Source organism: Lissotriton helveticus, chromosome 6, assembly GCF_964261635.1.
Source record: "Lissotriton helveticus chromosome 6, aLisHel1.1, whole genome shotgun sequence".
Classification (NCBI taxonomy): domain Eukaryota; kingdom Metazoa; phylum Chordata; class Amphibia; order Caudata; family Salamandridae; genus Lissotriton; species Lissotriton helveticus.
The window spans coordinates 1777427668-1777499756 of NC_136067.1; positions in this window are offsets into that span (position 1 = coordinate 1777427668).

The window sequence follows — 72089 nt, forward strand, 5'->3', positions numbered from 1 at the left end:
TGGAGTTGCTCAAGCATAGGCCTCTACTACTTGGAAAGCAGAATGATATTAGACCACGTCAAAGCCAATAGGCTAAAGTCATAATTCACCTAACTCAAATAACACTATGCACTTAACCCCTCAGTATCCACTATGGAGCATATGTGTGCACCATCACCAACAACTCTGCACCTCGACATCCCATACCTTCTATTCTTTAGCAAGATTATTCTAATGCAAGACCATACTACATTAAGGCTAAAGTAACATAGCACACTAAAGTCAGTTCACAATGGTGGTGATCGAGGGTCATCACAGATCATCAGACCACTAGGAAGTAGCTCATTCACTACACCTGTATTTTAACTTTTCCTATTTCCATCCAGATATACTTATCCGTATTCCAATAGAAAATATCAGACACACCATTAATGTACACAAGTAAACATCTTCGTTATATAGCTAGACAGTAGCAGCTGCTACCGTACGGGAATGGTGGGGATGGTGTAAATAGAAAAAAAAGCACTTACCTGGGCCGGCCGACCGCCGTCTCTCTTCAGTCCTCTTCCTGCCTCTGATGGCAGCGGGACGCACCTGGTCTCCCAGGCTCTCCTACGCCAATCACAATGCTGCAATGCAGCATTGATTGGTATGAGCGCTATGGTTCAGCGCTCAGACTGGTACTGGGAAGCTTTGCATGTTCCTCACCAGCTTGTGTAATCCAGCCTGGTGGGGAACATGCAACATGCACATAACTGATTGGCCAGCCCAAGAGGGCTGACCAAGCAGTAATGCACACTTAAGGAGTGCAAACGACTCCTCCCCCTGCTCTGGCCAACCCCGCCCGAGAGCTACTGACTTCAATAGGAAAATAAAAGGATAATAACGATATGTTATTGGCATTTTACTTTTTTCTTTTGTGCAGTGGGACAACACTCCTCTGGCTCAGCAGAGGAGCCGCCACTGTGATAGTTGTTGCTTCAACAGCAGAATCATATTGAAATTGTTTTCTCCTTACCAAAGTAATACATAACATACGGCCCATGTTACCGTCATGCACACATCATGGCATCAAAGCCAAATTAGTGATAAAGCCCTGCCATCTCAACAGCACATAAAAATCATTTCACCAAATTGCATTTGAGATCCTTCAATTACAAGACAGCTTAATGTTGAGACATCCACAGACACCCAACATAGCATGCTTGCTATATATTCCACTAATGTTCACACCTAACTGAATCTGCCTCCTTAAGTTAATAGTTGACTACTTTGCTCTAAGGGTGGGTGGAGTTGGCGGAGTGGCGCTATGCAAAATTCCACGTAGTTGCCCGAAAACTCAGTGAAATTCTGCTCCACCCTGCCGCCACACCAAACTTACCTTTGCTCCGGTGGCGGTCCTTCCGGACCCCGGGCTGCCTGCCTGCCTGCCTCCTTGGCGCAGGAGCATTCTTCTTCTCCTCCAGTGGTCTGTAAAATGGAAACCCCTTCCTGCAGGACTTTACAGCCCACTGGAGGAGAAGAATCCTCCTGCGATGAGGAGGGAGGCCGGGCACAAGGTAAGCATCAGTGATGGCTGTTGCTGGCGGCTGTTCACAGCACTCCATTTCCCATAGCATCTGTTAGTTCCTGGCTACCATTCACTGCTTCTCCCCGTTATCTCTGAGGCACAGGCCGCTAACTCCTGGGTGTCGGTTGCGATGGTTCCGATATAAAAAATAATCACTTCCAACCAAGGGAATCTACTGGGCTTCGCCTATCGCATCATTAACTCACAAAGGTCATGGGGCAATGTGGAAATATTATATTGTAAACTGTAATTATGTAGCAATCGCCAATTAGGAGTTTGAAAGTGGCCGTCTAGAATAGCCGTTTTAAATTTCAATAGAAACATAATGTTATTACCACCAGAGATAAAATGCACTTTTTAATATAACCAATAATATTTAAAAATAATTTCTTTAGAGCAACATAGTGAGTTATCAGACTTAGTATAAAAATAATCAAAATTGTAAGCATGTGTGCTTGAGAAAAGATTACGCGTTTATTCCCTATAATTTAAAAGGGAGGAAGAAACCATTTCGAAGTTCCAAGATGGCTGCGCTGTTTGACGATGTTCAACAATATGCGGAATCTATGGACTATCTGCATTTCCTGATCATTCAATCAATCAATCATTCACGGCATTTGTATAGCGCGCTACTCACCCGGGAAGGTCTCAAGGCGCTGGGGGAGAGGGTTGCGTCACTGCTCGAACAGCCAGGTCTTGAGCTGCTTCCTGAAGGAGAGGTGGTCCTGGGTCAGCCGAAGGTGGATGGGGAGGGAGTTCCAAGTCTTGGCTGCAAGGTAGGAGAAGGATCTTCCACCGGCGGTGGCTCGGCGGATGCGTGGTACGGAGGCGAGGGCGTGGTTGGTCGATCGTAGCTGGCGGGTGGGCGTGTAGAAGGTCAGGCGGTCGTTGAGGTACTTTGGGCCCAGGTCGTGGAGAGCCTTGTGTGCGTGGGTGAGGAGCCTGAACTTGATTCTCTTGCTGATGGGGAGCCAGTGCAGGTCTCTCAGGTGGCCGGAGATGTGGCTGTGTCGTGGGATGTCCAGGATGAGTCGTGCGGAGGCGTTCTGGACGTTTTGGAGTCTTTTTTGAAGTTTGGCTGTGGTTCCTGCGTAGAGGGTGTTCCCGTAGTCCAGTCGGCTGGTGACGAGGGCCTGGGTGACGGTCTTCCTGGTTTCGGTGGGGATCCATCGGAAGATCTTGCGGAGCATGCGCAGGGTGTTGAAGCATGATGAGGAGACGGCGTTGACTTGTCTGGTCATCGAGAGGGAGCAGTCCAGGATGAAGCCGAGGTTGCGTGCATGGTCCGTTGGTTTGGGAGTGGTGCCCAGGGCGGGGGGCCACCAGGAATCGTCCCAGGCGGAGGGCGATGATCCCAGGATAAGGACTTCCATCTTGTCTGAGTTCAGTTTCAGGCGGCTGTTCATCCATTCGGCGACGTCTTTCATCCCCTCGTGTAGACTAGCTCTGGCGGTGGCGGGGTTGTTGGTGAGGGAGAGGATCAGCTGGGTGTTGTCGGCGTAGGAGATGATGTTGAGGTTGTGTTGGCGTGCGATGGCTGCGAGAGGGCTCATGTAGACGTTGAAGAGGGTTGGGCTAAGTGATGATCCTTGTGGTACGCCGCAGATGACTACGGTGGCTTCGGATCTGAACGGGGGGAGGCGGACTCTCTGGGTTCTTCCGGCGAGAAACGAGATGATCCAATTCAGTGCCTTTTCTTGGATTCCGATGTTGCTGAGGCGTTGCGCTAGGGTGCGGTGGCAGACAGTGTCGAACGCTGCGGAGAGGTCCAGGAGGATGAGGGCCGCTGTTTCCCCGTTGTCGAGCAGGGATCTGATGTCATCTGTGGCTGCGATCAGGGCGGTCTCGGTGCTGTGGTTGGCTCGGAAACCGGACTGTGAGGGGTCGAGGGATCCGTTCGTCTCGAGGAAGGCGGCGAGCTGTCTGTTGACGGTCTTCTCGATGACTTTGGCAGGAAAAGGGAGGAGCGATATGGGGCGGAAGTTCTTGAGGTCGGTGGGGTCCGCTGTTGGTTTCTTCAGGAGGGCGCTGAGCTCGGCGTGCTTCCAGCTCTCCGGGAAGGTGGCGGTGAGGAAGGAGGCGTTGATGATGTCCCGGAGATGGGGTTCGATGAAGGCGTCGGCCTTGTTGAAGACGTGGTGGGGGCAGGGGTCGGTGGGGGATCCGGAGTGGATGGAGTTCATCGTGCGGGCGGTGTCTTCGGAGCTGACCGGGGTCCAGTTGCAGAGGGTGGTGGTGGCGGGCGTTGGTTCGGTGGTTGGGTGCGTGGTCTGTGCGCCGAAGCTGTTGTGTATGTCGGCGATCTTGCGGTGGAAGAAGGAGGCGAGTGAGTCGTAGAGGTCTTGCGAGGGGGTGATGTCGTTGTTTCCGGCGCTGAGGTTGGAGAACTCTTTGACGATGCTGAAGAGTTCCTTGCTGTTGTGGGCGTTGTTGTCCAGTCGTTCTTTGAGTGCTGTCTTCTTGGTGGCGCGGATCAGCTGGTGGTGCTTGCAGGTGGCGTGCTTGAGGGTGGTCCTGTTGTCTGTGGTCTGGTCGTGGCGCCAGGCTTTCTCGAGTGTGCAGCAGTTCTTCTTGGAGTCCTTGAGTTCGTCGGTGAACCAGGGGTTTTCTTGCCGCCGAGTCTGCTGGGAGGGTTCTTTAGCTAGCTTCAGAGCTCTGTCCTGTTGTATGGCAACTCTGTCACCCCGCCCATACAGGGAGAGGTATTCCTCAGTGCTGCCTTAGCAGGAGCGGATAACAATTAAGGGTGGGTGGGTCAGGGGGGGAAATCCGCTACGTGGCGGAATCTGAGTTTTTTTGCCACCTTCGCACTCTCAGCGGAGTGCTGAGTTGACAAAACTCCACTGCCGGAGCGGAGTTCCCCACCCAGGGTTACTTTGCACCCCAGTGGAATGGAATAAATGACTTAGTCCTTCGTCATACACATTCCCACATTTAATGCGAGATCCATTCCAGGTTCTGACACATATTTGCTGACGACCCTCGAATAGAACATTACTAAATAGGATTGTAATGTTGGGCCCTAGGCCCGCATTATGCAAATCAGGGAGACACGGACACCAGGATAGTGGGCTGGTTAATGGGCTACGAGCACGTGCGCTCGGCCCCCTCTATTGTCCGGGTCACCTGACTCGTGACGCCGGTGTTGGGTGGGTGTATAGTGTGGGTTACACTTACAGAAAGACTAGAACGTGTCCAGCAGGACACTACATTGCTCCTAAACTTTTGTAAAAATTAAAGGAACCAAGTCCGACCTGCTGGAGAAAATAAACACATAATATACTATTGTCACAATTTTACTAAAGTCTCTTCAGCTGCTTGACGGATGACGACGGTGTAAACTTGCAGCTGGAACTACTAGTTCACATGGGCATGACGTCCTGGTGCTCCGTGGATGTGCCCTTCTGGACTTTCAGCCTCGCTCTTGTGGTGACGACAGATGGATGCCAAGATGGTAGATCTGATGGATGTTGTTCTCTACCAGTCCGTCTGGTTTCTTCACTGGCGGCAGCGTGGCTTCACTTTGCAAAGGAGGGAGTAGTTGAAAGACATCCTTCTCACTAGGACGCCCCTCTCGCGGGTGTTCTCCTGCCACGAGATTTCCCGGAGGCCCTCTTCATCAGGTTTCCACTGGGCCGGGTGTTCTCCGCAGCGTTGCTCCAACTCCACAGTCTGTGTGTGAATGGAGGAGACAATGAGAGTTTCACCACAAAGTCCGTAGCACCACCTGGAGGGTGGTTGTTGACTCCTGCCTTTGCGCACAAGTTCCTCTTTTTCGTGCAGGATAGACGGCGGTGGATCAATCTCTCTTGTCGGGACCCTCTGCCACCGGTGTCCCTGAGGCCTTTGCCCCTTGGAAATTCACTGGCTGGTGTGGAGTGGTCAGTTCTCCTTCTGCCGGATGTCTGAGCGCTCTCCCCATCCAGACTTCCGCTCAATCCCGAAGGTAGGTGTTGCCAATGGTCCAGCCTGTTCATTCCTGCAGTCGACAGGTTGTCAGAGGACTTGTAAGTAGATGCCTGTTCTTCTATTGCTACCGATGTTCCCCTGGACAAGTATGTCCTTGTACTCAATGTCGCGGCACATATCACTTTCTCTTTTGGTGTGTGTTGGCTTGCCACACCATCTTCACATCTTCCTGGACGTTGTTGTTTCTGGTGGCACCATGCCCTTCGATTCCTTTCTTTTCTTCGTGGCGACGTGCCACTCGTTTTCCATCTTCCTGGACGTTGTTGTTTCTGGTGGCACCATGCCACTCGACTCCTGTCTTCTTTTCTTCCTCGCGACGCGGTCTGGTCATCTTGCTGCTCTTGTCCTCCTGACCAGGCTTCTCCGAGCGGCGTGCACTCCGCCCATTTCCCTCTGGTCTTGTCCTTGCTCTAGGACACTGTCTCCTTTCCTCTCTGTGACTGGACCGGTCGCTGCGACCTTCTTCCTTTGATTGATTTACTTCTGGTTCTTGATGGGTCTTCTTCTGGTCCTCCTCGTGGATCTCTTGTGGGTCCTCTTCCGGACATCCGCTCCACGGACTTCTACTTCCCTCTGATTAGACCTCCTGCCAGATCTCTCATTGCAGGCGACCGACCATCTTGCTGGTCGGATCCTTCTTTTCTTCATGGGCGATCATCTGGCTTTATCTTCCTTGCGACCAGACTGCGTGGTCTGCTTTCTCTTCTTTGAGACCAGACCGGGTGGTCGGCTTTACCTTCCTTGTGACCAGACTGGGTGGTCTGCTATCTCTCTTTGCGACCAGACTGGGTGGTCGGCTTCCTCTTCTTTGCGACCAGACTGGGTGGTCGGCTTTGCCTTCCTTGCGACCAGACTGGGTGGTCGGCTTTCTTCTCCTTGCGACCAGGCTGGGTGGTCGGCGTCCTCCTGGTGTGTCTTCATGCTTCCGGTGATCTGCGTGATCACTGTTCTTTTCTGTTGCAATGCTTTTGCTTTGGCGCGCTTTTGTCTGCGCTATTCGTGTGCTTTGCTGTCTCCGTACTGCTGCGCATTTGCTTCATGCGCTTTGGGTAGCATGTGCACAACTGTCTCTATGTGGAGTTCCTGCACTCCTAACGCGTTCCTGCATTCCTTGCACGTTGCTGCACAGTGTTGTGCTGTATTGGTGTGAGGGTTGAAACAGGGTAGCACTTTTCTGGGGCTGTCTCACCTTGACCCTCTCAGGCTGTCCCTGGGCCCCTGTAGTGGTGCTTTCCCTTGCTGGTGGGTTGTTGCAGAGGTGTCAGCTGACAGGTGAGACCGTGTCATGGGCATCGTGGGCCTCCAAACTCCAATAGCCCTGTCAGTTCATTACATGCAGCCTAGTTGCCAGTCTTTTATTCAGTGTGCGTACTGCTGCACTTTGGCCACCAGATGGCAGTGTTGCCTTGTTTCCAGTGGTGTCCCCGGCTCATTCCTTCTCGCAGAGCTCTCCAGTCGACTAGGCATTTTCCTGCCTGCTGCCCCACGTCATGGCCGGTGAGTGCCCTGTTTATTCTCTCTGGAATGGGCCAGTACAGGGGGTCATAATGCATAGAGGAGGGGCACTGCTTCACTGGCCACACTCAGGCTAAATGAGTTCTCCGCTCCTCACAGCAGGCTCTCTCCTTCACGGCCTGTGCAGGGGGTAGATTCACCGACTGGACGTCCACTTAGTTGTGCGAGGGGGGCACAATGCACTCAATGCTGGGCGCTCCATTACACACTGGCTGCTCTGACCAGCTGCTATTCTTCGCGGCGCTGACCGCGCACAGTTACTTTTGTACACGGCCCCTGATAGCAGACCCTCTCACCTTCTGGGCTGTGTGAGGGCCTCGTGTTGCTGTGGCTGCGGGTGGGCTCCGATTTAGTCATTTACGCCGGGCAGCCCATTCCATGGAGGGCCACCTGGGCTGATTTCATCCGGGCATCGCTCCGACAGGCCTCCGTAGCACCACACCCGCTGCGGGCCTTTCTGTGATGCCTTTCTACCTTCGTAAATCTTCTTGCAGCCGCAGGATGCACCATGCTGCTTCTTCTTCTAACGGCCGCTCCTGCCGTCACTACAGGCCGCGCGGGCCTCGCAATTCACCTTCCCCCATCACCACTGTTGCTTAGGAGGGGGGGCAACAGTTCTTTCGCGGCTCGGAGGCCCTCGCACCATACTCCTGCCGTCTCCTCACATGTCGGACGCAGCGGTTAGCCGTTCACTTTTGCTCTGTCCTGCCCCTCGCAGCACACCGTATTTCTTTATAGGCTGTGCAGGTGGCGGGGGGGTGTTGGCCGCGCTCTGGTCAGCCGCGGGTGGGCTCCGCTTGCGCACTCACTTTTTTTTTTATTCTGGACAGTGCTCCCGCTGGCCTTACTTTGCTTGGGGTCACTTTGTCGCGGCCGATGCGGGTGGGCACCGCTCGGCCTGCACTCCACTCTTGGGGCTCCACACGTGGGGTGCTCACATGGGCCAGTTGCTGAGGTGCGGGGTGGGCACCCGGTCACCTCCGGTCACGCTGCGGGGCTCTGTCTTCCTCCACACGGTGGGGGTCACTCTCTTGCGGCCGACGCGGGTGGGCTCCGGTCGGTCCTCTCTTCTCCCGGAAGGGTCACGTTGTCGCGGCCGACACAGGTGGATTCCAGTCGGTTGGCGCTTCTGTCCGGGGCCCTTCTCTCGCCAGGGCAGCTACGGCGGGTTCGAGAGGTGCGGGGTAGGCTCCCGGTCACCTTCTCATTAGCATGTCGGCCCGGGGCTCAGCACACGCCCCACGGGGCTTCTCGGCGGCCGGCGCCGATTCACAGGGGGTGCCCTCTGCACGGGCAGCTCTCTCTCCCCTTTTTCCACTGGCGAACAGTGGCTGCACACGCGGGAGAGACCCGCCTCGTCGCCATTGTAATGTTGGGCCCTAGGCCCGCATTATGCAAATCAGGGAGACACGGACACCAGGATAGTGGGCTGGTTAATGGGCCACAAGAATGTGCGCTCGGGACCCTTTATTGACCGGGTCACCTGACTCGTGACGCCGGTGGTGGGTGGGTGGGTGTATAGTGTGGGTTACACTTACAGAAAGACTAGAATGTGTCCAGCAGACACTACAAATATGTTGAGCAAAAATATCTTATTTAATCAAATAGAAACACTAGTACTCTTAACAGAATGTACCAAAATCTTCAAAAAAGTGGTTCAATATGAAACAGCCGCACATGAAGCATTATTGGTGCTAGTCACTTTCTAAGGAGTGCACAACATTTTGCAAAACACAGGAGAAGCAACCAAATGAGTAATGAATGTTTATATCGTCAGACATAATAGGCACTTAATGAAACAAAGGATTTATTCAACATATATCAGGAATTGACCAACCAAGACCCTTTAGAGGCTCCTGTGTGTTTTTCAACAGCAGTGCAAGAACCTTATTGAAGTCCCTAATAAAATATGAAGCATGTGGGGCTCTATGCCCTACATTCAAGGGCTACTATAACCCTACCCTTCTATCTCACCTCCCAACATACTTCTGTTTTATTTCTGTTCCTTCAAACAAAAGGAAGGAAATATGTATTATCAATCCATGGTAATAAAAAAAAAATACTGCTTAAAACTTGGTGGTGTGAACCATGTTCTGAAGCCTGCATATTATATTCCATTTCAGCAAGTTTTATTTCGACAGAGCATGTCCTAAAAGCAGAACAATACATATAGTAAAAATAGAAAAAAGGTTTAAAACCTAATAGTTGGAATAGGACATCATTACATAGGTCAGTGTGTCAATCCAATATAGGTGAATCTTTATATAACATAAAATGACAGCAAAGGCAATATGACAAAAAATACATGTATATATTAAATTAGTTTAAACCAAATGCCATGTACCATCAAGTGAACAAAGAGTAATAAAAGAAGTGCCGCAAAAAAAGTACTAGTTAATAGCTTCAAACACGAAGAAAACTTAGATTTGCTAGGATGCCTTTAAAAAAGATGTTGATAGCTTACGCTTTATGGCCCACATCCAGGCTAGGAATTTACGAGGGTTGGCATATGCAGGACAGACAATCAAAACATGACCGGGGGTTTCACTAACAGCAGAAGGGACAACACTCATTAAAACGTACATTCTATTTTTTGATAAATTAATTTAAAGGGAGCGATCCAGTCCTAAATTGGAAATAAAGTTTCCTATCTGAAGGTATTGCTATGATATCCCAAGAGAAAATAGAATTTAAATTCTAGGAACCTTCAAAGTAAGGGATGCACCCTCTACCACTTGGTACTCTTCCAATAAAACCGATGACCAATAAAACTCTCTTAGTTTTTCAACTTAAAGGATTGAAGTTCCTTTAGGAATGTCCCAAATGACTTCAGGCCCATGTCTGTCAGTGTGTTTTTTACATAAATGAGCCAAGCAATCCTATGGGAGTGGTCAGCGTCAATTACATCCTTTAAACCTGTGGCATAGTGGGCAAGCTCAGGATAGACCAAAGTCTTCTCCTGCAAAAAATAGAGCGATGTCGGGCCTTACTTGTCACTGCTTTCCTTCCAAGGCTTAGCATCAACGGTTTGATAGGAGTGCTTTGCGGGAGACCCGCCACACTCCTCAAGAACTTGTTCTCATAGGCACCTCAGAGAGGTGGAGGACCGACCCCAAAACTTTAGCATCATAGATTTCAAGGACTGGGCTAACTGGCTTGGAAAAAGAGCAATTACATTCTTTTAACAACATTCCAGAAATGTGGCCAAACTTCATAGCCATTAGTTTCTACCTGGTGTTTCCACGCATATTTAAAGCTAGTGTTATGCCCAAATAACTAAAAACGTACTAAATGTCATGTATTTGTCTTGTCAGAGTTGATTACCAAGCCCCGCATTTTGCAGAATTCTTCACAAATTGAGCAAGGTGCGCTGTAAGCCTATAGGGTTTTTTTTAAAATTAAAAGCATATCATCTGCAAACATTACAATAGAGGTTTTAAAATCTGCCAGAGTAGCATCAGTGGGAAAATAATTAAGAAACTGGACAATGCCGTTGAGAAACAGAGAAAAAAGAGTGGAGGCCAAAACACATCATTAGCTCACCCCTTTAACAATAGGGAATTGATCTGCAAGTTCACCCTGAACACCCCAGCGAACCTGGCCAAAATTGTTGTCATGTCACCGGATCAAGATAGATAACTGTATCCGAGGCAGACCTAATTTTTCTAAAACTGGCCATAGCCTATTGCATGGGACCAGGTCGATTGCAGACTTGAGGTCGACAAAGGGAGCATACATGCTGCCTTTGCCGATGACAACCATATGCCGGTAAAGGACAAACCGAGAGACCTGCTCAGTCGTGCTGACCGGCTTGCGAAAACCCGCCTGGAAGGGTGGAAGAATATCATTTTCCTTGACCACGTCTGTTTTTTGGATAGAACCATTCTAGCGGAGATCTTTTGGACTGAATCAATAAGGCGTATGAGCCTATAATTGCCTGGCATAGATTTATCGCCCTTTTTAAAAATCTGATCAAATTCCGTACCCTGGCATGAATCCGCTATTGGAGCGCCACATGCTATAGCGTTGGCCAGAATGAGAATATATCTAAACCAATTTCCTCTATCATGGAGGAATAGGTCAGAAAGTACACTGTCTGGACCAGGTGCTTTACCAATCATAACTGAATCTAATGCTGCTGACAAGGCCTGCTTGATCAAAAAATTGGTCTACTATGATCAATGGATGGTTGATGAGTGGAGCATTCGATTCAATCCTATCAGAATACAATAGTGAGAAGTGAGCAACCAAAGCTTCAGGGGCAATGAAATTGGATGGGGAAGGTGGCCTCCCGCCATTACACCACTTGAACAGAGACCAAAATTTTACCAAATCTTTGGTCCAGCAAACTCTCTTTGTCGCAGTTTTTTTTGGGCCCTGTCCTAACAGGATTTGTAATGCTTCCTGACTGCTTGAATCCTGAATAGACCTTTAGCGTTTATGGTTACTATTAAAGAGTTACGTGCTAGCATGCAGTCTTTATTAAACCAGCGGCACTTTACAGAGGGTGTCTATTATTCCCTACAATAGGAATTTAGAAGTGTGCTTTGATTGGCTTAAACAATTTAATATGGATTTCCGTAGCTTCTGCAAGCCCAGCCTTGCTATTTGTAAGGGCATCCATCACAGCTATGGATGTGACCTCTTCTTTAATGGCAAGCATAATACCCGGGTTGTCAATGACTCATGACCACCTGACGTGCCGCATGTCATTAGGAGGATGCACATCACTAGTTGAGGTGGTGGGGGGCACAGTGGGCAGCCTTTTGGAGTCAAACAGCAACATAATGAGACACAGCGGATTGTAGTTACTTGCTACTCTTTCTGGAATAGACATGTCACCAAAAAGGGGCCCAGTTTAAGGTTAATAAGACATAATCAATACGATGCATGAAAGAAAATATAGTACGTGTTAGCTCTTCCGTGATGGGATTTAGACCTATGGCTTTCGTGCGTAAGACCCCACTCAAGGGTAAATGCCTTAATTGTAGTGCTACTTGCGACCATTTTCTAATACCGGATAGCTCTAAGCGAGTGATACCCCACTGCTGATCCTCATCTATGGCCAGATCAATATCTTTAGTGTCCAGGACCTCAAATGTTGAATTAAAATCCCTTCAACTATTAGATGGAAGCATTTATCTTCAATCTCAGGAGGTCGTCTAAAAGGATTATAGTGTAGGCACAAAAAAGTTTAAATAGCCCTCAAAAATACCACTTCCATACGATGGCCCAAACATGACAAAGCAAAAGACATATAACACAACAACACCTAGAAAGGGGTTTCACTTTACAAAACTAAAACACATCAAAGACTCTCTTTTTAGAATAAGGCTTGGGGTTTTATTTATGCAATGCTTTCTAACAGAAAGGCTTTCCCAGATGTCAAATGAACAATATTCAAATGTATATAGATATATATATATATATATATATATATATTTATATGCAAGCAATAATAACACACTTGGCAATTGTAACTGTTAAATGTGTGAATAATATTAATCAATAAACTTGGCAAATGTATCTGTTAAATGCATGAATAATAATAATAATGAATAAACCAGCAGCAAATAATATTGGACGCCTGCAAAAAATCAGAAAGATATATACATTAAAAACATCAAATGATTACTTCGGATGTGCACTCTGACTCACTCACACATCACAAATAAAACACCTCAAATGATCATAGCCACTGGCCACACATCACAATGGCAATAATCAAAACTCAAACACTTCACCTGGCGCAAACACTGCATCTTAGCCCACTCCAAACCGGGGGATTCACAGCCGGGGTTAAGAGGCTCAGCAACCAAGTTTCCGCTGTACCAAAGTAGACATGTCCTTCCCCATTCGGATGCCAAAATCCCAGTTTCTAAGTCAACAGCCCTCAGCTTTATAGTCTCAAAACACACTAGAAGGTTTGAGAGTCTTTCCATCCGCGCCAAGGAAACTTACTGAAATTGGCCACCTTCCATGCAAGCATTCCAGAGCAAAAGGATTTCCCACGTTCCCTCTGCATTCTCATATGTTCCGGCCTTTATCTTAACGAAGCTTACGAAAGCCTTCGCTACATTAAACAATCTCTTATCCAAAAACAAAACAACATTGAAAGTAATTAACCCAAACAATTACAAACACTCTAGGGGCCTGTCTGTGCGCGCAAAAGAGCTCAAGCAAGACCGAGTCAGAATTCAGGATGACATGAGGCCATGTCAAAGACAATAGCAAGAACTTCATAATACTTCCCAATGTACAACACAATTCACATTTGTGCACCACTGCTCATAACACTGCACTTCAAGACCAAGAAGTAAATTCCACACCTCTCTCTCTCTCATGCTTTCAAATGCACATCCCACACGTTCTGTTCTTGGCATGCTGTTCAACCCTGTGATAGCTCCCACCTTATGACTGCAAGATTAAAACTTCAAGAGAATCAAGGCATATGCAGTATGTCGTACATTCAGTCTAGAGTCAAAAGATAATTAAAATAATGGTAGCCAAAGGTCATCATGTGGTGTCAAACCATAAAAGTGCCTCTAGCGCTACACCAGGTTTCCTGGAGCAAACAAATATCGAAAGATTCAATAAAGATGTTCCAGTCTTGAGAGTCTAGTTTTGATGTTAGGCTGGCTATGTTCCAGGAACCCTTTGGACACCAGGGGGTTATCCTGATTGGAATCTGGGAAGACAGTAAGTCCTGGCCTGTCCAATTAACGGCCGGCCTGCCTTTCTTGTGTCAGATGGAGTATAGTTCGAAAGTGTGGGAAACAAAAGTTCACAACTGACAAAAGGTATTGGCCTGTATGGAAGGGTCAATAGTGGATGTTAGTTGATCTTTTGAGTGGGTGACCCTAAGTTGTCTACAGCCTGGGACCCTTGTGAGCTGGACACTGGACAATTATATTTAAAGCACATATTTCATTTAGACAAATGGAGCGCTACTAAGTTTACTACCATCAAATTGAGAGACTTGGAGAAAGTCTCTTCGGGCAGCCAGTATGTCTTTTCTAATTATTGGACAACAGCCCCTCACCCATCATATGCAGTGGATACTTTTGTTGATTAGAGACTCGTCTGGTTGAAGTGAGGCCCCGAGAGCTTAGGAACATTATTCAAGAATGTAGAATGGCTGTGCCCAGGAGCTGCTGATACAGACCAACTTATAGGATGGCATCTAGTGTTAGACAGGGGCCCAGATAGATGCCCTTCCCCCTGAGGTACACCAGAACAACCAAGGTTGGAAATGGATGGAGTATAAGTTTATGTAACCCCAAAGGGGATGGTAGCACCCGGCATCCCAGATCTTCATAATTTATCTCCCTGAGTAAGCTCATGCAAGTGGGCAGAGAGAAGCCTCTGGCTAGAGGCTGCAATGGATTTTCGTTGAGGACCTGTAGTGGCCAAAGGTTTTATTCACAGAGAATTTTGACTTTTTCTTTGTATAGAAGGGCTTTCAAGCATGTGGTGTAGAGTGGTGGATAAACTAAGAAAGAAAGATTTCAGATCACCAATCTCCTCCCAAAGAACGTCAATGTGACGGCATAATGAAGCTAGTGAGGGCTCCGTAGGGGAAATCAGATGTATGTCCAGTAACTGACTTTACAGGTGACATAGTTTGTGGAAGTTCTACATGGGGAGAAAACGGTTACTGAAGAGGGAGCAGTATCAGAGTCAAATTACTCTGTTAGATAACTATGTTTGGGGCGTGAGGGGGGCTTCATTTTGGTTCCATACTGTCCTCATAAAAATCTGTCAATAGTGGCAGATGCAAGGTCCAGTTTATCGGTTGGTGGTTTTCTGGGCTGATATATGCCAAAAGTATGCTTCTTTTTAGGAATAGCTCCCTGATGAGATACAAATTTTGGAGTGGGTTTAAATTTGGCATTAACCTCACTTTTCCCAGATATGGTGCAATCAAGGCCTATCAACTGTTCCACCTCTTCAATCAGATGACTTATTTCGCCAAAGGTATTGGTGTTCTAGTTAGCTTGGTGCTCTAGGTGTTTAGCTGTGCCCTGGACCTAAACAATTGCATTTCGTTTGTCCATTGCCCCAGTCAAGCCTCCGTGACCTGTACAATTTGCACTCAAAATAAACAATAATGACCCAGATATCCTAAACAATAAATAATGGAAATGAGTAAGTAAAAGCCAAAGAACCCAAGAAAACATACATGGGTCATAAGATGCACTAATAACATAATATAACATAATAAACACTGTTTCTAGATGAGTGCAAAGACTTTAAACTCGGACATGGGGTGGATTATGCTAGGGCCATTCGTTAAGTTGGAGTTAAAGTCATAGGCACAGTACGTTCACCGAACCACCGACCAAGAGGGGAGGCCCATACCTGCCTCCTCTGGTTGCTGACAGGCGCAGAACTGTCCGACCCTTGAAAGTTTAACCCTTTCCGTGCTCATGACGGTTCCAAGCCGTCATGAGTCACAGGCGGCGTGTGCTCATGATGACGTGGAGCCGACATGCCGCTGCTGCTCCGCCCACGCGGCACTAATTCGCCACCTGTGTAGGCGAATTAGTGAGTTGGCGGGGTCATGAGGGCTCCACGCCGTAATGAGCACACTCCTCCCATGACTCATGACGGCGTGGAGCCGTCATTAGTACCGGAGTGCCACGCCCACCCCTAGCCATGCCCGTGCCGGAATTCGCGGCGCAGGGAAGGTGTTAATGGCAAGTTACCATCCATTTTCCAACATACCATACCTCATTAAAATCCCACATAAAGAAGCCACTAATCAATTTCAAGAATTTGCTGAGCATCGCCATCTTCACAGGCAGCAATCAGGATTCAGGCTCCAATGCAATAGAGACTGAACTGGCAAACGATGAGAGATCTCCAGTTATCTGTGGACAACAGAAATCAAGATTCCGTTATGGTTCCTCGACTTCATTCATCCTACGATTTCATGCACTATGAGATGTATTTGAAAAGGTGCAAGGAATGGATGGGATTTTGGGCACAGTTTTGGATTGGTTTTGGTCCTTCCTCCAGCACTGAAGGCAGTAATTGTGCGTTGTGCACCTTGGATTGGAGGGATCGTCAATATGAAGTGTGAGGCAGGGCTCTCTCTCCTGCAACAACTGTTTCACATATACCTGCTCCCTGGCATATGCTTCGAGTGCATGGGGTCTGAAGACACCTTTATTTATAAGAACACATTTGTAATTCTTCATAAGATTTGATGACTTGCATTTGAGGTAAACCTCAGACAACTTGGTCTAGGTAGGATCCAAGTTTGAAGATATTTTAGCCAATGAAACGTCAAGGTCTACGTGGGTGTCATCAGTACATTGATCAACAGCAATCTCATTCTCTCTTAGAGATCTACATTGATAATCGTAAGCACTGAATAGTCCTGCCCATGTGCGGGGAACATGGAGCAGTTCTTTCACAGTCACTTCCACTTCACCTTACTTCGGAAAAGCCGGAGACCTATTTGACACAGATGTTAAATTGTGCAGCCTTATAACAGGCTATATTGCCAATACTTTAAACTTTAGAAGGAAAGAAGGGTCAGACCTTTAAAAGTCACTAGAGAAACATAAAAGTGGCATTTTAAAAACATCATCCACAAATGCTTTTTGGTTTTCAAAGTAAGAGATAGGATAATATTTGGCAATGTTGCTGTATAGGCCGCAGCATTAAAAAGAATGAGAATTGGACATTGCGCCTTTAAGGGCCTCTTGACTTCCAGTGCCCCATCCTGTCCTCAAGGTGGCAGTTTACTCAGTTTTTTTTATTGCATCTACTGCTGACAGGGTCCAGGAGCAGCACTCTGCCTTTTTAGGTTGTTTTCCTCAAAAACCTTCATCTCAGGCTTTTCAAAGCTGATTCATTCGGAGTCCTTTAGGGCGTAGAGTATCTTTAGATAGTTTCCTGACCGTAAATATATCAAATGTTTTGCAAAATGCAATCTCTTTTTGTAAACTGCCCAGAATGTGACAGGAAAACAGCAAAAACAGACCCACACATGATCTGTATCTTGTTTGCCAGACTTTTATGACCCTAAGACGTGTCGTCACTGCAAGATCCTCTCCAGGAACACTTTGAGTGGGAGAGGGAAGATTCACCTCCATGGCCAAGTGCAGCATCACAGCGGGAAATCCAAAAGGAGAAGATCTGGTGAAAAACGATGTTCCAATTCAACACCGAGGAGATAGACGTCAAGAAGAGGTACGGCACCTACTTGTTCACCGTCAAGGTCCGGTTCGACGTCAAGAACACTTACAAAGTTTGGGAGGAGAGCACCATCAATGTTGAGAGATACATCGATGTTGAGACACCATACGATGTCGAGACATGGCCCAATATTGAGACATCATACAACCTCCATGACCAAGACAGCAGGGTGGCTTTCGTGGATGAAAGCATGCAGACGTCCATCAGAGTCTGATTAGGAGTACTCCAGGCTGAGCTCTCCACTAACCATTCCGGATTCACCAACACTCTCTCAGGCTCCAACGGAATCTACTCCTCCTCCACATTTCTCTCCTCCACCTCCTCATGTACCTCCTAATCTTCAGCCAGATATTCCAGCAGTACTTCCACTGTCAATACCGCTAGTCACCCTTTCTCAGCCACTATAGTCTCCTGTTTCAGTGACACCTACACCAAGACAACCCAGATCCTGCTCCCATCACACCATACCTCCCGGCTATAGAGCAAGATCAAGATCCACTGTCATCGTCCAAAGTTTCATAGAGGCTTACATTCAAGACGGCTAAAATATTCTACATCCAGATGTACAACCTAACAATCTTCTATACAAGATCATTTTCAGGATTCTATTTGCCTACCTTAACAGATTCTCCTCCACTTAGAATATCTCCTGTAGTTAATATTAATACCTTCCAGGAAGTACTGATCATGGGTGCTAACAAACTGAATATTGATTTACTGACCAGTACTACATCCACGTCAGTAATTTTTAAGACACTTCATCAAAAATCCAAAGCTAGACCACTACTACCTTTGGTTTCAGGCCTTTTAGAACCAGTGATGGAACATTTTCTTACTCCGCCTGCTCCATCACAGACAAAATACAGACTATGACAACAAGATCTATTTTTTTTTCACTCAGATCCCATACCAGACTCAGTTGCTCAGAAACTTCATGCCACGGCTCCATCTTGTACAGTACCTCCTGATAAAGCCCGCATCAAATGGAATTCAGAGGGCAGAAAAATCTGCCAAACCTCTGCAGTTTCTATGAAAGCTGCTAGTGCAACTGCTTCCTAGAGCACTGTGATAGGTCTCTTTGGGACTCCATTCAACAGTTCATAGAAAATCTTCCCAGAGTCTTGTCAGGATTTCCAAGAGATCGTCAAAGAAGGCATGATGGTGTCAAACAAAGTTATCTGCTCTGCAACCGATTCCTCCACTCTAGCAGTGCATGGTTATTGTCATGATTTGATTTGATTTGTGGTTTTGTAAAGCGCTCATATGCCCTTGGGCGTCTTGGCGCTGCAGAAGCAAGACGTGATGTCCTGAAAAACTGGTGAGAGTTGGTTTATCGGGGTTAAACAACCATGTCTTTACTGATTTCCTAAATGACATCAGAGAGGTACTGTTCTTGATAGCGAGGGGGAGTCTATTCCAATCTTTAGCTGCGTGCAGTAGGAAGCTTCTTCCCCCCATCTCATTTGTTTGAACTTGGGGACTTGTATCAGTTTTGCCTGGCTAGACCGTAGTTCTCTTGTGGGAACATATTGCTTAAGGTGAGTTCTAAGGAACAAAGATCCTGAAACGTGGAGCGCCTTATATGTTAGACACAGCGATTTAAACCTAATACGTTTTGCCAGGGGGAGCCAGTGTAGGGTGTCTAGATGGTGCGATATGCGCTCTCATCTCCGGATATTTAATATTAACCTTGCCGCCGAGTTCTGCAGGCGTTGTAATTTGGTCAGGTGTTGCGCTTGCATCCCGGCGTATAGCGCATTCCCGTACTCAAGTCTTGACAGGGCTAAGGTGGTCACCACAGTTTTACGGGCATCCATAGGGATGTAAGGCTCTAGTTTCCTGATCATTTTTAGAATAAACCACATAGTGGATACTAATTTGTTGGTTTGGGCATCGAAAGTGAGTCTGTTGTCTAGCAGGATGCCTAGATTTTTGACTTTGGTCACTGGTGATGGGCGGCTGCCAAGATCATCAGGCCACCAGTCTGGAGACCAGATTCCTGTGTTTGTTCCCAATAGCATGTTAAGAAATGAAAGGAGGACCCCACACAAGTTAATTGGGGACTGGGGGGATAGTGACTCTAAAACAGACTTGGGCGTCCCCTCAACAAAGAAACCACACAGGTTGAGTATTTTACCCAAAAACTAGCATGCCGTTATTTCGGCGGGAAAGGTAAAGTTACAAAATTCTGGATAATAATCTCTAAGAGCAAACTTCAACTGGGGAGGCAAAGTCTATAGATCAACAATCTTATATTTCGGCAGTGACCAAGTTTTCAGTGAATTGCGTATATAGGGGAGTATTTCATAAAAACATTTTTAAACATAAGCATTTTAAAATTCAAACATAAGCATTAATTTCTACGAGAATGAATGACACAGACAGAACAATTTGTAGTGATTTAAAAGGATATTTTCCACACCATGAATTTCGTTAACCTCTGTTATACCTTTATTACATATTCAAAATTTATCTTCATACAATATACAATTTTTTTTTAAAAAACATCATTATACATTTCATAATTTTTTTTTTTTTTTTTTTTTTTTTTAAACAAGAATCACAAGTCGACGCGGCGTTTCGGTATTCTGTATTTGAACCTTCTTCAGGACTGATTCTAGACAGATTTAAAAAAAATTTAAAAAACAGGGTTACATTTTTTACATTGATGTGGATGTCTAATCAATCAATTCCCTATGTGGTCACAATTCCTGGTCACTGTAGTATGCTCTTCTCACATATATATTTTACATCTATTCAAGTCATTTTCCCTTTTGGCTTCAACTACTGCCCTCAACCCTAAAACACATTTAGCTCTATTGGTATACATTCCTATGCTTGGACAAAACTAATGGTGTTTACCTTTCCCTTGGACCCAAAAGTCCAATGCTCAAGAGGCCAATTTTAGGACCTCAGTATCAAAACAAATTATTTCTATAGGTTTATTATTCTTACGCATACCTTTAAATTAGATAGGGCAAGCCGCCCACTGGACACAGTTTAATTCAATTCTGCACCTTGTAGTCTTCGGATTATTTATATCTCCGGAATAATGATTCTCAGTGTTTGATGTCACTGGTTGAGATAAATAGATAATGATGATGTTTTCAATCCCTCACACCACTTTTATTACAGCCTTGTTTTAGCTTCAGGATCAGCAAAAAGTGTGTTTATTCAGTACCTGGTATTTGAGGTAAATTAGCTTGGTCTTGGACTGCCAGGGGGAGCCACCGTCTTCCTAATTGTGGGTTTCATCAATGACCCTGGGGGATTTTTTTAACACACATTAGTCTCATTCTATTTTGATATAACTAGATCCTAATGTTTCTTAAAAGATTTACCGGATCACTCACCATGCAACATTGGGTGACTGGCGCAATATTCAGGATAAGTTGCTACCAAGTTCCTTCTTTTTCAGGAAGGAAGAAAAGCGTTCGGTTCCTATGGTAACGACACGGCTATTTGCCGACAGTGAACCTATCAGGACACAGAGAACAGTAGCCAATTACTAGGCTGGCACATAAAAGCACCGAGGAATTGGGAAATCCTCAGCGTTCGTGACGGCCCATACCAGACCTGTGGAAGGACGTGTGGACTGACTGCCAGAGACCAGGAGCAGGGAGGCCGAACTTGTTATCTAAGGTAATGGCAAATGAAAACTAGGACATAAGGAAGCACAGGGTGAGATTTAAACAGCCCTCCACTAAATTGACTGTAAATATCCATTCAATTTACCCATTACCTAAAAAAGTACTAAAAAAGTACTTGTAATCTAAATACAATGTAGAGAGACTATAGAAGCACTCCTTTCCCTCGTTTAAATACATAGCAACAGAGGGTATAGAAATATGAGTAATGGTAAATAGGACTAAAAGATTATAAAATTAAACCAAGAGGAGAGCACACATGACGCTACATTTTGTATATTTTTTATTGTTTAATATTAGGAAGTACTTCGAACTGAAAAAGAAGGAACTTGGTAGCAACTTATCCTGAATATTGCGCCAGTCACCCAATGTTGCATGGTGAGTGATCCGGTAAATCTTTTAAGAAACATTAGGATCTAGTTATATCAAAATAGAATGAGACTAATGTGTGTTAAAAAAATCCCCCAGGGTCATTGATGAAACCCACAATTAGGAAGACGGTGGCTCCCCCTGGCAGTCCAAGACCAAGCTAATTTACCTCAAATACCAGGCACTGAATAAACACACTTTTTGCTGATCCTGAAGCTAAAACAAGGCTGTAATAAAAGTGGTGTGAGGGATTGAAAACATCATCATTATCTATTTATCTCAACCAGTGACATCAAACACTGAGAATCATTATTCCGGAGATATAAATAATCCGAAGACTACAAGGTGCAGAATTGAATTAAACTGTGTCCAGTGGGCGGCTTGCCCTATCTAATTTAAAGGTATGCGTAAGAATAATAAACCTATAGAAATAATTTGTTTTGATACTGAGGTCCTAAAATTGGCCTCTTGAGCATTGGACTTTTGGGTCCAAGGGAAAGGTAAACACCATTAGTTTTGTCCAAGCATAGGAATGTATACCAATAGAGCTAAATATGTTTTAGGGTTGAGGGCAGTAGTTGAAGCCAAAAGGGAAAATGACTTGAATAGATGTAAAATATATATGTGAGAAGAGCATACTACAGTGACCAGGAATTGTGACCACATAGGGAATTGATTGATTAGACATCCACATTAATGTAAAAAATGTAACCCTGTTTTTTAAATTTTTTTTAAATCTGTCTAGAATCAGTCCTGAAGAAGGTTCAAATACAGAATACCGAAACGCCGCGTCGACTTGTGATTCTTGTTTTAAAAAAAAAAAAAAAAAAAATTTTATGAAATGTATAATGATGTTTTTTTTTAAAAATTTGTATATTGTATGAAGATAAATTTTGAATATGTAATAAAGGTATAACAGAGGTTACCGAAATTCATGGTGTGGAAAATATCCTTTTAAATCACTACAAATTGTTCTGTCTGTGTCATTCATTCTCGTAGAAATTAATGCTTATGTTTGAATTTTAAAATGCTTATGTTTAAAAATGTTTTTATGAAATACTCCCCTATATACGCAATTCACTGAAAACTTGGTCACTGCCGAAATATAAGATTGTTGATCTATAGACTTTGCCTCCCCAGTTGAAGTTTGCTCTTAGAGATTATTATCCAGAATTTTGTAACTTTACCTTTCCCGCCGAAATAACGGCATGCTAGTTTTTGGGTAAAATACTCAACCTGTGTGGTTTCTTTGTTGAGGGGACGCCCAAGTCTGTTTTAGTGTTCCCAATAGCATAACTTCGCTTTTGTCCCCGTTCAATTGTAGGCAATTTTGCTCCATCCACCGGCTGATCTACTTCATGCAATTTTTGAAGTTCTCTGCAGTGTTTGAGGTGTCATCTTTAATTGAGACCACAATTTGTGTGTCGTCTGCATATGACATGGGAATGAAGCCACATGCCCTGATGATTCCAGCTAGTGGTGCTACATACAAGTTAAAAAGCGTTGGACTCAACGATGACCCCTGCGGAACCCCACAAGGGGAATTGAAGGATTTAGATTTTATCTCTCCCAGTTCCACTGTGAATGTTCTATTGTCCAGGAATGATGGCAGCAATTTTCTTGCATCTTGGTGGACTCCCGCTATTGCTAGTCGGTCCAGGAGTGTGCTGTGGTTCACTGTATCGAAGGCCGCCAAGAGATCCAGTAGGATCAAGGCGGCCTTCCCCCCAGCATCCAGCACACTCCTGAGCTCTTCCACCGCCATCAGCAAGGCTGTTTCGGTACCGTATCCCTCACGGAAACCGTACTGAGAGGGATCAAGGATGTCCGCTTCATTAATAAATTGGGCTAGCTGTTTATTTAGTAGTTTCTCAATTACCTTGGCACCAAAGGGGATCCTAGCTATTGGCCTATAGTTACCAGGTTCTTCTGGATCCAGGTTGGTTTTTTTTTTAAAAGGGGTAGGACTGATGTTTATTTCCAGAGGGCGGGATAGATACCTGAGTTCATTATGTGGCCCATAAGCCCAACCATTTGCTCACTGAGCAGCTCCGGGAAGAGATGAAATATTTTCGGTGGGCAAGGGTCAGAAGAAGCCCCCGATTTTGTTGCTATGACTGTCTGGTAGACTTGTTCCACCTCTGGGAGGCAGAATTTGAAAGACGGTTTAGATACTATGCTAGGACCTAAATCCTTAGTTTGATCACTTTTTTCTAGTGTGGGGGTCTGTGGTTTGGCCGATTTAAAAGATTCATAAACCAGGGTCACTTTATCGATGAAGAATTGACCCAGAGTGTTACAAAACTCCATGCTTACTGGCATATTAATGTTAATTTTTACTTTGGATAGTTTTTTTATAGTGGAAAAAAGTTCTCGACTAGAGTTTTTTGCCTCCTCTATTTTCTGAATAAAGTACTGGCTTTTAGCTGTAAAGATCAATTTTTTATATATATTCAGAGATGTTTTATATTCAATTTTACTGTCTAAGTCATAGCTAATTCTCCATGTCCTTTCAAGTTTTCTGCATATTCGTTTCTGGGCCCTAAGATGTTCGGAAAACCAGGGTTGGGATGGCTGTTTTTTCCTAAATGTCACCTTTTTCAATGGTACTGCTGTTTTTATGGCCGCGGTTATCCATTTAGAGATTTGGTCAGTGGCCATATTACTTTCCAGAGCTAATGTAGGTACCTGGGACGCAAGGTGTTCATGTAGTTTAGGGGTGTCTATCCTAGACCAATCTAGGTATGAAGTGGGCGTATCATGTATACGGGGAGGTACTGTCCCTTCTGTGTTTACCAGAGTTAATGAAAAGATTATAACTTTATGATCAGACCAAGGAACAGGGAGACAGTCGATAACTTTAATATCCTTGTTAGAGGTAAAGATTCCGTCAAGGGTGTGCCCTGCTTTGTGGGTGTCCTTATGCACTAACTGTTCTAAGGCCAGATTATTCAGTGTGTCGGTCAGCACTGCTGTCCCTGCGTTGTCATTATTTTCGAGATGAAGGTTAAAATCCCCCAAGATGGTAAAGTCAGGGTATTGCACGCTGGATTCTAAAAAGGAGTTTAGTGAGAGTGTCAAGTTGGTTTTGGCTTTAGGCGGTCTATAAACCAGAAGGCCGTTGAAAGTATAGTTCTGTGTTAATTTGATATGAAAGGGCAGAGTTTCACAGTCTGGGGTACTACCTAGGTCACAGCCCTTCATCTGTAGTCCCTGTTTGGCAATGATAGCCAAGCCTCCCACCCCCGTTTCTTTTTCCTATCTGCTCTGATTATTGTGTATCCTTCCGGGATTGCCAATAATAGATCCGTATCAGAGGCTTCATCTGCCCAAGTCTTGGTAATAAAGATTAAATCTAAACTTTTAGCGTAGATAAGGTCTGCCGTTTCCGAATTGTGTTTAACTAGGGATCGAGCGTTGATGAGTCCAGCTCTAAAAGATTTTATTTCCGGTATGGCAGGCAGAGAAAGTAACGCCATACTGCTGCAGTGTGTAAATTCAAGCTTGAGCTGACACTTTGCGCAGTGTTTAATTTCTGATAGTGGGGAAAGCGGGCAACAGCAGGGTTTAGGTCTTAAGGAAATTAGCTCCTCCGTGGAGTATCTCACCCTCCCCCGTCGTGGTCCTTTTTAGCAGGGGTTTTAGCAGGGGTTTTTAGCAGGGGAGGGCTTGCCTTTGGCGCGCCATCGGCGCGCCCGCTGAGCGCGTCTGCTGCGCGGTCTTGGTTTACTCATGATATATACAGAGGAAGTCGATGTCAGGGGGTGTGTCTCGCTCTGCCCGGTCCGCCCTCCACTCAATCAGTCTCAGCTGCGGTGGACCGGGGTCGGAGGCGAGGCGTGCAGCGCAGGTAAGAACTGTGAGATAGCTTTTCAATCAGCTTACACTAAAATCAATGTGCTAGCAGTGAAAGTCAATTTTAAAAACAGATTTACAGAGACAAACAATCACAAGGGTACAGCTCACACAAGCGCGAACTCACGTCAGTTTCTCTCGCGCCTGGGGAAGCTAATGGCCTTATGTGTAGTTTCTGGAAGGCGTGTCAGGGGGTGTGTCTCGCTCTTCCCGGTCCGCCCTCCACTCAATCAGCCTCAGCTGCGGTGGACCGGGGTTGGAGGGGAGGCGTGCGGCGCAGGTAAGAACTGTGAGGTAGCTTTTCAATCAGCTTACATTAAAATCAAGGTGCTAGCAGCAAAAGTCAATTTTAAAAACAGATTTACAGAGACAAACAATCACATGGGTACAGCTCACACAAGCGCAAACTCACGTCAACTCATGGCCTAGCGCTTCAGCGTTCATCTTGGCTGAGACTCACAGACTTGAAATCTGAAGCCCAACACTGGATTCTGAACCTGCCTTTTTCAGGTAGCACGTTATTTGGTTCTCATGCTGACAAAAAAGTCTGAGCTTGACTCTCTCAAAACTGTTGGATTAGAGAAATGGAGGGACAATAGGAGACATTCCTATAGACCCAATGACGGCTGCGAATTCCACAAACTGGGTCAAACCCTTCAAGGGCAACAACAACAATCATCTCAGCCACATAGGCATCAGCAGCAACACCGTCAGTCAAGAGCCAGAGAAAGACAGGAAACATCTGCCCAAGCCACTAAAACAACTGGTAACAAACAAAGAGGCTTCCCTTCCCCCTCCTCTGTTGCTTAGTCCTTTAGGGGGAAGAATAACATCTTATCTTCAAGAGTGGCAAAAGATAACCACTGCCAAATGAGTTTTGAATATTGTAGAGCATGGTTACTATCTCAGAATCACGTATTCTGCCCCATCCATTCCTCTGAAAAAAACATCCCTTTACCATATGGAAAATCTGCAACAAGAAGTCTCCATCCTCATGCAAAACAAGCCTTGGAAAAGGCCCCCTCTTGTTTGATAGGAATGGAATTGTAATCCCGTTTCTTCCTGGTGAAAAAGAAAGGACAGGAAAACGTGTGCAGACCCATTTTAGACCTCAAGAAGGCTAACCAGTGGATATTTGCGAAGAAATATTCAGAAATTTGTTTCTGCACCAAATCTACTCCCAGCTTCATCAGGGAGTCTGGCTGTGTTCAATAGACCTACAAGAGGCTTACTTTCCCATCCGATAGCCAAGAAATATAGGAAATTCCTGATATTCACTGCAGGAAGATATCATTACCAACACAAGTTTCTTTCTGTTGGACTCAAATCTGCACCACAGACTTTTTCCAAATGCATTGTGGTTGTTGCAGCCCACCTCAGAAAAATGAAAATCTTAGTCTATCCATATCTAAAAGATTGGCTCATCAAGGCATCTTAGTACCCACATGCAAGTCAACATTATAACCTGGCTGTCAAGACTTTCGCTCAGCTGGATCTGCATGTGAATCACAACAAATCTTATTTCAAGCCCAGTACAATTGCTGCACTATCTGGGTGCAGACCTAGACACAGTGCACACAAGCGTTTCCTTAGGAGTAGATACAATAATCTATTGCAATCTAAAGACCCTAGCCCATCCAACAATGAGATAGGTCTCTCTGCTGGGTTGGATGTCATCATGAATTTTCTGATCCTGAAAGCGCATCTCTTCAAGCGACCTCTCCACCAGTGTCTAGAGGATCAATGGGATCAACTCTGAGGAAGATGGGAAGACCGAGTGATGCTCACCACTTATGCAAAGCAGTCACTCAGGTGGTGGTGCCATTTAGAAAATCCCAAAGGAATGAATTTCCATCAAGACATCCCAACTCAAATCATTAGTGACAGATGTTTCTCTATAAGTTGTGGTGCTCATATGCACCACCTACAGATACTAGGCATATGGTCTCAGAAGTAACAGTCTTACCACATCGACCTCAGGAACTTAGGTAGTACATCTAGCCCTGAATGCTTTTTTTCCTTCGTTCATAACAAATTCTCTCCTTGTTCGGGCAGACAATACAACAACCATGCATTATCTGAACAAGCAAGGAGGGTCAAGATCCAGACCTCAGTGCTTGGAAGCAAAAGAATCTGGAAGTGGCTCATATCCAGGAATCTCAAGATTACAGTGGTACGTCTACCGGGACACCAGAATGCTCAAGCAGACATTTCAGCAGAATCATTTAAGAAAATAATGACTGGGTACTAAAAGATACCATACTTCAACTCATTTTTATCGAATGGGATTTTCCCCAAATAATAATGGACGGAGAAAAGAAGAAATGCCCAAGCTTCAGCTTGCGGTTCTACCAACCAGGCACACTGGGGAGTGCCGTATGGATAGACGGGTCAGGCAAATTTCTTTACGCTTTTCCTCTGATTCCCCTACTGCCAATTTGATCTTCAGCCTGTCACACTCGAAGGCCTTATTGATTCTCATTGCGCCAGAGTGGCTCCGAAAGTGGTGGTTCATGGATCTCCTTAAACTCTGAGTGTCTACACTGGAAGCTGCTGTGTACACTGGATCTTCTTCAGAACTATGGAAGCTGGATTCAACATCACAATCGTATACTAATATGAGTCACCTGAGCCTTCCTCAGGAATGCATGCAGGTTCTGAGAGAAGCCAAAAGACCATCCACTAGAACTTGGTACTCCAAGTGGAAAAGATTCTGCATCTGGTGTTGTCAGAACATTTTTAATCTTCTTACGTGTCAAAAAGAGGTGGTTCTACAATTCCTCCTCCATCTGGCTAAAGCAAAGTTGCAATTCTTCTCTTTTAGAATTTATCTCTCAGCAGTCACAGCCTATCGAAATTGTCCTTTACATATGTCCTTTTTCAGAATGGCTGTGTCAAGGATTTTCTGGAAGGCATTAAAAGATCTTCCTTTTAGGAGACCTGCGCTGCCTCCATGTTAGTTATATATTGTCCTTTCTCGCCTTATGTGACCTCTCTTTGAACCCATTCATAAGGCTTCTCTCCAAATCCTATCATGGAAAGCTTTATTCTTGGTAGCTGTCACTTCTGCTCCTAGAATTAGCCAGATACAGGCCTTATGTTCACGTGCACCTTACACTGTATTCCATAGCAACAGGGTAGTGATGAAAACCCGTACTAAATTCCTTACAAAAATAGTCTGACCTCATTTCAATCAGACTATTACATTACCTAAATTTTTTCAAACTCATTCTTCTTCTGCAGAGAGGTCTCTCCATACTCTTGATGTTAGGAGAGTGTTGGTGTGTTATCTTGCTAGAACAAAAACTTTTAAGGAAGTCAAAACAACTTATTTTTAATTATGGTCCTTTGTGGACAGGATTTCCGACTAGTAAATAACTTATGTTTAGATGGACTGTCTTGTGAATAATCCTTTGTTATCAGAAGGCTAACAAAACCTTACCAGGTAGATCTATAGCCTGCTCCACCAGAGGTAACTCAACTACTACTGCAAAACTTAGAAACATCACAATTGCTGAGGTTTGCACACGTGCAACTTGGAGATCGGTTTACCCCTTTACGAGACATTATTATCTGCAAAGGCTGATACCTTGGACGGGCAAGCCTCTCTGAGAAACGTATTTGCCTAAATATACTATTTCCTATTTTATTTCCTCCCTCACTGATTTTCGTCTATTTTATTTAATCTATTCATTGCTCATGATTATTAATGGAGACAAAAGTCAAATATCAGTAAACTGTTCCGGGGTGAATCAGCATCAGAAAAATCATCCCTATTTGAGTGCAGGTACCTTGAGAATCATGTGCTTTTTAAAACAGTTTCCCTCACTCACCAGGAGGTGGCATGCTTCATCACTGGACAGTGCTTCTTCCCAGGCCAGCACTGCATTGCCTGGCGGGCCTCTCTTTGTCGGAGAAACCCCAATTGAGCACTGTAAGACAAAGAATGGTGTGCTACAATATGAGAAGATTGGTGAATGAGGTGTAAATAAAATCAACTGTCAACCAGATGCTGCCAAAACATGTATTGTGAAATCCCAGGTTGATGTTGAGCTTAAAAAGAAGGCAGAGAAACTGAGGATATAATGGTCCCTGTCTATGCAAGTGGGAGTGTAAATTAGTCACTCATAGACCAACTATTGAGCTATAGTATAAGTATCGGGTCAACATGTTTCATGCCTTAGGTAGCCGTGGACCAATCTAGTGGCATTTAATCAGTACCAATGATATATGATGTGTCTTAATATTCTCAATAGAGTGAGGCGCTCTATAACTCAAAGCCCCACTCCATGCATGGATGATAAGGTGCCAGCTGACATCTTACTGTGTCCGTCGAGCGCTGTACTAATAAAGCCCTCAGTTTAGGATAACCTGCATTAAAATAAAATGAAAGAGTTTATATATGAATGCATAAGGTTAAACATGCCTGGTGAAAGTGTCATTAAAACCAAATGTGGACGCACACATCCCCCACAACATACCACTATAAAAGAGTATTGTTCTGTGTGCAACACATTCCATACTAACAATGTGGTCTATGCACACAGATAAAATCAATGGGTTATGGATCCTGTAGTTAAGGATAGGCAGATATAATATGCAGTTCCTCACCTTCCTGAATTTTAGGGCAGCTCGAACTGTCAGAATGCGAGGACACCAACACAGAGCGTGACCTAGGGAGAGGTCGGCTGAGCGGAGGTTTCTCTTGGGGGCATGGAAGGAGATGCGGTTGTTGAGGTATTGGTATCCGATGTTGTGGATGGCCTTGTAGGCGTGCGTGAGCAGCTTGAAAGTTATTCTTCTTTCAACAGGGAGCAGTGGAGGTCACTGAGGTGTTAGGTAATGTGGTTGTGCCGTAGAATATATAGAATTAGTCTGGCTGCGGCGTTCTGGATTCTCTGGAGTTTGCAGAGGAGTTTTTTGTTGATTCCGGTGTAGAGAGCTTTGCTTTAGTCCAGTCTGCTGGTGACAAGTGCATGAGTAACCATTTTCCTGGAGTCGGGGGGGGGGGGGGAGGGGGAGGATCCACTCGAATGTCTTGCATAGTATGCCGAGGGTGTTGAAGCATGCAGAGGAGACGGCATTGATATGGGGATTCATGGTGAGTGATGAGGTTACGTGCATGGTCCGTTGGGGTGGGTGGGTTTCCGAGGGCGGGGGTTGTTCATGTGTCGTCTAGTGCGAAGGGGGTGGAGCCGAGGATGAGGACTTCTGTTATCTCCGAGTTGAGTTTCAGGTATCTGTTCCTCATCAAGTTTGTGTCTTCTTTTTAAGCTCAACATCAACCGGGGATTTCATATTAAATATTTTGGCAGCATCTGGTTGACAGTTGATTTTATTTCCACATCATTCTCCTCATATTGTAGGACACACCATTCTTTGTCCTACGGTGCTCAATCTGCATATTTATTAAATGATCTACAACAGAACTAGACAATACCATTTGGCAGGAGGCACTAGAATCTCCGTAGGTGGTGGCGGCAATACCCGCCAGACTAAGACTGATGCAGCTCAAAGTGCTCCACAGGATGTACTGTTCCAGGCTGACTTTGACCAAAATAAGGAGAGCTAACTACCAGCTCTGTCTCTGACAATGTGGGGCTGTAGGAACATTCTTTCACATGATATGGGACTTTCCCGATATTCGAGCGTACTGGGAAGCGATCATGAATACAATTTCAAGAGTCAGTGGTGCTCCGGTGCCACCAGAACCTAAACATTGTATTTTAAACATATGGGAAGCCACTGACCTCAATCACGCAGCCCAAGGCTGGGCAACTCTAGGCATGATAGTAGCTAAACGTAATGCCCGACACTGGGGAGTTCAAACTGTCCCAACACACACAGACTGGTATAACAATATGGACTGGGTCATGGTGGCCGAAAAGGCAGTATATATCAACAGGGTCTGCCCCCAGAAATGGGAACGGATATGGGGAGGGTGGAACAAATTCCAGGGGAACATCTGTACACTGTCGACGGGGAGTCCCGGATTGGAAAACAGCTGAATGATGAACTGTGGGAGGGTGGTTGTGGGTGACGTGAACTTCTAAATGAACTACCAAGTTGGAAGCGGGAATGTAATCTCGAAAGTAAGCAGGGATTGCATGTACAAATGTATGTCAATTAGGCTCTCAAGTCGTATATTTAATAAATAGAAAAAAAAGATCTCCGACCAAGCCCTCTTGCGGGTCCCACCAGGCATTGCAGTTCCGCCCAATGATGAATCATGTCACCTGCGTGTGAGTGAGGACAACTCTTCTAAAAGGCACATGCTTCTCAAGGTACCTGTACTCGGCCAGGGATAATTTCTCTGGGACTGAATCACCTCGGAACAGTAAACTGAGATTTGACTTTGGTTGCTTGGGGAGAGAGTATACTGGACTTGTAATTTCCTCATCCTCTCTTTAAATTTATTTCAATAGAGACCCTCTCAGAGAGAAGTGATGGCTTCTTAACTGTATTCCTAGAATCTCCATTGAAATCATTAGCAACACTCCCTCCTCCCCGAGGGATGAGATAAAAGTAAATATAACTCTGTACTGCTATTTTGTTCATCAAAAAGAACTGTGTAAGCTGCCACCTGCAGGGCAGGATGGGACACTGGAGGGCAAAAGAGCCTTTAAGGCGCAGTATCCTATTCTTATTGTTTTCGAAGCTGCAGCCTATACAGCTGCATTGCTGTATATTCTCCTATCTCTTACTTTTAAAAGAAGTAAAAAGCGTTTGTGAAGGATGTTTTTAAAATATCACTTTTTTTTCTCAAGTGAATCATAGTGCAACCACAGATCTCATTAGATCTTTCACTTATCCCAACCCTATCACTGAGCTGTCCTCAATTTCAAAAGTATGAACTACAACAATCCCAAAATTTGGTAGCAGGTACTGTGTTAAGTTTGCATAGACTGACTAGAATGTCCCCATTTCTGGCAGACCTTTACTGGCATCTAGTAAACAAACAAATGTTTTCGATTATTTGTTCATTTTATAAGCAAGGGCCAATTTATATTCAGGACAAAGTAAAGCCCTGTGCTCAGGAAAGATCTCTGTGCTCCGCTCCATTTGGGCCGCTTTTTATTCCGCGCACTGTAGGTCATGGTTTGGTGGCCACTCTTTCTTTGTTGTTGCTAAACAGTGGAATCTCCTGCCCCATACTTAAGATCTCTTTTAGATAATTTGGCTTTTGGGAAATCCTTAAAGAAATGGGTCCTCATCAATTAAGAAGTATTATATTCCATTTACGTTTTTGGACGCTTAACTTGCACAGTGACACCCTTGAGGTAGTTGCAGTTTATGAAACTATTAACATTAAAAGGCAGGAGAACTAGTGAATCCGTTAGGTAAAACCCTGAGGAACACCACTACAGGCAGAGATGGTACGAAGTGTTTTTTGCCAGAAATGTATGTGCTGCCCAAATTTAAAATAGTGTTGTGAGCCCCATATATAAATGAAGAGTTTCAGGTGAAATCTGGCGATCAACAATATTAATTGCAGCCTACAAGTAAAGGATTAACTGGACATAGCGCTTACCATTATCAATAATTAGTTTGAAGTTTTTATCAAATTAATTTTAGTATATGTAAAACAGTATTTATTGAAATGAACTTTTATTACTTCTTAATTGTAATTGTTCCTATTTGGTACATGATGTTTTTATCTAATGTTATCCAACTGTTATCTGATATTGTATTATGATGGCTTTTATTCATGTAAATGATCAATTTTTCATTTGATCGAATACAATTACTACCATTATCAAATATTGTAATCTAAAAAGTGGATAGTGGCAGACTCAATACTATTGTGTGGACAATAAACAAATTGGTAGGTTTGAAGGAAATGGTGGTGTTCATTGAGTTGTTGAATATGGCTCCCAAGAAAAGGTGGACGTGTAATAGTTGCAGAGCCCAACTGTGTCAGGGTTGTATTTGTAACGGGGGGACTGCATCAGTCTTCAAAGAAAATGGGAAAGTACCAGTGAGAAGGGTTGTGTTGATGCTCAGTGCATGAGTAAGGGTCTAAGAAAACAATGTTTCAAGGAAGGATGGTGTAACCAATTCACCCTTGAATTTGACTGTGGGTAAAGGCCATCAGCCCCATGCAGTATGCGTTATTCTCTCCTCACGTATGGCGTATCCCTCATGGACTTCAGATTTTCTTTTGCTTACACACTACGTTTCTTCCACCTTCCACAGTGGCAACTGATTTCTTGTTTACTTCAAATTTAATTCAAATATATTTATAAAGTGCTTTGTTATTTAAAAGCATTACACCTACCCTTGGATTGAAAAGTCTCACACGTTTTTCCATTAAAAAGCAAAATAGTAAAAGCAAAAACATCCTTTTCCGATTATATTCACACCAGACAATGCAGAACCTGCGAATTTAATGTGTGGATGGTAAAGTGACCGTGCAACAGAATGATGAAACTTTCCCTTGTTTAAACATAATTAGTACTGGACATCATAGTGCATTTTTTTTACAGTCTGATTTTATGGGTTCCAATACGGATGATATAAATAAAAACTGGTACATTTTTTACACTCTTTGAGTGTATGGGTTCCAGTGCGGATGGTACCCGAAGGATCAGTTTGATTACCGTAACATGCATTAGCGTTGGTTGTGTGTCATACTATTCTATCTGGCACTCAAGTGCGTTACCTTTGCGATGAATATTGCCATACACTTAACTAACCGCACATTTAATTTAGTATACTGGGGGTTAACTTATTGGCCGTTAAAATAGGATATTTACTACCTTTTTAGGTACACTTTCTGACGTTATCAAAGCCCCCTCTATCCTTCCACCCAACACCTCTCATTCTAATCCCTAGTTAAGGCTCACTTGCTTGTGAAAACTTCCCTTAGACACAGGAGTGTAGGTCTACTGGACACTATAAAAGAAGGTACAATATGTGCAGCAGAAGACCGTGCAAGCTTCCCTCAGACAGGGACAATGCAGACAGCCCACAGTGCAATTTCCCTTTCATAAGCATCACTGACACCGCATGGTGATAGCTGTGCAAGCGTCGTTCCCATATAGGAATGTACAGTAAGGGCAGGAGCCGTTCAAGCCGGTCTTCCCTAAAATATGGATGTTGGCTTGCAATAAAGTCTTCATGTTTTAAGGGATGTCAAAAAACTCATTTTGCATGGTAAACTGTAAAAATAGTTATGGGGAGTAATGGCCCATATAAAAACTGTGAGTCATAAAGAGGAAGAAATTGCATTATTTTTTGTGTAAAAAAAAAATAGTTTTGGTGTTGGGTGTGTTTTGCTTAGGGCTGGCAGCTCAGTTATCTGGTGCCGCGAGTTCATGCTCAATGTGTAGAGTTCTTCTGTGTGCGCCTCCAGGCCACAGATTACAGTTATGATGTACATCAAACATAAGCCACCTCTGCCATTAATCAGTGTAATGTTTTATGCACAGAGTTTGACTGTACATGATGTGTGAATCATCAGTTTATTTACACATCAATGTAGACTTTCTATTCACTCACAGCAACGGGGCCCTCAAATACAGCGAGGAAGCTTCAGCGGCAGCACATTCACTTCTGTTCAAACACAGCAATACATCTTAGCTCCTCAGAGTTTTGCAAAGATATTTACAGTGGTAGTTGCCCATCACCAGGTGACAAGGTGTCTGTAGCACAGATAAGATTACATTTTAAGCTAAGAAGAGATACTTTGTTAATAAACAAGGTAAGGATGAAGGTATTTCTTATTTTTGAAACGGTCAGTATCCACCAGTTTATTTAATTCGATATAAACTGGAAATACAATCGCATACTAGTCTTCTCTTCGGGAGCCATCCTTGAGACCAGCTATCATGAATTTCATTACAAGACCGGAGGCTACATTATACATTATGCATTTATCCTTTAATAGCAACTCACACAGCCGCACTACATCACAAAGGATAAAGTTCTAGAGTCAATAACAAAGGATGTATCCAGGAGATGATCTGCCTCTTTTAAAAGCGGCTCGCCAGCAGATAAGTCACTACTACTACTTGCTCCTTCATTTTAAGTTTAGACTTATGTCTTTTTAAATTCTATGTCACTATGTCGTGTTGATTGTAATGTATTATGCAGCCTTTATTACTCTGTACCTCTGCGCTGATTTAATGCCTGTTTTTATCGTTATGCAGTGACGCCCCTAACTCTGTGCTTTAGCACGAGTCTTCCTTCGTGGGTGGCACAGGCTCCCCCCCCCCTTATCCACCCTCCCTCCCAATGGACTTCCAATTTATGGTTTTCCACCCCCCTTTATTTCTGCAAGCGCGTGACCGCGCTCCCCTTTCTACCGTCATTTCGGCTTTCCCTTTCTCGCCTTTCGCCGCTTGAGATGTGCGTTCGAGCTCCGCTTCCCTCAGCGGCAGTGCGCTTACGATCTCGCACCATTTCCTCATTTTCGGCTTAGAGGAAAGCACGCTCGCAACACCCGCGTTGCGTGCTTCCCCTCTCAAGCGACTTTCCTTTGCTCCGGCGGCTGAGCTCGAGCACGACTAAATAGTTTGTCAGTTGCTCTGCTTCAGCCGCCGGAGACACTCGACAACTGCGCTCATTTCCCAAATTTGTTTTATGATAATACCCTTCTATTTCATACGCCTTTTGACAATAGCATCCCTTAGTTTTGCCAATATCTTTGTTAAGGACTTATATGAGCCCATTAATTACCCATTACCTATCCTAATAATTTAATCACCCATTACTCACCATAATTATTATACCCCTTTATCTTTTCAGGCTAGAATAATCACCCTTACTATATAAAAAAAAAAAAAGTGGGGTAGCTTTAGACTTAAACCAAAAAAAAAAAGAGGAGAAATAGAGGAGAAGTTTATTATTACTGTACCTGTTTATATCCTTTCATTATTACACCATGTCTGACATGGATTCTGATGATGCCATTGCTAGCTCACCTGCCCCCATTGACGATTCACTTAAAAAATTTCTGCAACAAGAAATTAAGTCATGCATGATGTCTTCTATCAGAGAAGTCACGCTCTCTAAAAGACCGTGTGACCCCCAGGATCTCCCCTTACACTGTAAGAGACCCAAAAAGACCAAACATTGCGAAAGCACTACAGGCCCTAGCGCCTTTCATAGCACAGGAGGTTCTAGCACCTCACTTTGGTTGGGAGGCCACCGCGCCCCACTTGAACCTGATGTCCCTCGGGACACTCCCTTGACCGGTGCCCATGGCGGCACAAATATGTACGGTGTCCCTCGCGGCACACTCTGGAATAGTGCTAACCAAAAAAATAAGAATGTTGGTCTTGATTCCTCTTCCTCCTCCTTTGATGACAACTCCTCCAAAGACCCTTCAGACGAATTCGTCTTTGACCTGGATGAGGTCCAACATGACCTTAACTCCCAATCTGATTCGGAACCTACTCCAAAAAATATTATTTTAAACCCTATTGGAGAAGAGATGTTTTCTCCCCTAAACATCTCTCACCCTAACAGCTCAAAATGGTTCCCACAGGATCATGTTTCCAAGTTTGTCACACGCTGGTTGAGAAACCTTCTGGATAGAAACACCAGAAACACAATGAGGTCTGAATCCCCCAGACCTACCATTGATGAAAGGGTCTGTCAAACTCCAAACCTGGATCCAAACCTCATCAAATTCTTATTTAAATTAGGACGTGATCCCAGAAAAGGATTGGAGAGAGCCCTTAAAGGCTGCCAAGACCGCCTTTTAGACGTTTTAGGACCCCTGGTTAGAATCCTGGATATGGCTGAACAATCCCACCTCTCCTCTACCCCCTTGAACGTTGATCTAATTCGAGGTTGGAGCCAAAGGGCCATCGTTCTCCTTGGCAACGCCAATTCAAGTTTGAACGTTGAGAGGAGGAGGTCCATTCTAAACAAAATCAACCCCAAATTAGGTGACATGGCGGAGAAGGAACCCTCCCAGAACCCCAAAGGCCTTCTTTTCGGAGAAGACATAATCAAGGAGATCGGTAAATACGTATCCACCTTTACTGCCCTTGATAGAGCTCAAAATAACCTGAAACGGGTATTCAACACCAACCTTTTTGGCCAGGCCGGTAGAAGGGGTCGCTCTTCCAGCCCCTTCTACCGGCCTGGTTCCTTTTGAAGTTCTTTCCTGCTGCAATTCTTTTAAAAGAGGCAGATCATTTCCTGGATACATCCTTTGTTATTGACTCTAGAACTTTATCCTTTGTGATGTAGTGCGGCTGTGTGAGTTGCTATTAAAGGATAAATGCATAATGTATAATGTCAGCCTCCGTGTCTTTAATGAAATCCAGATTCTCTGGTCATGTTAATAGGAGAATCGCAATTTCAACAATTAAATCACCTCATGCTCTGATTTCCTCAAACACAGCAATACAACAAGATGGAGACCCCCGGTCAGTTGGTACACGGAGGAACTCAGACTGATGAAACACCACTGCAAACAATTGGAGTACAAATGGAGGATGAGCCAGGACAGGAGCATGTTCAAATCTGCCCTGAGACACTACCACCAAATGATATGGATCACCAAACGTGCTGCTCTGGCAGACCGCATTGATGCCAGCACCAACACGAGAAAATAAATGTTGCCATTGTGAATGATTGCACCTCAACAGTGGCTGCCTCCAACACAATTACCCACTTGCAGGACCTCTGCAACAATCTCTCTATTCTTCAGCAACAAAATCACCGCCATTTACAACAAATTCAATCCACAGCCGAACATGACAGACCTCGCCAAACACCACCAATTTTATCTAGGGAAATAAACGCTAACCACATGGCCCGTCATCACACCAAAAGAAAATGCCTCCACCATGAAGCCATCCACTTAGGGGCAACATGATACCACGCCCCATCACTCCTACTCTAGAGCACTGCAACTCATTAGTGCCATGCTCACACACATTCTGAATGCCTCCAACTCTTTTGCAACCTTCTCAGATGATTGGAAACCCACAACTGTCCTACTTTTGCTGAAGAAACTGTCCGTGAACCCTTCAATGCTTGCAAACTGCAGACTAATCTCCCTGCTACCATTTCCAGCCAAGGTCTTGGAGAAAATCATCAACAGATGCTTCATCAAATACTTTGAACAAAATCAATTTCTTGACACCACTTGGTCTGGTTTCAGATCCAACCACAGAATGGAAATAGCCCTTATCGCTGCCACAAATCATATCTGCATGAGTCTGAATAGAGAAGACATGTCAGCCCTCATGCTGCTGGACCTCACCCCAGTGTCTGACATGGTCTCCCACCCCATCCTCATCCAATGCCTACATTACATTGGAATCCAAAGATACCCACTCTGATAGATCATCTCCTACTCGACTGGAACGACCCAGTCAGTCAGCCTGGCACCATACATCTCGGGCAACCGCAATTTCAGTTGTGGAGTTCCACACGTATCCTCCCTGAGACCGACCCTCCTTAATGCATACATGACCCCTCTAGCATCATCATTTACTCTCATGACATCAACTTCCTCTCCTATGCCAACGACATGCAACTCACACTCTCACTCATGGACTACAAACCCAGTACCCAGATAATGTTCAATGCCAGCATGAGTGAAATTGCCCAGTGGATGGAAGACCCAACTGCTTGACAGCTGAACACCCACCCACAAGACAGAAGTCCTGATATTTGGGAAGAGCACTTCCCCCTGGGACTCCACCCACTGACAACAGAGCTAGCACCAACACCCACCCCACAAACCATGGTAAGAACCTCGGTATCAACAGCCAACTCTATATGAATGGCCAAGTCAACATTGTCATCGCCCCATGCACCCACACCTTAAAGATGAGTAATATTTTCAAAATGACTCCCAAATACGTACTTAGAAAACGGTCACACATGCTCTCATCACAAGCAAACTGGACTACAGAAACACCCTCTATGCCGGGATCAACAAAAACTCACCAGAAGTCTGAAGAGCATTAAGAGCACACCACTAGCATCACACCGCACCTGAAGTTGCTTCACTGGTTCACCACACCAAAACAAGCACATTTCAAATGCCTTACCCACACTTTCAAGGCACTACGTAACAGTGGCCCAGTATACCTAAACAATCACATCTGTTTTCACAAACCTTACAGACACCTTCACTCGTCTGGACTCATACTTGCATATTTCCTATGTACGAAAGGCCAGATCCGGTGTTGAAACTTCTCCTACATCTCTCCTAAAGTGCGGAACAAATTGCCGTTACACATAAGAGGCGCTTCCTCACTTCTTTTTTGAGTGGTCGCACGAGGCCCAGGTTTGGCTACACTCACTTCTGCTCAGAACCAGGATACCCACTAGGGTGATAGTGTGCTTTACAAATCTGCATAACGTAACACCCACCAACACGCACCACTACTTAACTTCCCATACCTACTAAATTCATACTACAGTACTGTACAGTCTACATTCTCGATAAACTAAATCCAATGCCACCTTGCCATCCTAAGAGATAAAAGGAAACACTGAGAAAAGGTGGCAAACAAAAAGGATGGAAGACCAACAGCCAAGCAGGTAAAATAACAGAACATAGAAAAAAAGCAACAAGGCACTAAAAAAAGTTTCATAGAGTAAAGAAGAATTTTTAACAAATCAGAACAAGCAAAAAGTAAGTATAGAGACATGAAACATGGTTGATGAACACAATGAAAATGTAGTTGCCCCATGTGTTGTGATATAAGGGAGATGCTAAATACTTGCTTTAAATAGTCTTCATAGATTGCATTTCCCTGGTTGATCCAGACTGCAGCATCTTGAATTGAGACAATAGGTGATATTTGTATTATTGACGTTGGGACTTTTTCCTCCCTATGCCCCTCCGGGCCATAACATAACGTGTATTTGTAAAGCGCACATTCACCCAGACTGGTACCTTGGCGCTGAATAACAGATGTCTTTTGTCAGCCAACTCAATGGTACACATTTTTATCTACCTCAGAAGGATGAAAGGCTGAGTGGACCTGCCAGGATTTGAACCTGTTACCATGAAGTCGAACACAGGCGTCTACAGTGGACGCATTAGTCCATTGGGCCACCAGACCCGGCTTTCACTGGACCATCACCTCACTTCCGGAATTCTGAATGGCCCCCATGACCTGGCTTTTTCAAAAAGCTTCTGGGACCTGCAAGTTCCTGGACACCCTATCAGGTGATGAGCTGAGCTTTATAAATCCTGATTGATGTATTGATTGAAGGTCTCCTTCACATACCTAATGCTTTGTGCCAACCAGCACTAGAACACTGAATGCCTGCCCAAGATACTACCTTCAGGAAGCCACGTCTAACTGGAAGCCATCTTCTGGCCACATTGGCAAGAGGCAGTACCTAGAAGCTTGCCAGACACCTGCAGGGTAAAGTTACCCTGCTTTGAAAAGCTCGGAATAGAGTAGACTGAGTCAGCATCACAAAGGGCAACCAGCCCAATTGTAATATGGGAATAAGAGTACTCACCAATTGTGGCAACCGTCAGAGGCACAAGACGCTGGAATAGCGAGGCAGACCGATCGTACCCGCGGACGCGGTGATTAACTCCTGCCGGGACGAGGATACATTAACCGAATAACAGAAACTAGATCGTCAATACCGGGCTCGCCAAAATCTATGAAATCTAACCAATTGAATCTGGACTGTGGCCGCCATGAAAATTCAAAACCTATGGAAATTCATCTAACACCACTGTGTATGTGCCCTCCTAACTAGATACCAAATTTTATAGTTGGCAATCAAATTAATTACTCCTTTGCCTAAATGGGATGGAAGATTTTTCCACCAACCTAAGAAAGCTCACCATGTCCTGATGATGATCTAATTTGATATAGATCGAAACGCCGTCGACCCCATCAAGGAAATTCCTTGCCCCATTGTATATATTTTTGTGGAATATATCCTTGTTTGTGTGGCATCTGTATATAGTGTTTGTAAATTTCCACTCAGTCACCTTATGCACCTTGTCACCAATGTGAGCACCTGAAATATATGTTTTAAAAAAAATATATGTTTATAAATAGAATAAAGTTGTTTTGTATACGCTATCCTACAAAAGACCGCTCCCATCTTTTGATTAATTCAAATAACATCTATTAATTCCCACATATATAAGGACCTTTTTAGGCCACCAAAAACCATTGTTTTTCCTCAAAAAAAAAATCAGAAAGCATGAGGCACATCTGACCCCAGTACTATGAGCAGGATACAACAGCTGGAAAATTAACAGCCAATGCCTCCAGCTATCAGAGTATACCGCCTGTCCCAACCCGAGAGGAAACACCTGGTTGACTTGTTTACACAGCTGAACACCCACTCACCCCCAGTATTATCTTAGCAAGGCCTTGGGACATCCTGCTTTCAGCACACAACCACCAATGTCAGCAGTGTAACACCTCTGGCAAACAAGCCACCCCCCCCATTAACAACTGTGGACACATGTGTTTATCAATCAACCCCCACTTCCAGCTATGCATCTCGAACCCACACACACACAAACATTTCTTAGCAATCAACCTATGCACAAATGGATGCACATTCATGCTATTGTGGAGGAAAATCATCCTATATGTTCTATTCTACTATTAATATAATGTCTGAGGTAATAGGTGTGAACAAAGTCTGCCATCATTTGTGGGGAGCACTCACACATCCTCTCCATCGTCCTCCCCATTTCCAGCCTAATAATTGGGGGTAAAAAATATGGCGGATTCACAAAATACTTATGTTGTACCTATTGTAAGAGGAAAATGACTGACTCTGTATACTATTAAATGCATTTGATTTGATATGGTCATCAAATAAAGTATGTTTAAAAAAAATTAAAAAAACACATCCTCTCCATCTAATGACCTAATATTGTTATAATAGCTGCCATAGCGCCCAGTCGTTGTGAAGAGCATATAGAATACACCATGCACAGTTGAACTCCTAAATTCTGGTTTTCACATTAACAAATCGTGAACATGTCTCACTTGGTGTCCCTCCATCATGGAGAGCAAATGGAAATGGATGTACATGATAGACACTCTACATACTGTTTGTCACAGTCACTCATTGTATGACAGCTGACCATTTGTCAGGCTGTCATGGAGAGCAAATGATATCTACAGTGCATGGTGGGTGTCTGCCAAAGTCTTATAAACCAAGTATGGGTTACAGTGCATTACAATTATTAAACAATCACCACAGAAAGAGTGTAGTCCTGTCCACTTCAATTTTAAGGATCCCAGATTTTGGCTAAAGGCAGTGATGGAGTGTGTTAGAAATTGGGTTCCTAGTTTACTGAGGTATGAGCCCTGGTCAAGCATCAACCACAATTCTAGTCAGAGTAAGAGGTTGGCAAACCCTAAATTAACCTGTGCTCACCCGCTGGTAGCTTGGCACAGAGCAGTCAGGCTAAACCTAGAGGCAATGTGTAAAGTATTTGTGCAACACTTCAAACAGTATAAACACCACACTAAATATCCCATACCAGATTTAGAAAATTAGAGTAGATTTTAATAAATAAAGAAAGTCCAAAACGACAATAATCCAATCAGGGAAACCGGAGATATTGAATTTTAAGGTTTTAGGGCAAAATAGCGCTAAAAAGCACAAAGAGCCAACACGGGATATCTGGTCACGCCAGACCAGGACAAAGTCACAAGTTCAGGTCGACCGCGATGGAGCATGGGCCGGCTACAGGGACCAGTTTAGGCATACTGAACAAAGTAACTTAAATCCTGGTTGCTGAGCTTTGCGTGGATCCAATACGAAGAAGCGCAGCGTAGTCACAGCGATGCGTCGGCCCGAGAAGCAGGGAGGCTACGATGGGAGGTCCTGTTGCATCGTCATTGAGGGTCCTGTTGATCGTGCTTGCAATGTAAAGCCCGAGAGTTGAGGATGCAGCACACAGCTGGCACTGCGTCATTCTGAGGAGCTTTGAAGCTGCGATGCAGAGGTATCGTCGTCAAGCTGCCATCGGCGAGAGATGCGAGGACCTGGATTGGAGATGTGCTATTGACAATACATCGGTTTCGAAGATTAAAGAGGGGATGCCGACCTTCTCTGCATGGCCCAATCCATGCAGCAGCTGCAATGCGTTGGTTCTGCTTCACGATGCGGTGCTCAGCCAAGGAGATGCATTGGTTTGCCTTGAGACGTGCCACTCAGCAGAGAAGGTGCGTTGGTTCCGCTGGCAAACTCCTCAAGTGCTTGCCAGCCTCGGTGTATCCTGCAGAACTGATGCATCTCCTCTGCTGTGTGGCGCAACCCCGAGTGGAACCAACACATCTCTGCTGCTGTGTGAATTAGTTCTGCCGAAAAGACTCACATTGCATCCCCAGCCGCACCGCCTTTGAAATCGCTAGTGTGTGACACATCCTCTGTGCAGGCCCTCATATCCCTCATCAGCGGCAGCCTCCATACCAGACTCCCCATCGCAGCCTCACAGCTCTTCAGAATGGATGCATTGCCCCGAATGCAATGTGCATCCTCGATGCCCGATTTTGCATCACAAGCCCCGTCGACAGGATCTTCGACAATGATGCAGGTCCTCACATTTACACTAGTCCAGAAGGAGCGTTTAAGTATTAAAACAAGTAATTATTGTCACACTTTAAAAGTCCCAAAGAAAATCTTCCAGTAGTATGATGTGAAGTTTTTTCTTTTATTCAGTCAATTCATCAATGCCAGCCAACTCGACAAATAGTTAATACAATTACCAGCCGATGCGTTTCGTCCCCATCCGGGACATCATCAGGGCTGTAAAGTAAAGGATATATAATCATAAGCCAAGCAAAAACATCCAAATAGTACATTGCAGTTTAACCACAAATACATACACAAGAGCGGATGGTATCGACTTGAACATGCAATCTCTACGCTGCCTATTTAACAATCTGTCACGGGGTACAATCCAGCCCCGTAACGGACTCTGCCTCTCGCTTACAGGAGAGGCCTGGTCCCTTTAAGAACGACAGGGGTTGCGCTGAGGAGGACTTCCCCCCTATGACGTGGATGACGTCCGGCCAATCGGAGAGCGACTGGGGAGGTGAAAGAGCGAACCAGGAAGACGCCGAGTTGTGGATGGAGCGGAGCACGGAGGAAGCGAGGACCCGTAGAGAATCCAACCACGGAGGTCACCGGCAGACGAGAACGAGTCGAGGCATCGCGAAGGAGCAGGAAGACGACGCCGAAGCCAACGCTCGACTTCCTGATCAAGGGGACGAAGGAGGAGCCGGGACGCTGGAGAAGCCTGGAGGCCAACGTTCCCACTTATCGCCCAGCCACGCGCAGGAAGACGCGTGGCTACCACAGGTACGTGAACGCTTGCGTAACCTGTTACCCTTTAAGCGAGTAGGAAAGGGGCAGCAGCGGGAGGAGGGAGGTCGGAGCGGGCACGGGGATTCTTGAGCACGTCACGTTCACCTATTTTCGGCAGGCTCTAGTTGGTGTTGGTATTCGTTCCTTTCTGCACGCGTGTTGCCCTCACTCCCCCTCCCTGACGTTTTACACCATTAGGCTGTGAACTAACAGCCACATGTCTTTCTTTGTTTTGGGGTTGTGAGCGAGAGAAGACCCGGACGAAGCTTGCACCAGTCCATGGGAGAGACGTCCCGACCTTGTGAAAGACACTTCGGACAAGACTACGTCCTTAAGTTCAGAGACCTTGTGTATCAAATAAACCACATTGAAACATCCCTTCAGTCTGGGCTCACTCACTCCTTGTACACCCCTAAGGTGACACAATCTAAGCACTCTCTTCATGGACCTGCACAAATGGCCACACCTAAATTCATAATGTGGAGAAACAAACCTCACAAGCAACATGTATTAAAACAGAAGGTTGATTTCTAACAGTGAAGCTCTGTCTTAGTGGATCCCTCGATATCAGTTTCCCTATATTTGGAGAGTCTAAGGGTAGCATCCGAAATCTATTCATTGTATTCACTGTGTGTATAACAAGCTAGGCCCTAAGCGGAAACCACCCAGCAAAAAAAGACCCCATAATCTCACCTCCAACTAATTCGAATCCACAGGTCGATAATTGTCCATTTCTGTTTTAACCAATCGGTCCCAAATGCAATAACTCAAGGACAAAAATTATAAATTATTTGTGTCCTAAATTCACTCAACGGACTCAACATCTCTATAACTCTAATCAAAGAGTATCACCGTAATCAAGCGATGACTGCAAACCCTTAGCTCACCTTAATTAATGTTCGTTCACTTTTCAACACCTGAACCGTATCTGTGATCAAAGAATTCCTTCTTAGTACCCAAATCTGATACCCATCTTCATCGTGTACGCAAATCCTGCTGTATACAACAAGAGTGAATATTAGTTGGTTTACATTCTTTATTCCTACAGTAATAAGACCTCAGTGCATATCAACCTCTAATCCCAATCATCTCACCTTATAAGCACTTCTTTCTCAAAAATTCATATTCCAGTCGCTCAAATTCTTAAAGAGATTGATGTAAAAACAGCCGGACAGTACTATTTCTGATGTCCCCCAGTCTTTACCAGAACTCCATATATCTACTGCAACAAAATACCAAAGATGCTTTAATATAGTAAAAAAAAGGCCACCACCTATTCTTCACAGCCTATATCCAATAAAGCTTAAAATCAACCTTCCCGCTTACCATTCTTATCCAGAATATCACTGCGATCCGGCTCGATTAATCCGGAATAATTGAGAATACCCGCCACACTCACTTTTAAATCACCTTTTAACCAATCACAATGGTGCACCGTAACATTGCCCCTGATCCTCCAATCACCGTAATACCTCTATGAAGGGCCCACATGTTTCCTCTCAAGTCCGCTACCATCAGATAGCTACACTGGTACTGCGCAGGTCTATTCCGTTTACCTACTTCTACATCCTGAATTCCTATTCACAACACGGCGTTCCCTCTCTGGTCCGCCCGTGTGTATTCCCTCTCATTAGTCCCAAACCATTCGACTTGCATAATTAGTGACCGCTACGATTCTTAATGCATAACAGACTCACAAAGTGAGACTGTCTTACTGTTAGAGAAAATCACATCGCTATTATTTCGGACCGGCATATCCGATAGCTTGACAACATTACGTCCTACCGGAAATAGTTTGTGATAAATGCACTACTGCCAAACCGCGTGTTCGTGTCAGAAAAACTGACCAATCCGAAAGCTTCTACCACGCCGCTTTCGTTCTCCCTTGTACCGCAAAATAACACCACCACTTCCACAACCATTCAATGTTAAAATCATAACTTCTACTTCAAGACCGGTAAGGCTATTTTCCTCAACCCAATATTCACCTATGCGGACGTATCACATAATCTTTGCTCAAGATAAGCCAAACTCCTATTTTGTACAAGAAACAAAAACCACAACTGTTGCATGGACCCATCACAACCATGTGCACTTTTCCAAAATCTTAAAATTCTCTAGCGGTGTCTTATGAAGCCCAAAGGCAATTATATTCTAAAACCTCAGCAATCACGGAGACAGACATCCCCGCTAGAATTGTCACAGTGACACTCTGAAAACTCATTTAACTTAACCAGCCTGCATCTGTATCACTGACCACCGCTCCATCATATCGAAGCTTACCCAATTTTATATGCCAAAGATACCAACCGCGCATAGGGTGTGCTAAAACGCCCTAATGCGCGTAACATGTTACATTTTAAATGAATCCAAAGGAAATGGGGGCTAATGTCATGGTGTATTATCCTACTGTCATATCACGAATCCACAGGTAATCAACTGCTACAATGAATAACTAAATGTAATGTATTCCATAAGTCAAAAATCCTCAAAAAAATTCCAAAACATACTGAACGTATATTGCCAATGCTGTCATTACCAATAGTAACATCAACCCTTACCCTGTAAAATAAAAACTTTTTCAAACTCCTATATATTACTCATACTGAGATATTAACCCAAGTACTCATCACCCTGCTCGGGGTGATCAGCTCATCTTATCAGAACCAGACAACCATCTCAAAAACAACGTTCAATAATACATTTTTACATCTAACATCCATAGTTCCTATATGCTGTCGTTACCCACCACCCTATCCAAGGTGATCGTCTCCTTGACTCTACTCAGACAACATCCCCAGACGTCTATCAACAACTTCTATTTAGACAACGCAACAGCACTAATAGTCTTAAAAATCAGAGTCTCCCCCTCACCCGTGGACCTTCATGTAAAAAAATAATGTAGTTCTGAGTCAGTGCTCAAACCTTGTGTGACCGTTCTACACTTACTGATCCATCTGGCTTCTGTCTGTCTAATCCTTAATTCCCAATCACCCCTCTGATATTAGGGATCATTTTCTGTACACCATGAAACCTGAACTCTTTCTGAGTGCTATATTGTGCCTCCATACGTACATACAGTGGTGATCTAATATCTTGATTGATAACTGCACATCTATGTTCCTGAATTCTAGTTTTCAAGCACCTTTTTGTACTTCCAATATAGACTCTTTTACAAGCACATATAATGGCATAAATGACTCCCATGCTGTTGCAATTGATAAATTAATTGATACAATAGCGTTTAGCACTATTATACATAAAGTCTTTAGTCTTATTCATACCTAAACCACATACATTGCAGGATCCACAAACATTAAAACCTTTTGGAGGCTGGGGTAACCAATTTGAATTAGCTGAACTACTGGGTCGAACATAATTTCTAGACACCTTTTCCTTAATCGTTGGACATCTTTTATAAGTTACCACTGGTCTTTCTCCTATGAGCTCCAACAGGCCAGGTACCCCCTTCAATAAATTCCAGTTTTTAGCAAGTGCTGTGATATTCCTATCCTTTTATACAAAGTAAGTCATTACAAAAGTTACACGCTTTTTGGATTCTGTTTTGGTCTTCTGTACCAAAGTTGACTCTCTTTTAATTTTTAACACCCTTTCCTTCACTTTAACCAGGTTACTAGTCCTGTAACCCCCCTTGCTTTGTTTGCTTTGAAGATTGTCCAGTTCAATTTTGAAGTCACGATCTAAACTGCAGTTCCTGCGTACTTGAATCATTTCCCCATTCAGGATTCCTGTGATTACTGATGAAGGGTGGAAACTATCAGCACGCAATATTGAATTAGTCGCCGTACTTTTCCTAAACAATTTACTGCTAAGCCCATCTCTGTTGACACTTAATTCCACGTCCAAGTATTCAATTTTCTTGGTACTGTAGTTAATGGTGAATCTAACATTAAAATCGTTCTGGTTAAGGTAGCTGAAATATTCCTATAGCTCTATCTGAGAGCCTCTCCAAATCATCAAATGTTGTTTATGAAATGGGCCCAGAATAGGACAAAATCCGTCCTCGCATTGCAGCCTCATTTCACCTTCGAACTGATGCATCATTTCGGCTGCGTGATGCATCTTCAACGCAGATCCTTGCAATGCTTCGCACACCATGATTTAACCCCTCCCACGCTGGTGACGGAACCGCTCCGTCACGCCCCTCGGGTGGGCTGTGCTGGTGACAGAGCGGTTCTGTCACGGCCCGCTCGCCGCGCCTGCGTGGTGCTGATTTCGTGTCTGCGTGGCGCGTTCTATTGAGTGGGCGGGGCCGTGACGGAACCGCTACGTCACAAGCACAGCCCACCCGAGGGGCGTGATGGAGCGGTTCCGTCACCAGCGTCGGAGCGCCACGCGGCCCCCCCCCCCCGCCCCTTAGCGCTGCGGCGGAATTGCCGCCACAGCGAAAGGGCTAATGTACTTTGTTCAGGTGGCCTAACTGGGTCCCTGAAGCTGGCCTGAGCTCCCTCACAACCGTCCTAGATCTGTGACTTGGTCCTGGTCAGGTGCAATCAGATATCCAGAGTCGGCACTTTGTGCTTTTTGGCACTATTTAAAATGTAACATCTCTGGTTCTACTAATTGGATTTTTGTCATGTTGTTCTTGTTTCGTGTATTAGAGATAGTTCTTTTTTCTAACTTGGGGTGGGATCTCTTTTGTGTGGTGTTTTCATGTTATTACTGTTTGAAATATTGCACAAATACTTCACACCTTTTCTCTAAGTTAAGTCTGACAGCTCTGTATCTAGCTACCAGAGGGTTGAGCACAGGTGAATTTGGCGTTGGCTTGGGATTCACCCTGACAAGGACTGTCGTTGCTGCTTGATCAGGGCTCACACCCCATTCAACCAACAACACAATTTCTAACAAGACTAGCACAAGATGCAACAGAATTCCCCTAGAAGTCCCCAAAACCAAAAAGACTCAAAGTCTCAAGTAAGCATTCCTCTCTCAAGCAACAAGACTGGGCAACAGTCTTCAAGAACACTTAAGACTTAACCATATCCTCCACCTTCTCTTATTCAGAAAATTTCTAAAGACTCATCTTTTCAATATCTAGCTAGAAGACTAAGTTGTTCTTTTTATTCTAAGTTGTTACCTCTCCGTGTATTTTTCATACATTGTTATAATATTTTATGTTACATTATGTAAAGGGCAATTTATGGAGCGTAACGTTCGCTGAAAGGCCTCATGATGCTAAGGGGCAAAAACTGAGCGGAGAAGAGAAATTAGGTCAAAGTATTTCTGAAATAGAGCAAAGATGGGTTCGACTTTAGATCCCGAGGAAGATGGTAGAGGTAAAGTCAGAAAATAATTTTCCACCAGATATTTTAAAAAACGTTGTGTTGGAAGAACGGAGCACCCATGGAGAGGTGTACAGCTTAAAACAAATCTTTTGAAAAGATGTCGCATTTGTATAAAGACATTTGTATATGAACATAGACTTGAGGAAAACCCTCTTGTGAATAGGAAACCATTGTAGTAAGTGGAGGCTTTGCATAGGGGAAAGTGATGTTTGAATGATCACTCGCGCAGCTTGATTTTGGATGAATTGAAATCTAATCAGGTGTTTCTTTGAAATTAAGCAATACAGGGAGTTACAATAATCGAGGTAGGAACCAGTGGTTGCCAACATTGTCTTTCCCGTCTATCTATTGATAGCAAAGGAATAATTGATTTAAGTTTCTGGATGATCAAACAGCGGGAAAGAGGACAGGTGAAAATTGTAAGTTTAGTTTAGACTGGTATCGACTTTGCAGACTTTGTTACGAAAGGTTCAGGTTCCGGGAGTACGCCTACAATTAAAGGCCAAGAGATGGACAGCCAAGGCGAGAAACCATTTTCTCCCACCGCAATATCCGTTCTATCTAGATTCTTTTTAACTAGTCAGTATATATCTTGCATTTAAAATCTTTCTGGTAGATACGACTGGGAATTCTCAGTTTAAGTTGCAAAAAATGAACTGGGTGTTGTCTGCATAAAAATATAACATGCAGTCTGATTTCCAAATGATGAATAGAAGAGGTATTACATAGATGCTAAAAAGTAAAGGGAATAAAGTTGGTCCATTTGGAGCACCAGTGAACATTGTAGAAGAGGACGTGGTTCATTTTCCGAGGGTGACTTTCTAGGCTGAATGCGTGAGAAAAGACTTAAACTAATCTAATTCTGGTGCTTCGATTCTGCAGTCAGATAGGTCATCAGGATATTATGTTACACCTTATTGAAGATTGCTGACAGATCTAATAATGTTAATATGCTGGTAAGATTACTGTCTGTAGCCAGTAAAGGACCCTCAAGAACACCTATTAATGTGATTAAGTGTTGCCTCACAGCCTGAATATTTATTAATTTTACATGACTGTTACATGTAACGTGCTCCATTTGGGCAGTAAATAACCTCAGTACATAAATATATATATATATATTATTTAGGATTTCTAAATAGTGATATGCGTCTACTCATAGTTACTTCATTCTGTATTATGTACCTGTTCATGGGTTGGGTAAGCTCCAATCAATAGTAGAAGTGAGATACATCTTTTTGATGGTAAACATGAAGGGGTAGTATATGGCACATGGGGCAGTTGCAAAAGTGCGTTCCATGTTTATGCTATCATTTCTTGTGGTGTGCCATACATTGTGAAAATAAGGCAATCTCATTTTGATTTACCAGTAAACTAGTCGAGCCCATTCCTGCTGCATTTAGAGTAGTATTTTGCAATTATATTCATTTATGTTTGGATGTGTGACGTGTCAGGGATTAGCGTTTTATTTTGGGTATAATGTTAACGATTTTCCAACCAGATTGGTAATTTAGGTAGGCTAGTTTTATCTCTACTTTCAGAGACTGATGCATGAAGCAAAGCCAATAACACTGGAATCACCTGGTGGAACAGCTAAAGGTCCTCTATCAAGCGAGGCACCAATGAAGAGGAAGCGGCCATTGAAGTCAGCACAGTGAAAAAACACTACCAAAGAAGATGACTCATTTGTCTTCCCCTGTTTTGCCTGTTCTAGATGTATCATCCGCATTTGACTTGGTTGCCCATGCCAGTCTCCTGAAGAACCTTGATGGGGTGGGCCTGGGGGTCCATGCCCGTGACAAGTTTTGCTCCCCTCCTTCCTATCAGATCAGTCTCAGTCTATTTTGATACTACTGTTCAGGTTGCATAAAAAAAGCTGACCTTTGGGGTGCCTCAAGGCTCAGCACTTATCCCAAAATTATTTAATCATTACATATCCCCCCATCACAGTTGATCAGATCTTTCGGCATCACTTTCCATGCCTACTCAGATGATATGCTGTTCATTTTTAGACTGTCTTCTGATGATACTGAGGCACAGTTAACTTTTTTAACTATTGCAGGCTGGATGGATGAAAAGTCCCTCTGCCTGAAGTTGAATAAAAGTGAAATCTTATTGGTTGGCATTTAACCATCGCCGTAATATAAGGTATCAGGGTCTGTGTATCTTGGGGCCTACATCTAGGTCCAATGTGAGAAATGTAAAGTCACTTTTAAGAACCAATTTAGTTTTTATGTAAATAAGGTGAATTCATCGTGTTTCTTAATTCTGAAAACAACATGCCAGATCTTTCCGGTGTTACCAGCCCCAAAATTGGTGATTCAAACAACCATCATGTTGCTGAAAGACTACTTTCTTGTTTTGAGAATGAGAAGGAATTGAATCCATTGTTTTAAGATTACTCATAATTCGGCAGCAAATAAGGTATTGTGGCTAAATTAAAATCTCTCTCTTCTCATTTGATGTCTCTTCATCATTTTCATTCAAGCCTTATGAATGGTTTATGCAGCCAATTATACGAAAGGACAATTTTTTATCCGCCACTTATTCCACCAGTGTTATACATTGAGATGCCTCCGGCCATCTAAAACCAGGTATTTTAACATTCCCTGGTAAATCTAGGGCTGGAGATTATGCCTTTGTCTGTACATGCTGCCTTTGCCGGGAATGATCTGCCTATTAATCTGAGGTTTACAGAAAAACATCTGACAAGATGAAAACCTTTTTGTTTACTTGATCAGTGCAGATCTTCATGTCTGTTTTCATGCAGCAGCAGGTCACTCGGTACCTGGGTAGCTGTAGCACTCCAAAAAGCAATTTATTAATATTATTAGTAGTAATATTGATACTATCGGTATTACCATTTTTATTATAATTAGCAATAATAATATTGATACACAGAGGCCCCAAAACCTGCTCCTTCAGTGTTGAGCCATCCCACATCCAGGTTTCTTCATGGTAGGGTCTTTTGCTCCTGGCACCTCACAATGTAAAACAGTAAAGGAGGAAATTATGTTAAGATACTGGTTTGTACTGGTCAATAATTTCAGATGGTTTTTCTGTTTTGCATTCTCATTGGTAACTTATGATGTATGTGTTTGCAGAATGAAAGTACCGTTTTGAGTGGCAGCATTCTTCTGAAGGGCAGTTGTCAGCTGGAGGAAGAGTCTGCGCCAGTGCTATTCTTGTTCTTAACATGTTTCATGAACTGTCAACCCCGAAGACTTAACTTCTATTCACACCTGTGGCCTTTGTGCTGAGAAACCTGCTCATCAAGCATGCAATGGTGTGTATTTAGTGTAAAATAGCATAGCTATTGTGAAGGACAGTTTCAGTTCTATTAAGGACACGGAGGTAAGGATTATGCTCTATCTTTTTCTATTTTATTCGTGGGAGTCATTTAAGAAAATAATAACATGTTAACCCAAAGGTCTTCATGACCCATGAGGCCACCAGAATTTTGTTTTCTAAAACCAATCAGATGCAAGCATTTCCAAGTCTACAATCTTCAAGAGAACAGCACTTCCTTATTCTTTGTGTAACCTGCATCTGGCCACATAGCCCTCTTCTGGTTTCATTGAAATCCTGTTAATCTGTTCATTCCCTGTCTAATGCAGAATTGTTCAACTCTGCTAGATTCTATTTTGCGCATTAACAAGATAATAACTTGCTACTGCTACATTTCATAACCTGTAATTGACCAGGACTTGGCCCCCAAGACTTTGCAAACCTCCGACCAATCTCTCTTTTACCGGGGCTGAGTAAGATCGCAGAGAAGGCCGTAAATCAACAACTCTCGGTCTTCCTAGAAACTAACAACCTGCTCCGCCCCTCGCAAACAGGGTTTCGCCCGGGTCAAGGGACTGAGACAGCCCTTCTGACGGTGGTCGAAGAAGCAAGGTGCATACTGGATTCAGGAGGATCGGCTTTACTGATCCTTCTGGATCTCAGCGCTGCATTTGACACTGTAAACCACGGGATCCTGATCCAGCTCCTCCTTAATCTAGGGGTGAGAGGCACCGAACTGCGTTGGCTCACATCCTTCCTGAAGGACAGAACTTTCCAGGTATGTGAAGGGAACGTGCGCTCCAAGCCTTTCCCCCTCCAGTGTGGGGTTCCTCAGGGCTCTTCATTGAGCCCTACCTTATTTAACATTTATATGGCCCCCCTGGAGGATGTTATCACTCCATTTGGGATCAAAGCCGTCACATACGCTGACGACACCCAAATGGTCGTCTCACTCTCACTGGAAAAGGACAATCTCAAAAAACTGCATGATTGCCTTGCAGGAATTTATAACTGGATGTGTAACTCGCGACTTAAATTAAATGGTACAAAAACAGAGCTTATGCTTCTGGGTCATCGAATAACATCCCTTCCCACCTCCATATGGCCATTGTGTCTAGGAGCTCTCCCCCAACCAAAGAAAGAACTTAAAAGCCTAGGGTTCTGGCTGGAGCAAGACCTTTCCCTGAAAACACAGGCCAAAAAGACAGCTGGTACCTGTGTGGGCCTACTTCGCTCAGCCCGTAAGATTCTCCCCCTACTCCCGTCACAGTCCCAAAAGTTGCTCATTCAAGGTCTCATCCTATCCAGATTAGACTACAGCAACGCCCTTTTTATGGCTGCGCCTGAATCCACTATTAATATCCTTCAGCGCACCCAAAATGCAGCAGCGAGGCTGTTGACAGGCACCGACCGGAGATCTTCAGCAAAACCAGCACTCAAAGCCCTCCATTGGTTGCCTGTCCGGGAAAGGATCAAATTTAAGGCTCTGTGTATCACCCACAGATCCCTGCAGGGTAAAGGGCCCCCTATGCTAGGGACATTACTCTATCCCTACAAAACTTCCAGGCCCCTGCGTTCATCTCAAGGCAACCTGGCCACTGTTCAAAGAGTTAAGAAGGCCCGCACCGGAGGGCGACGTTTCTCGGTCACGGCAGCAACTCTATGGAATTCCCTGCCAGCTTGGATGCAAATTGAACCGAACTACATGAAGTTTCGTAAGCTTCTCAAAACATATCTTTTCCCATAATAATCAGTAACTCAGTCTTCATCCCCTCCCTTCCCCTCAGTTCTCCACTGTACCCTCAGCGCTGCGACGCCTCCGGGCAGCCATGCGCTTTATAAATCCTTTTTCATTCATTCATTTCATTCATTCATTTCATGATCACGTTATTTCATTCCTGAATTCTTCCATTTAACCAACACGATTTTTATACCAAATATCTGAACTACCTCTTTGTTATTGTCCGTGTGGAACTGCAGATTGCAAACATTCTGGGTGGAATAATCCTTGCCTTTTTAATAGAACTGAGGCTTCCTTTCACAATAGCTATGACATTTTCATTCATTTATTCAATAAACTTTATTTCGGTTAGTTTTAACCATAAAAGTGCATAAAATATACATTTTCATTTTTCCACAGTTCATTTGAGAATATAAAAATTAATATACATCATGTGCAATCAGAGGGGAGAAGGCAAATTGTTAAAACCGTTAAAAAAATTTAAATATTTTTAAAATTATTTTGTTTAAAAAAAGTTAAGATAGCATTTATCGATCCAATATAGTTCTCACGTCTCATTGGATAAGAACATAAAGTGCCCTATTAATTAAGTAATTTCTTTCGAATAGACCACATAGAAAACAGAAATTTAGTTATAGCAGACACTATCAAAGGATTCGTGTCAGACTTCAAGATCCTAAAGAAGGCTTGGTAGTCCCTTATACCCAAATTATTACATAATTGTATTATCCACTTTTTTCGTATATGTGAGTAGGCTGGACAGAAAAGAGTAACATGCAAAGTGGTTTCATTTTCAGTTCTACAGCCGGAGCATAAATGAACTGGGCCCCCCGTCCACCTATCTGTCATAGAGTAAAGGGGCAGCGTTCCAATTCTAAACTGTAAGTACAGCTTCTTCGCTAAAGTGGTTTGGATTACATCTATTTCTTGTTCAAAGCTGTATGTGGACTTATGGCTCAGGAAGGCACCAGTCAGACTCGATGATGATACTGAGCTAATGGTCCTTCCGAGAATAAAGTCCTTCACAGCACCAGACAGTGTTTTCTTAGAAATAGTTAGAGAAGTGACCTCAGGATTTAGCCAGAGATTTTCATAACCAATTTGGGCTAGAGACTGTCTTACGAAACTTAGCCATGGAATTCTACCTGCTCCTGGTAGGGCTAGAACCACCTTTAATTCCCTTTTGTAGCTTTCCAGCTCGGGGGTGCTCCACAGCCTCCTCCAGTAAAGAAGGGGGCGTGAGGCAATAGCTTCGGCTATAGGCCTAATATTCAGGTCTAGCCTAAGTGGGACTAAGGGGGTGCTTCTGGGCAAAGTTAAAGTTTGCCTAATGAAGTTGTTTTCTGTAATAGTTAGGTCGGTGGAAGGAACATGTCCCCAAAGTTCCGCCCCATAGAGGGAGGAAGATCTTGCTTGAACTTTGAAGATTTCCAGTGGGGCACTTATGGTTTTATTCACACAGTTTTTTTGAACTTTTAAAATTCCCCCGGTTGTCTGAGCTAATTTTAAGTTTGCCTTGGCCATTTGTGCTCCCCACTCCATTTTGTCAGTTAGAGTCAACCCTAGGTAGTCAAATGTTGGGACTCTTTCTAACGGTCTACCTTCCATCATTGGGTGAGGGCAATTGATAGTATTGGCATTAAATACCATATACTTACTCTTGTCAATGTTAACTACTACATTTCTATGTTTGCAGAATTTAATGAACTGGTTTAAAACCCTCAGCATACCCATAGGGGATTTTGAGAGAAGCAGAGTATCATCTGCAAACATTAATGCAGGAAACCTCAGCGAGGCTAATTTTGGGGAATCAATATCTTTAGTTGATAGTAGGTCTTCAATGAGCCCATTAAGAAAAAGGGAAAAGAGGGTAGGGGCAAGGACGCAGCCCTGCCTAACCCCTTTCTCAACCGGAAAGGGCCCTGTTAGCGGACCATACTTCCCAAAACGCACTCTGGCAAAGGTGCCATCATGTAGGTGTTTGAATTGGTGACACATATAGGCTGGCACCCCCATTGATGATAAAATTGCCCAGAGTTGGTTATGATCCACCATATCAAAGGCTGACTTTAGGTCCACAAACGTTAGATATAAACTTCCCCGGTCCACAACGACGTGCTTTCAGTAAAGGACTTGGAGCCGGAAAAGTTGATCAATAGTAGACGTTTTGGCCCTAAAGCCTGCCTGGAGGGGAGTCAGTATATTATTATCTCTTACCCAGTCCTGTAAGCGTTGTAAAAGTAGTCTCGCATAGATTTTCTGACTGACATCAATAAGGCTAATAGGCCTGTAATTTGATGGTTCTAACGGAGAACCCTTCTTAAAAATGGGAATTATCTCCGCCCCCAACCATGTGGCTGGCAGAGGTAGGCCCTGCAAAATTGCATTATAGAGTAATAATGTAGTGTAGTTCCTATTATCCCAATAGGCTCTGCACATTGGAATAATATCTTCAATAGTATAGACCTAGGGCAGAGGTTAACTAGGTCTTCTACCGACGATATTAGACTTAAAGTTTTGTGTTTGCCAGCTAGCTCAGAGTTCACTAGAAACTTTCTCGAATAGGCAAGGAGGATTTTAACCTCCCTGGATAGACAAGAAGGGATTTAGTTTCTGACAACCATAGAACATGACAACTTTGCTCTCCCCTAATCAAGAGTGTATCTCTAGAGTCGTGTGAAAGCAAAAGACAACTTATTTTACTCAGTCAGTTCAGTGCATTCTTAGTTTCACCAGATTGTAGAGAAAAGGAAGAGACGGGCGTGTTCAATAAAGAATGGTGTTTATTGATCAGTCTCTTTTCTCATACAAGAGAAATGAATCGCTATTATTGCAATACTTATAGTTAAGTAAAGTGCATACAGTAAAGACAGAATTATAAAATAATACTGTAAAAGCATTGATATGGTTTCTGAGCCATATGATACTTTAAAATGGATAAAATAGATACATACATATATACATTTGACTAATCGTACTCAACTGGTGCTTCTAACCACGCCTACCCCAGTGTACCTGACCTAAGCCTAATACGTGGGCGGGAGTAGATAAGTAGCAGTTTTTAAGTTAAGTTTGTTTTGCCAAGGGACTGACTCGAGAATTCTCTGCAAGGGGTTATTCAGTTCTGTACCTGAGATCTAGAATGGTGGAGGGCTGGTATCTCTTATCCCAGGTCTTGATATTCCAGCTGCCTGCGAGGGCTGCTTGGAAGCGCCGGAGCTGGATTTCTCAGCAGGAGAAAGGCAGCGTCTCGTTCTCAGCGCGTCAGGAAGGAGGGGCAGCGCCTGTGGGCTTCGCTCTCTGCTGGGCTCCTCGGCACGTCTCGCTGCTCCAATCTCGTCACCACCGCATGTGTTTGCTTAAGGCAATGTCGGTAATATTTATACCTGAAAGGTGCCGAGATTGACGTAAGGATGGACATATATACGTCAATAAGGATGTCATATGAACTGGTTCGTTCGCACATTCTTTACTGAAGTTCTCGGTGAAATCAAAACAATGGTTATGGGAATTTCCCAGGTCGCTGTAGGTTTGATTTGTTTTGAGAACTCCGTATGCCTTATCAGGGGCTGGAGGAATATCGCTTGTCTAATTAGATGGCATGCGTTATGACCTAATCAGATAACGCGCTTCTGTGCCGTGGTGTGGCTTAATCAGATAACGTTTTTTGCACCGTTGGATGGCTGCTAGTTAATTATTAACCAAACCAGGGTCAGGAATAGGGGAATCGATACAGTACCTATAGGAATACATCACAATAAAAGATAGGGAGCCCAAACAACTGGTTCTTCTTTGAAGAGGTCGCCTGGGATCCTATCTAACCCAGGGGCTTTATTCGATTGCAGGGAATGCACTGCGATTAAAACCTCGTCCAAGGTGAAAAGTGGTGTGGGGCAGTTAGGGTCCATATCCGTCAAAACAGTAGGGACTAGACTATTTAATGTTGGGGGGGTGGAATATAGCTCTTTCAAATATAGGGACCATGATTCTTCGGGTATATTTGGGTCAATTGAGGTCCTGCCTTCTGGTTTCCCTGTATGAACTAGGTTCCAGAAGGACCGAGTATCTTTGGCCTCAAGCGCAGATCTGATGGCGTACCATCGTTCTTCTTCCCACTCTTTTTTTGCATTAAAAATCATTAATTTATAGGCACGCCTAGCTTCAGTCACGGCGGCCTGGGAGCCTTGTTTCAATGCCATAAGTAGCCCCTGCTTCATCTCTTTGCACCCCCCGTTAAACCATTGGTGTTTGGTGACAAAAGGCTTAGGTCTGATAGGGGTTGTTTTGTAGAAGGAGTTCGCCAGTAAGGTAGTTAGTTCCTCATTCAACCCTGGCAGGGACCTTTGTTCACTGATATCAAATGGGTGGGTCGAGATTAGATTTGCCCTTTCTAGGAGGTGGATTATACTCAGGTACAATTTACCCAAATCTTCAGTGGATTTCTTCATATTAGCCCATCTGATTCTCCTCCCACCCTGAATTATTCTGAGGTCACTATTTTCATGGATTTCGTTGGCCTCAGTTATCAGATGTAAATGTACATGTACATGTATTTATATAGCGCAAACCACCGACACGGTATCTAAGCGCTTGCTTAGGGAACCCGTCCTGGTATTCCCCTGTGAGACACCCCGGCAAGGTATCCACAAGGTGAAAGCCAGGCATCCCGCCGCGAGGGGCCGTAGTGGAGATTAAGCAAGCTATTGCCCAGAGTCGCAGAGTGTGACCCCGTGAGTCGAGTAGGCACCGGAGCGAGAATTATCGAGTCCATGGAATTTTAGAGCCCGAGACCCGCCGAGGCGGGTAATCAAACCCTGGTCCACGGCCGATCTCAGCTTCCGGGTCTGCCGCCTCTAACCACTGAGCCACACTTCTCCAATTAACAGGGGATTGTGGTCGCTTTCCGTACGACTATGGATTTGGAAATTGAGAATCCTAGGCCATAGGGGCATACTAACCATGAAATAGTCGATTACAGAGGTATGACCCCTTCCACTGTAGGTTGGTTGCCCTGGGCTGTCCCCCATAAAACGCCCATTGCATGCTCTAATAGAAAAGGAATAGGTTATGGAGGTTAGCGGAAGTACCGAGGGTGACCACTGTTTAGCTGGGTACCTATTTGGTTGGGGGATTGACCATATTTCATCCTCCTCTGTTGAGATGTGATGGTCTCTATTAAGAGGTTCATAATGACAGTTGAAGTCACCACCAATCATTAACTCAACGTCTCCCGGGAGGGAGTGCAAGAGAGAGGACAAAGACTCTAGGGTTTTGGAAGTGCCCCCCTGATCAACTGGCCTCGAGTAGATATTAATAAGTGCCAGTTTGGGTGTTTTGGTATGTAATAGTATAATACAGGTTATATCGGGGCTATTGGTGTCTATCCTTTTTACAGAAAACCCAAGATGAACACCTATCCAAATACATAATCCTCCCGAGGGTCTCCCTCTAGGACCTTTCAAAGCTGGCTCCATAAACGTAACATATCCCAATCTATGTATAGGGTTAACAGCCCATGTTTCCTGGAATATACATATCCCATGGAGGTCTACAAAAGCACACCAATCGGGGTTATCCTGGTTGGTGGCGAGACCTGCTATGTTCCAGGTTAGAATTTTTACAGTTGAGTTTTGGTTATGAGTTCTAAGTAGCCGATTACCACAATTAACCAAGTTAGTTGAATCAACAGGGGCATTTGTAGGCCCTTTTCCTACTATATTGGGTGGAATAGGGGTAAGGACAGTAATATGGGCTGTTGGTAAAATTAATGTTGGTCCTCTTAGGGATGAGTCCCTATCCAGGGAAAATTCATCACTAGGGGATGGCAGGTCAGTAGGATCTTCTGCACCCATCAGCTCCAGTCTAACATCAAATAGTGGCTGGGCAAAGTCTTGTCTAGGTCCCTTTTCCACAAATCCCCCGATGTTTAGAGGTGTACTGTTCTGTACTGGCGTTTGGGGCACAGGGCGTCAGTCGCAGTCCGCCAGGCCTGAGAAGGCATCAAATCTAATAAAGAGCTTGATATTCCCTAGAGGGCATATATTCGGCAGTTCATCCTGTGGGAATAAGTCTCTTGCAGTTGGATACCGTGATTCATAGAAATGGGACAGAGGTAATATCAGAATTCCAGGCAGCAAAGTGTTTTGGGGCCAGTTGCAGATGAATTCTACGCACCTCCGGTCTCTAAAACTAATAATAACACAATCCCCCACCGTGGTTTTGGTGCTCTTACCAATCCAGTTCACTCTCCTGACAAACAGAATTTCTGCTATAATATTTGTTGGGAGTGGTCGTTTCAGGTTGAGCCAGAAGGTGCACTTGTTTTTGAGTTCTGCATAGGTTTCCCTTTTTCCCTGTACCAGGGCGGGGACCCCCGCCAAAACCACCACATAAGGCGCTGATTGTGGTGGAAGATCAATATTAGGTAGCGAAACAGTATTCTGTACCAAGGGAGGATGTTGGGATCTTGGTACAGTACTGTCAGCAGCTATTTGGTGGGATTTGTCCCTTGTAGCAGTATTTGCACCTGGTGGCAAACTGGGAACTGGGGTATCAACAGAGGTTAAGGCAGGGGATCTATGAATAGAAGCTGTACATCTTTTTGGTGCAACAGCCCGGTTGGGATCAGTTGGCCTTGAGGCTGGAATTTTGGTCTGCCTAAGAGTGGAGTCATTAGCCCTCTGACCCACTTGTTTCTGGAGTGATGCGAGTGAGAGTTCAAGGCAGACTAGTCTATTTTCAATTGAATCCAGTCGGGTGGTAATTGGAGTACAGAATTTTTTAAACGCACTTTCCAGTTTCTTCCACAACAATTGGCCCATATCAGGTTGGACTTCTCCCCCTAGAGCGTTTTTTGGTCCATTATGCTCTTCTATAGCAGTCGTTGATGGATGGGATGCACTAGATGAAGGTCTTGCAGCTGGGACTACGTTGGGCAAGTCCATTTTGCCAGTTTTGGCTTTTTTGCCTCTTTAGAGTGGTTTGTGCCCCAGTGCGCTTCCTTTTAACAGCCGCACCCACGTCTCGGTGAGGAAGAGATGATTTTGCATTGGAGGCTGAACCGGTTTTAATATTAGGGGAGGGTATAGCCTTTGCGGCATTATAGACAACTGTCCCAGTGGGGGAGTTTGAACTGATATCATGGATAACAACCAGCTGTGATGTATCACTTTGCTCTACAACTCCCGACGGAGGCAGTGTATCTTGAGAGTTAGATAAGTGGAAAATAGGTGATTTTGCCCTCGCCAGGCTTCCCAGTGAAGATCTTTTGTCAAATGGGGTGTCCAAGGAAAGTCTCTGCTCAGTGAGTTCGATATCCTTGGCCAGGGCTGACGATACCCTAACTAGAAAGTTATCCAGGGTGCCTAATAATGAACCCCCGGTTGATTTCCTAGGATTTGGGGCTTCAGATGATACAGTTGCCATATTTGTTTTTAAAGGGCCTGTTAGTGAAGCTCCTTAATGGGGCAAACAAGTTGCAGTGAAACAGAAGTAAAGATGACTGACCTTTATTCGCAGGGACGAATGAAAGAGGGGTGGCCCGTCCCGTCCTTACCCGGTCTTGAACGGGCTTAAACGGGCCCGCCCTTGGCCCGGACTTCGCCCGGCGTCCCACGACGCGGGGCTGGCCGCTGGTTAAATGCGCCTTCTGGCTCTCTGGAGACGTGTGTTTAGCGCGCCGCCGCTGAGCCTACCGGGTAATGTAGTCCCGGGGCGGCGGCGCGAAGCTTAGCGTCTTCTGACTCCTGGCGGGGGCGGCGTGTAGACCTGGGCTCTGCCGTGACTCCTGGCAGTGGCGGCGTGAGGACCCCGACTCTCGGCACTCATGACATTTTACATTCTATGCCATATTTGAAGGCAAGGATTATGCATTTTAAAAGCGAACTAACGACCATTGATGAAACCTCCATCTCTGGGTTAAAACAGAACTTTTTAAAAGTAGACACCATGGACCAATCTGCTGCATTTAGGATATCCTGTAGATGACCTCCCAGAGAAAAAGCTTTAAAGCTCCTCTTGCACAGTGAGCGAAAAACACAGAAAGATCAATCTGTGCTTCACTCATGATCCAATGTACCCACCTAGCAATTGTCTGGGATGGCACTTTCACAAAGGGATTTCAAATGGATATAAAGAGTTGCCGCCCCCTGGATGTCTGACTGCCTTGGTCATTACCTCATAAGTCTTTTAATCAGCATGTAACCTGCAGAAATTGCTGATCTGTATGCACTTAACTTTCTTTCTTTAAGATTTTTTTCTTTCTTATTTGGAGTGGAAGTTTAAGATGTTGACATCCTCAGTCTCTTAGGGATCCAGATTTCTTCACTAATACCAACAGAAACAGGCTGTGCTGTGATACTTGTGATCTGCACAGGTCCCTTCTGATGTCCTCTCACATTTGGAGTGAACGTCCTGGAAATTCCCAGCATCTCCTGTAATCCTTCCAGTCATTAGGCGACGCGATCCTTCCGGGCCTTGGGTGATATGCCTTGATTACCCATCAATATAATTAGATAAAGTAAAAGAAGGATTGCAAAATCCTAAGAAAGTTGCAACAGAACTGGAACTACACAATCGATTTCCAATACAGTGTCATCCGGATTATATTCCCCCGAATGCATGCCATCGACAGCTGCATGATAATCATCATGAACAGTGAGAAGATATAATTATGATTCTTCTACCAATCCTGCTTGCAGTCATCCATACCCTCAGTCAATTTGTCTGGCCTCGCACTGAAATATGAAACATACAAAAGGTGATGGGAGGAATGCTTGCAGTTTGTCTAACCTCTGAAAATCACTCGGAGTAGCATCTCAACCCATCGTTCTTTTGCTCACCATGCCACCTCAGTTTGGACCCAGCCATATGCATATCAGCCTTCACCATGGACTGGTTTAGCCCTAGTTATGGGTAGTGCAATAATCTGAGGGAAGGACCCCTCCTCACATGTGGTCAAGTGGCAACCCTTATACTAATTCTTATCAGAGATTGGAATTTATGACATAAGTTTAGGAATGTCTAACATAGATTATGTGTATTTAATGGATGTGAAAGTTTGTTATCCCTGTGCACTCAATTTTATGGACAAATTATACTGAGTTTATGGCTTTATCAGAATGGCGCTGCATTCGTCGCACATAGTCTGGCCGTGCCTTCAAAATACAGGAAGAATGTTGTGGGCAGAATCCCCTGCCCGCTGGAATGTGCGCTCAATAAACAATGAAACACAATGGTTTCTTCTCAAGGTTAGATTTATTTAGTTCCAAACTTGAAAATGCTTCAAAACGTCTTTATAATCAAATGTAGGATTCAATGGCTTGTTGCATACATAATATCCATCTTATGTCGCAAAGTATACTTTGGTTGGCACTTAAAGTCTGCACGTTCACTTTCAGCACCTCGAGCATGTATACATTCTGGGGCACATGCATCATTAATACATTTTGCATTTCTTATTTTGCGAAAATTACCGAATCGCAAATTAAGAATTGCAAAATGCTATGCATCATTTTTTTCGGTATTTATTTGTGATTCGGTAAAAATCGCAATTTTTACCGAATCGCAAATAAATACCGTATTCCTAACTGCTTTTTCGCAAATCCCATTGATTCCTATGGGCCGAAAGGCCCATAGGAGTCAATGGGAAGGCATTTACGAATTCGCAATTTGTTGATGCATTCCAAGGGTGCAGGGGGGGCTCCAAAGGACCCCCCCTGCACCCCTGAAATGTATTTGAAAGTGCATGTTTCAAACATACATGTCCTAAGGACATGTGTGTCTGTAACATGACAGTGTAAAAAATGCATTTTTTTGCATTTTGAAAGATTTTCGCAAATTAACACGAGGGTCAACCTCGTGTTAATTTGCACTTCCAATTTCAACATTCGCATTTGTTTTTTAAATTGATGCATTGCATTTAAGGAATCGCACAAATACGATTCCTTAAATGCATTCGCATTTTTAAGAAATGCAAAAAAATGCGAATTCTGAAAAAGGGTTTGATGCATCCCAAAAACGTATTTAGGAAGCGCAAACGGACGAATTTACCAATTCGCACCGTTTGCACTTCCTAAATAGTTTGATGCATGTGCCCCTCTATGAATATCCTAGATGGAGTAACTAATTTTGTCCTGTTTGACCCCTTGTTTCAGACCCCTGACGAAGGGTCCTGGTTTTCTGACCCGAAATGCATTGGGTGGATGTAAAATAATGATCATGATGAAAATGGCGACATAAGATGGATATTATGTATGCAACAAGCCATTAAATTCTACATTTGATTATAAAGACGTTTTGAAGCATTTTCAAGTTTGGAACTAAATAAATCTAACCTTGAGAAGAAACCATTGTGTTTCATCGTTTATTGAGCGCACATTCCAGCGGGCAGGGGATTCTGCCCACAACATTCTTCTTATTTAATGGATGTCCCAGACAATTATTTATTAACATATTTTGGCTATGTGTCTCTATTTGTTCTTATTTGACCTTGACATGGGGATAAGTAGACACTTGTCCCACACTTATGTCGCACCAGGTGTTATATCTATGTCATTAGCCGAATGACTTCACATTTTCTTAGTTCTTAGAAAGATAAGGTCAGACGACATCTGCCATAGCAGCTGACATGACAATGATTCTGCATAAAAGTGGGAATATGGTGAGTCCTGTTACCTTAGATGGTGTTAGGGCACGCTCAAAATGGGATCGGACCTAATGAGCTTTATATCATCCCTGGCTTGTACGTCTGAATGTGATGTCATGGGGGGTATCTAACATGTAGGATTTAATTAACGTGTCTGGAAATCCATGTTCTCAATATTCTAGGACATGCTGTATCTATAATGTGATACATATACAATATATAATAAAATACAATATTAATGTGGTTATTAAATGATGTACATGATTACCTTTTATGCGACAAACACTACGAAGCATGAATACTTTGAAGCCTTGCATTGTTCGATCATACGCATAAGGCAATTTGTCTAAAGTGTGTCCTAAAGAGGGATGCATGTTGGTGATTAAACATACCAGTGATGATATGGAATAGGCCAGAATAAAAATACACCGCATAAGAAAGAAAAACAAATTATAAAAAAAGAATCTTGTTTGAAAACATCCTCCCATTTCATAGTTCATAGTTTATGGTTGCTGTGGTATTGGTGATGGACGTGTGTCATTAGAAGACTCACATGTTGATGTTAATCCTCATCAACGGACATTTTGACATCCATTGATTCACACACCACATAATTGTGGTCTCTGTAGGGATCAGGCAATGTGTGCTTGTAATCTTGAGTCCACACAATTGAAGCACCAGCAATTAGTTTCTTGTCTGAGGCACTTTGTGGTGATTGTTGCTCCTCTTTAGGAGGCTCAAAGTACAACAGAGAATCAAGCCATTCATCAAGAGCTGTGCTATAACGTGCCGCTAGTGATATTGCTATGCATAGGATGTATCCAGTAGAAGGGACAGATGCATTGCTTGGCATTGTCTCTGGTGTTCATGTAGAGGTCGAATGATTGCTTCCATAGCAAGATAAGCCACTGGGAGTGCTCCAGTTATAAGTCAAAGATTATTTCAGTCAGTTTATGCACCAGAACACAGGATTTACTTGTGTAGCGTCCATTTGGCAAAATGATAGCATCCAGTGTTCGCTGAGTTTAGATAGCCAAGCACGTCCCATACACGTGCTAGAGTTTCTCTGCATCTTTTTTTAGCTGGATATGGGTAATTTCTGTTGTTTATTTCTGTATTGGCTCAGGAGAAACATGACGATACTGCAGCCAATTAGCAGCATGATGGTTGGAAATCCTCCAAAAAGACTGGAAAATAAAGAATAGGAAAATAATGAAATCATTCCAAATATTGCTTTAAAACCAGTCACCAGACCAAATTCAATGTTCTTAAAAATATACACACCACCAGTTGTCAAAGACAAATTAAATATCGTTTGCACAATATCAGCAAAGTGGGTTGGGTATTGCATATGCATATGTAACAGCCTCTGAATTTCTGAAGCTGTGCGGGCTGGCTGCTGCTTATATGTTTTACCTGCTGAAGGGGACTTTTGTTTGTAATAAAATGGACAATAAAATGGACAATAGCTTGTTTAGATCATCATAATCTATAGATTTCATATCTATGCTAGTCCAAGTGATGTTTCTAATTATATTTCCAGGTGGCAGGTACAAGGTCCAGGTACAACACTGTAGGCCTGATTATGAGTTTGGCAGTCTTACAACTGCGGTCCCAAGAAGACCGCTGTGGCGGCGGTCTCATTCCCACCTTATTACGGTGGCACTGCAGCGGTGTTTCTGATGGCAGTGAATGTTTTTTCATTTGTGTCAATGTATGTGTGTATATTTTGACTACACATGTGTTGAATGTACACATATGCATGACACGTGAAAAAATACCTACTACCAGTACTTTCCTATTGCTGGAGTCTGAACCATATGTGCCCAGTCCAGACAATGGGAAAATAGTACTTGTAACAGGGAGGCGGGGAACGCTGGCAATGTGGACCAGGAAACTGACGTTCCTCCTCCTCCTCTTTCTCACCGCTTCAGGACACCTGGGAAACGGAGTCCGGAGCATGGTGGCGCCTGCAGTCAGAGCGAAGCGGAGACTATACCTTTAAGGAGGTTGACTATGCCGGAGTCGACACACCCCCTTGTGACGCAATGCTGTGTGGAGATAGCGGATTGAGGGGAGAAAACATGCCCCCTGGTGACGTCACAGAGCAAGGAGGGAACAAGAAGCCGGAAGGAGAAGGAGCCTGCGTGCAAGACACCTGGAGAGGAGAACGACCGGAGAGTTTGGAGGACGGAGAGGAGCCGAAGAAGGAGATTGCAGAGGAGCGGAATTCGGGAGTAGCAGTGCCAGGAGGCCAACGTTTCCAAGCACCGCCCAGCCACACTCAAGGAGGAAGAGTGTGGCTCACCCAGGTGCGTAATCGCATTTCGGGGTGGCTAGGACCGCGGGGTAACGCTGTGTAGCTGTTGTAATACCGCCGCATTTTACCTTACCCAAATGTTCCTTTAACCCCCCCTGCCTACTACCCTCACGAACTACTCCTTCACCAGCTAAGCACTAGGTAGCTTTGTAGCTTTGCTTAAACAAACGCACAAACCCCGGTGTCCTCACTCCCTTGGTACCCTTGGTGAACGTTACAGCAAGTACAGGCACACTAAGAGTCCTCTATTTTCCTTTTCACGCATGTGGCGCTGTAGCCCAACAAGGGAGAAAGAACGGGAGTCCCCGGAGGCCGAGACAGGACGAAGACCACGCGCCCTTGTTGATACCTTGGACCCTGCCACTTTAGCTCGAGAAACACTTACTCAGAGGAAGAAAAAAACCTTTATTAAAATAAAACCCCGTTTACCTCACTCTGGTTTACGTTTCCCTCCTTCTGAACCGCCACAACTGGTGTCAGAAGTGGGATCTGAGCCCTCCATCCCATCAGTAGAGATGGACCAGCTAATTCAACACATAATCAAAGGCCAAGAGAAGCTGGAATGGGCGGTCGAACGCCAGATGTTGTCAGCCCAGGCTCACAGGGAAACATTTAAGGCGGCTATGACTTCTCAGATGGAGGGACTTCAAAAAGCGTTAAAGGAACCTGGAAGCATGACCGAAAGGAGAGTCTCTGGGGTGTCTCTTCAGAAGTATTCCCCTGGGGAAGACCTGGATGCATTTCTGACAAACTTTGAGAGGGCTGCCCGAGCCTGTGGGTGGTCAGAGGACAAATGGCATTTCTTCTTAGCTCCACTACTATCGGGCGAAGCACAGGCGGCATACCAAGTAGCCAACTCTACTGGGGTGACCCCCTATCCCCAGATCAAAACCATAATACTGGACCACCTGGGCATGGACTCTGAAGCGTATCGAGTCCGCTTCCGCAAAGAAAAAGGGGTTGCAGGCGAAAACCCGAAGACATTGTATTTTCGCTTGAAACATGCCACAGATAAATGGATAAAGCCGAAGGAAAAACCAAAGAAGAAATTATGGACTGTATATATTTGGAACAATTTATGGAGGCCTTGCCTTATGGGACTCAGAGGTGGCTGAGGCAACATTCAGGGCGAACACCCACACAAGCAATTGAGATGGCCTCCACCTATTCCAGGGCTCAACCAAAGCAATTTCCGTGGGGAGTCCGAAAAGCCGAAATCGCAAACGACTCTTAAACCAGAGAGAAAAGGGAGGCCCGGACTTGAACCCCCAAGCCAAAGCCACCTAGAGTTGAATACCCAGTGATGAGAGGGCCCCAGTGCTTTGATTGTGGGGAGTGGGGACACATAGCCCGTATGTGCGCTAGGAAGAAACCAAGAGAAGAACCGATGGAAGTTGGCTACGCTCCTAGAGCTGTTATATATACGGCTGAAATGGGTCCTTCCTTTTACGTAAGAGTGATGGGTAATGAGCAATGGGTTAGAGCGTTGCTAGATTTGGGTTGCCGACAATCAGTAATTCAAAGAACCCTGGTGCTACCGCAACAGATTATACCCAGTTCCCGCGTGTTTATCAGATGTGTCCATGGGGATGTGAAACCATATGCAATGGCTGAGGTTGTGATACATCTCGAGGGTAGGAGACCTTGTAAGGTAAAGGTGGGGGCAGTGGATACTCTTCCCGAAGACCTGATATTGGGTGTAGACAATCCCGATTTCATAGCCATGTTCAAAAGACAGACCCAGGAAAAAAGGCCGACCTCAAACACACTGATAGCCGCAGAACCCTGGGCACTAGACCGAAACTTTAGGTTTGCCCAAGCCAACGATGCCACACTATTCAATGCGTATGAGTCTGCTCACGCAGGACAGGGAAACCCACAGACCCCCTATCCACGGTTTGTCATAGAAAACGGTTTGCTCTACAGGGAGGGAAACAAAGATGACCCCAAACAGCTGTTAGTACCCAAAGACTTCCGAGAACAGGTCCTGTACTACGCCCACACTCACTTGACTGCCGGACACGCAGGGGCAGAGAAAACACTACAGCAGATTCTGAGGTGTTTATTTTGGCCTGGAGTATACAAGGAGGCAGCAGCCTTTTGCAGGACCTGTGAGGTTTGCCAGAGGAGGTATCTCCAGAGGCCCATCATAGGCCAACCATTCGAGAGGGTCGGTAGGACATCATAGGACCATTGCCAAGGTCGTCAAAAGGAAACACATATGCCTTAGTAATCGTAGACTACGCCACCCGCTTCCCATCGGCCTTTCCTCTCAAATCCCCTACAACGAAGAACATAGCAGAGAAGGTCCTCGAACTATTCTCTAGAGTAGGGTTTCCCAAAGAGATCGTAACCGACAAGGAACCCCCATTCGTTTCTAAGCTAATGAAGGAGGTCACTAACTCCTTAAACATCCAACAAATACGCACGTCTGCATACCACCCACAAACAGACGGACTAGTGGAACGCTACAACCGCTCTCTCAAGACAACACTGAGAAAAATGTTATCACTAGAAAACCAAGACTGGGATAGACTACTCCCCTTAGCTCTATATGTTTTGCGGGCACAGGTTCAAAGTTCCACTGGATATTCAGCTTTCGAACTGCTATATGGGCGATAACCCAGGTCCCTGCTGGAAATAACTCGAGAAGCATGGGAAAGGGAAGAGCAGGAGGAGTCCAGGTCCCTCCTAGAATATACCCAGCTCCTGCAGAGTAAGTTAGGGAAGATGAGGGACCTCGCATATTCCAACATTGAACGTAGTCAGCTACGTCAAAAGAAATCATATGATTGATGAAAAATATGGAGGACCCTAAAGACAGGGGACTGGGCTTTGGTCCTTCTTCTGACAACTGCCCACAAATTCCAAAGAGAATGGAAAGGACCATATCTGGTGGTGGAGGCGATCGGAAAAACGACATATAAACTCCAGTTGTCCCCATCAAGAAAACAATGTTTTCATATTAACTTATTGAAGAAATGGATAGGACCTACACCTAGAAACGCCCAGTTCAGTCTGCCAACCACTTTAGAAACCACCACACTTAAGGATCTACCCACTAACCCCGAGATCAGTGCCGACATGAAAAACGGACTAGACGATATCCTTAAGCCTTTCTCTGATATCTTTTCAGATCAACCAGGTTGTACCTCCTTGATCGAACACAGAATAGACACTGAGCCAGGGAAACAGGTAAAATTACGTCCCTATCGAATTCCTGCAGCAAGGAGAGAGTCCGTGAGAAAAGAAGTCCAGGAGATGTTGGGGGTAATCAGGCCATCACGCAGCAGTTGGTCTTCACCGATTGTAATGGTGCCTAAGCTTGACGGGACCACAAGGTTCTGCATGGACTTTAGAGCGCTTAATGCAGTTTCCACATTTGACGCATACCCCATACCCAGGGTAGATGAACTGATAGTGTATTGGGGACGCCTGTTACATAACAACGCTAGACCTTACCAAAGGATACTGGCAAGTGCCTCTCCGGGAGCAAGACAGACACAAAACGGCCTTCTCTACTGACAAGGGTCTCTTTGAATTTACCGTGCTGCCATTCGGATTGCACGGTGCTCCTGCCACGTTTCAAAGATTAATGCACAAGATACTCTTACCTTTTAGGGCCTTTTGCTCTGTGTATCTTGACGATATAGTTATATTCAGTGGGTCCTGGCAGGAACACCTGAAACACATACAGACCATCCTACTAGCACTAAGGGAAGCCGGGCTGCATATCAATGCAAAAAAATCCAGGGCGGCATACACTAAAGTCAAATATCTGGGGTATATGCTGGGTGAGGGAGCTATAGCACCCCAGGAAGAGAAGGTCAAAGCAATAAGAGACACACCATTTCCCTCCACTAAGAAAGAACTAAGAGCATTCCTAGGTCTGATAGGATATTATAGAAGGTTCCTTGCCAACTTTGCAGAAATGGCTAGTCCTCTTACAGACCTCCTACAGAAGGGAGCGAATCCTAAACGGATACAAAATCCACCAAAAGAGGCAAAGAGGGCATTCGAAGATCTGAAAGAGGCAATCACCACCAGTCCCGTCTTAATTGCCCCTGACTTCGATAAACCGTTTATGGTGGCTACAGATGCTTCAGACACTGGCATTGGAGCGGTCCTCTCCCAAATAGGAAAAGACGGTCTAGAGCACCCCATTCTATTCATAAGCAGGAAGCTCCACCCTAGAGAGAGAATATACCCCACCATAGAAAAGGAATGTTTAGCTATCCGGTGGGCAGTGGAAAAACTGAAGTATTATCTCGAAGGGAAGCCTTTCACACTGTTTACAGATCACGCCCCCCTTCAATGGATGTACGGGCAAAAATCTCAAAACTAGAGGGTCTTGAGGTGGTTCCTCTTCTTGCAACCCTA